General features: G+C 51.4%; 4 protein-coding genes across 5 annotated transcripts in view; all 4 read right to left on the reverse strand.

Moving 5' to 3' along the window:
• Positions 1-565: 565 nt before the first annotated feature.
• Positions 566-9,499, reverse strand: CALM3 (calmodulin 3). Of its 2 annotated transcripts, none has more exons than XM_081334770.1 (6): positions 9,350-9,499; positions 4,806-4,836; positions 4,311-4,454; positions 3,564-3,670; positions 3,318-3,453; positions 566-2,156 (listed from the first exon to the last, which is right to left on the reverse strand). In XM_081334770.1, exons 1-6 carry the CDS (start codon positions 9,350-9,352, stop codon positions 2,128-2,130), a joined length of 450 nt encoding a protein of 149 aa, XP_081190896.1. In that variant the 5' UTR covers positions 9,353-9,499; the 3' UTR covers positions 566-2,127. The 2 variants fall into 2 exon arrangements, with proteins under 2 accessions (XP_081190896.1, XP_081190897.1); XM_081334771.1 differs by lacking the exon at positions 9,350-9,499 and adding an exon at positions 5,264-7,003.
• A 3,326-nt stretch (positions 9,500-12,825) lies between these two features.
• On the reverse strand, positions 12,826-16,100 carry LOC308671837 (uncharacterized protein; the record flags this gene model as incomplete). The annotated part of the gene is made up of 3 exons (XM_081334320.1): positions 15,618-16,100; positions 14,667-14,808; positions 12,826-13,214 (listed from the first exon to the last, which is right to left on the reverse strand). The coding sequence occupies exons 1-3, from the start codon at positions 15,792-15,794 to the stop codon at positions 12,826-12,828; spliced, it is 708 nt and encodes a 235-aa protein (XP_081190446.1). The 5' UTR covers positions 15,795-16,100.
• A 21,968-nt stretch (positions 16,101-38,068) lies between these two features.
• PPP5C (protein phosphatase 5 catalytic subunit) lies at positions 38,069-50,873 on the reverse strand. The gene is made up of 13 exons (XM_081334417.1): positions 50,708-50,873; positions 47,118-47,359; positions 46,302-46,449; positions 45,505-45,626; positions 44,936-45,001; positions 43,513-43,611; positions 42,416-42,521; positions 41,394-41,536; positions 41,150-41,237; positions 40,469-40,509; positions 39,120-39,298; positions 38,603-38,684; positions 38,069-38,287 (listed from the first exon to the last, which is right to left on the reverse strand). The coding sequence occupies exons 1-13, from the start codon at positions 50,838-50,840 to the stop codon at positions 38,225-38,227; spliced, it is 1,512 nt and encodes a 503-aa protein (XP_081190543.1). The 5' UTR covers positions 50,841-50,873; the 3' UTR covers positions 38,069-38,224.
• A 3,803-nt stretch (positions 50,874-54,676) lies between these two features.
• Positions 54,677-68,786, reverse strand: part of HIF3A (hypoxia inducible factor 3 subunit alpha) — a 21,955-nt gene continuing 7,845 nt past the window's right edge. Inside the window, exons 8-15 of the mRNA XM_081335458.1 lie at positions 68,784-68,786; positions 67,526-67,686; positions 67,206-67,438; positions 66,520-66,615; positions 64,298-64,680; positions 62,835-62,946; positions 62,624-62,729; positions 54,677-61,790 (exon numbers count right to left, since the gene is read on the reverse strand). The exon at positions 68,784-68,786 is cut by the window's right edge and continues 145 nt beyond it. Of these exons, the coding sequence (XP_081191584.1) occupies positions 61,639-61,790; positions 62,624-62,729; positions 62,835-62,946; positions 64,298-64,680; positions 66,520-66,615; positions 67,206-67,438; positions 67,526-67,686; positions 68,784-68,786 (1,246 nt within the window). The 3' untranslated portion in view covers positions 54,677-61,638. The remainder of the gene's footprint in view (positions 61,791-62,623; positions 62,730-62,834; positions 62,947-64,297; positions 64,681-66,519; positions 66,616-67,205; positions 67,439-67,525; positions 67,687-68,783) is intronic.

A 68,786-nucleotide genomic window follows, 5' to 3' on the forward strand; every position in this document is an offset into this window, starting at 1 on the left:
AGGGCCTTCAGTGGGAAATCAGGGTGAAGTCATTGGTAAGGGGATGGCAGCCGTTAAGTCTGTGGGGTCCTCGGTGCTGCCGTTTTCTTGCAGACGTTTCGTGACCCAACTAAGTTGCATCATCAGGGCTAGGAGTGGGGTTCGCTGTTCCTTAGAGCTGGGGTGTCCAAGCTTGGCGTCAAAAAGAATTCCCCAGCCCTGTCTGCAGGCCTTAAAATCTCAAACGTTGCCAAGGCTGGACACCCCTGCTGCGGAGCAAACCCCACAGAGAGCGCAAAAACCCTCCTAGCCCTGATGATGTTACCTAGTTGGGTCATGAAACGTCTGCCAGAAAATAACCAAGATAGCACCGAGGGCCCCACAATTCAACCCTGAGCTACAAATATTCTACCCACTGTTAAGTCCGCGCTGCCAAACAGCCCGACCCCAGGAGCTTGGTAGCACCTTTGCCGTAACTTTGGTCAAATCGGAAGCCGTGCTACCGAATTTCCTCCAGGTTTGAGGTCCAGGGGGCTCCCCCAGGAGATGGGCCACGGGCTGCCGCTTCAAAGCAACACCAGCCACGTCAGGTAGTCACTGCATTTTATTGGAAAACATTGATATAATTTTTATTTTCACAGCTTGAACTGAACAAACGCCACCTGCTTTCAAAGACATTCTTGTTCAACCTTCCCCACTCTCTCCGCGGACCCATCGGTGGAGCGCCGAAGGCAAGAAACCCGAGGGAGCCAGGGTCAGGCCTGCCGTGCGCACGGCACAAAAATACACGCTCCCCGTCCAGATTCAGAAGTCTGCTTCTCGTTTCAATGGCCTCGCGCCCCCCCCCGCCAAAAAAAGAGAAAAACACCCCAAACATCTTTTTCCCCCCTCCAAATTTGATTTAAAAAAACCAAAACGAAATGAGAGAGAAGCAAAACTTGCAGCTCATGCCACTTGCTGCAAGGAGAGGAAGGCAGGGAGGGGGACAGGAAGCGCTGGGTGGGGAGGGGGGGCCGAAAGGGGAAAAGGCGAAGGAAGAAAGCCACAGCTAAGAGCACAGACACCGAAGCCCAGGTGCGTCATTAAGTCGCGAGCCACTATGGAAGAAGAAATTAATAAAGCACTGCAGAGGAGGGAAGAGGGGAAAAGGGCGCCCGGGCCTCCCTCTTTTATTGCGGTGTCGCCCCCAGCGCGCCCCCCCTTCCCCAGCTGCCAACTGAAAGCCTCTGCCGTTGCCACCCTTGGGACGCATCCCATTTTGGGGGGGGGGCATCGCCTCGGATATCTATATCTATATATATAGATACAGATATATATAGATATAGATATATATACATACATAGCAGCTCTGATGTCAGACACCAAGTGAAGGAAACCGTTAAGGACATTTACAATTTTTACAGGGTTGAGAACAAGAGATGGGACGTGTCGGGGGTATTTTGGGAAAGCGCCAATTTGTACAGTGCCGGGACCCTCGCCGCCTCCCCCTCCTCACTTCGACCCACCTCTCCTCCAGGTTGTGCCGATGGGATCCACTTTCAACTGTGGACATCCGGGCAGTAGGATCTGCCCGCCTCCCAAACAAAACGAAGGAGGAACACAAAAATAAACCCCTCCCCATTTCTTGCTTGTATCCCCCCGGTGTTCCTAGGGGCAAGACCCTCGGTGGTGACTGCCATGTCAACGCGCACAACTGCAGCGCCCGGACACGTGGAACAGGACTGAGAAAGATTTCTGCACTCTCTCCACCCCTTGGTGGTGGTGATGGGAGGGGGGGGATATTCTCAACAAAAAAGGAGAAAGAATCTGCACCCTGAGATATGGGGCCAGCTCTGACTACAGAACAGAATACCCGATGGAAACAAAGACATCCACAAGAGGAAGGAAGGAAGGAAGGAAGGAAGGAAGGAAGGAAGGAAGGAAGGAAGGAAGGAAGGAAGGAAAAGAGGAAGGAGAGATGAGTGCAATCATGCAGCTTGGGAAGGTTTTTCTTTTTTTTCCTTTTTTTCACTTTTTAATTGCTTGGTCAGATTTATTCCACAGCTGATTTGTTTGCGTAGAGAACCAGGTTACTTAAGTAGAGAGAGCGTGTGGGAGAAAAGTTATCGAAGGAGAAACGGGCCTTGCCAGCCACTCGGTCTGCGGGCTTCATTTTGCCGTCATCATCTGCACGAACTCTGCAAGAGACACGGCAGAAGGCAACTCGGTGAGCGCGGCCCCCTCTTTCAAGTCCAAACCGACGTCCTTGCTGTGGGCCTCGGCCTCCCCTCACTTCGCTTAATGGCCAGGGCACACAATAGACCACCTTTTAACTTGGTTTAAAAGTGTGGCCCAAGGGAAAAAAGAACCGGGATCCCCTACAGCAGTGTTCTCCAACCTGTGGGCTGTAGCTTGCTGGCCACTGGGCTGCGGTGCGAAAGCAGGAGAGGGCTAGCGAGTGTCACGAGGGGGCTAGCACTGCCTTGTTTGCGTCGTGTGCACGCTTGCGGCCGTTTGCGCACATGTGAGTAGAATGCTTCCCCCTCCCCCTCTCCCTGGTCCACTAACCGAGAAAGGTTGGAGAGCCCTGCCCTTCAGTTCTGGACTGTGCTCTATTTCACCCGGAGAGAAATGCAAGAATGCTTCTGCCTTCTCCCCCTCTGGTGGCCACCCTCCTCCTCCGCAGCTCTGACCAGCACAGGATGTAGAATCCTAGGGCTGGAAGGGACCTTGGGAGGTCTTCTAGTCCATCCCCCTGCTCAAGGCAGGAGATCTTACACCATCCCGGTCAAAACCTCAGAAGCCTCACCAGACAGACTGAATTTGAACACTTTTTGTCGCCAGGTTTTCCCAGCACCCAAGAAAGATGCTCTGAAGGGAAGCGCCAGGAGGTGGGGCAGTCAGCTGTCCCGGTTCAGCTGAACACGTTAAACCAGGATTGTAGAGAGAAAAAAGCTCTCCAGACTTGGATTTATAAGAGCATCTTGTGTTTGCTTCTTTGCACAAAGCTCCATGCGTGTGTCCGTCCCATCTTGTGCACTAAGTTGAGTGTATGTGTTGTCTTCTAGCGGGGTGTGTGTGTGTGTGTGTGTGTGTTTCCAACCTTGGCCGCTTTAAGATTTGTGGACCAACTCCCAGCAAAGCTGGCTGGGGGATTCTGGGAGTTGAAGTCCACAAGTCTTAAACTGGCCAAGGCTGGACACCTTTGTTCTAGCTGCTAGAATCTAGCATCAAAAACAGTGTGTGGTTCTCCAACCCATTCAGAGGCCGTACCAACCTGTGGAGAGCCCCCGTGGGGCTTGAGAAGCCGCTCCCCCAACCTCTATCGATGGCACCTTCTGGGCTCCCCTTTCACCTACCTTCGTAGTTGACCTGCCCGTCTCCGTCAATGTCAGCTTCCCGTATCATTTCGTCCACTTCTTCGTCCGTCAGCTTCTCGCCGAGGTTCGTCATCACGTGGCGCAACTCGGCGGCGCTGATGTAGCCGTTCCCATCCTGGCAGGAGAGAAGCTTCCCGGTCAGGTGGAGGGAGGGGAGGCGGGCCTCTCCCTGGCTGGGCTTTCCTTCCATGGCCTCCCTTCCCAGCCTCCGCTCCCCGGCTTCACCTTGTCGAACACTCTGAAGGCCTCCCGGATCTCCTCTTCGCTGTCGGTGTCCTTCATCTTCCTCGCCATCATGGTGAGGAACTCGGGGAAGTCAATGGTGCCGTTCCCTGAAAGGCAGCGACAGGCGCAGTGAGACCGAGCGGGCGGTCTTGGACATCCCCACCCAGGGAGACGGGTCTCTTCTCGAGGGGCCTGGCCAACTCCCACCCTAACCGGTGGGCTCCTCCCCGCCTGGCGAGACTGCTTTTGGCGGTGGCACCACAGAGCCCCGTTCAGGTGCATCCCGAATTCTTATACAGGCAGTCCTCGATTTACAACAGTTCATTTAGTGACCATTCAGTGACGGCACTAAAAAAAAGCGACTTAGGACCGTTTTTCACACCACCTTTGCAGCATCCCCATAATCAGGTGATCAAAATTCAGATGCTTGGCAGCCAGTTCACACTTATGACGATCGCAGTGTCCCGGGGTCACGTGATCCTCTTTTGTGACCTTCTGACGAGCCGAGTCAATGGTGGAAGAAGCCGGCTTCGCTTAACAACCAGGGTTACTAGCTTATCAGCTGCAGCGATTCACTTAACTACCGTGGCAAGGAAGGTCGTAAAATGGGGCAAAGCTCACTCAACCAATCTCTCCCTTTAAAACAGAAACGGGCTCCGTCGTGGTCGCACGTCAAGGGCCGCCTGCAGTGAGCAGGCAGGGAAGCCCTTCGGCCCTTCTCCCTGCGGGAGTTTTGGGCTCACTCACCGTCCGCATCCACCTCGTTGATCATGTCCTGCAGTTCGGCCTCGGTGGGGTTCTGCCCCAGGGACCTCATCACGGTGCCCAGTTCCTTGGTGGTGATGGTCCCATCGCCGTCCTTGTCGAAGAGGGAGAAGGCCTCCTTGAACTCTGCAGAGGGCCAGAAAAGCAGGGCACTCAAACCCAGCGGTGACCCCCACCACACACACACCAAGAGGCTGAGGAGGGGGGAAAGAGGGAGTGACCAGTGCAGCACCCGCTTCCTGCAGCCCCCGCTTCCTGCAGCCCCAGCCCAAACCACCTGCAGCTGGAGAAATCACAGCCTAACAAAGGCAGATGGAGTTTGTTGAAAAGCAGCTCTCTAAAAGAAAGGGAACCCCCCCCCCCGATCCTCCTCCTGTGCCCTCAACTGAAGACCTGCCTCTCAGGGTGTGCTACTGAGCGAGTCTGCCCGTTGCTCTTCAACAATCAGGGCTGGTTAATCCCGTGCGTGAGACTCACCTGCAATCTGCTCTTCAGTCAGCTGGTCAGCCTGCAAGCAGAAAAGAGAGGTTAGCTGCTAGGCCCCCTCTGCTGCCTCTTCAGAGTGGTGGAAAATTGAGATTTCTGGGATTTTTACCGCGTAGCACTGAGGAGGTGGATTCAAAGCGCCCCCTCCCCCAAATTCGGAGGGACCTCAGTTGCCTTTTCTGGGCCTCAACTGAGAGCAAGGAAAATATCCCTTGCAACTAATTGATGCTTCCCCACCCAGTTATTATTTTTTGGCGAAAGGTACCTTGGCTCGGCTCTGCACAAGGGACCCCCCACCCCACCCTCTCCTGTCTCTTTTCTGCTCTTACGGATTCCACCTGGAACTCCTACAAATTCAGTCTGCTCAAGCCAAGAGTCAGGAACACACCACAAAAGCCGCCAACAAAGACCCACAAAGGCGGCTCATTCATGAAGGAGAGCCCACAAACCCAGGTCTGACGACTTGATCTCCGGAATCGATTCCAACAAGAGGCGGGGAGGACCGCCGAAAGCCCGCTCACGGCAACAGGCGCGCCTCACAGCAGCGAGCATCATTCATCTGGCCCGGCTGGCAAATCAAAAAGTCCGGCCAGTTCTTGGCGCTGATGGCAGAGGGAGATGGGCAGGCTCTTTTCAAGGCCCAGTAGGTAGGTTGGGATTGGCTTGTCTGAAGCAATCCTGGCTACTGTGAGAAACAGGATGCTGGACTTTGCAGTGAGTCAGCAGTTCCCTCCTGCCCACCCACCCCCACCCCTGGGGGGAAATGCTTTGCAAATCCCAAGCGCAGCCGATCAGAGTCAAACACAAGCAACGGTGCACTCACTGGTGGGTTTCTTTCTCCCATCTCAGCAGCTACAGATTCCTCACGGCACGCGAAAGGCGAGCACAGGTGTTCTGCACCATTGACAAGCCAGACTTCCCAAGTTTGCTCAACATCTTTTTTTTTTGGGGGGGGGAGGGGGGAGAGACAGGACCACCAGGGCCGGACTTCACCAAGACATGGTCTCTACCTTCCGCTTCTCAAAATGCTGGATGCAAAAGGGCTCAGCCACCGGACCGTTCCTTCCTTCCTTCCTTAAAGGAAAGTTTGGAAAAGGCAAGTTCTCCAGAGATGAGAAAAGTTGACCAATGGAGGCTTCTGGAGTGACTTGGAGCAGCTGCTACCTAGGGGTGGGCAACTCGGGCAACCTGATGACCTCTGGAATTCTGGGAGTTGAAGTCCACAGGTGGCCCAATTGTCATCGTTGCCCATCCCACCTCCAAGAACTACAGTGTGACCAAATCACATTGATCAACAGCAGCCAAGCACAGCCTCACCCGGTCATAAAGCCTCTGCCCATCCCATCCGGAAGAGTCTCCCATTATGACAACGGAGCCCAACATTTTTGTTACTGAGACACTTGTTGAGTTTTGCCCCATTTTTACCACCTTTCTTGCCACAGTTGTTAAATGAATCGCTGCAGTTGTTAAGTTAGTAACACAGTTAAGTGAATCTGGCTTCCTCGCTGACTGGGGATCGTGTGATCATGGGACATGGCAACTGTCTAAATACGATTCTTTGCCAAGCATCTGAATTTTAATCGTGTGCCCATGGGGACGCCGCAAAGGTTTTAAGTGTGAAAAACGGTCATGTGTCCCTTCTTTCAGCGCTGTTGTAATTTCGAAGGGTCACTAAATGAGCTGTCGTAAGTTGAGGACTGCCTGTACATGACTGAGATGAAACGAGTTGTGTCACCCTCTCTTATTTAGGCAAACTGCAACTCTGGAGCAGTTTGTGAGTCGCAAACCTTTCAGGGCGAGCAGCACCAAATCCCATCGTGCTCTTGGATACACGGAGGGATTTGGACTCCGGCCCCAACCGCCCAAGACTGCAGCCGCCCCGGTAGGGCCAGAGATGCTTCTTGCCAGGTGCACATCGCACTAGAGAGCGTCAAGGATGTGACAGACAAAATGATGCAGAGCGAGGGAGGAAGGGAGGGAGAAAAAGGTCCCCCCAGGGGAAAAATACCCCCCCCAGCCATCTGGTCTTCAGGCAAAAGGAATTTCCATAGATCAGCTATTAAAGTTACACGAGGAGTCCTGCACTTACGATAATCGAGCCCCAAATTTCTGTTGCTAAACGAAACATTTGTTAAGTGAGTTTTGCCCAATTTTACCACCTTTTTTGCCACGGTGGTTAAGTGAATCACTGCAGTTCTTAAGTTAGTCACCCGGCTGTGAAGTAAATCTGGCTTCCCCCATTGTCTTTCCTTATCAGAAGGTCGCAAAAGGGGATCACTGCAACTGTCATAAATGTGAGTCAATTGCCAAGAGTCTGAATTTGGATCACATGACCTGCAGTGGACAGAAATGTGAAAAATGGTCTTAAGTCACTTTTGTTCAGAAATGTTGTAACTCTGGTCATTAAATGAACTGTCCTTAAGTCGAGGACCACCTGTTAAAGGGGGCGGGGAGAAAGAGGGGCTCAACCTCAGAGACTGGAGGGGATCCGGAGGGACGAAGCGAGGATGATGAAGCACTTTTGATGGAGCAAAAGGAGAAGGAATTTTTTTCCCCCAAGCCTGCCACAAAAGATCAAACTTCTGCTGAAGGGAGGGAATAAGCTTCATTGGTTGCACCGATTCTCTCCACCTAAAGCACAGATGGTGTGTGTGGGGAGGGGGATGCCCAAGAAAAAAACAGCCCACCCTTAATTTTGAACCAAGCCGACATCCCAGCTAAGTTTTCTGAATCCAGAATGAGGCAAGAAAAATCACTCTCCCTCCCTGGAACCGTCTCTTTGGAAATAACCACCTGCTTTTTATCCCACTGCCCGTCACCTCAAACACGGCAGTGTCCCCAAAGCCCCCCGAAGACGATGTTGCAGAAACTGCCAGCGTGACAGAGGGGGCTTTGAGGAAGAGGCTCTCAGCAGCCTGGCATCAAGCAAGCAAAGAGCGAGGAAAGACCAGCTGGGCTGATGTGACAACAGCTCGATCTTGTTTTGTAAAGAAGGGACCAGGGAGACTTCGGCAGAGGATCTGAAGAGGCCAGTGCGACACCCATGCGCCGGTAACTGCAGTGGGGAGTGAAAAAAAGCCAGGAGGCCTCCATGGTGTCCTCGTCTCCCAACACAGGGACCAGTTGCGTGGAGAGGTTTCTCCGTGGACGGGAAGGGGCCTGGTTTCGTGTGCCGCCTGCATCCCACGGAGGGGGTTTCGCTTGCTTGCGCAGTTTCTAACATGCTGCGGACTGGTGCCGGTCCACGGACCGGGGATTGGGGCGTAGCGACGCTGTCCTAGCAGACCAGCCCCCTGCAAAGCCGCAGCTCCAAATCAAATCCACTCTGTGTGTATATCCTCCAGACAGGCGAAAAAGTGCCAACGAAAGTGTCCAAGTCCAGGTCTCTCCACCTTGCGCTAATCAATGCTTCTCAAAAAGGCAGCAGCCCAACTCACCCACTCTGCACATGCTCCTTTTCGTCCACAGCTTCAGCTTCTGAGCCAAAGCCCCAAGCGACCCTTCACTGCAGAGCCGCGGCCCAAGACCAACCGACCAGGCCCATCCCCATCCCGCCGCTCTTTCTTTCCGCTGAAGTCAGAAGCGGCCCCAGCTGCATTTCCTTCTTTAGGCAAACCAAAGGGCCTCCCAAGGCCGGGGGAATGAAACATCTGGCAACCTCCTCGCTGCAGAGGACCAGCCCTCTGCCAGAGCACCCAGGGCAGAGACCTCTGGCACCTTCCCGTTGCCCTGCATCTTCTTCCAGACAGGACACCCAGCTCTGCTCCCACCCCGCTGAATCGAAGCCACGCGACCAGCAAGCGGGGGCATCCCCCTTCTGCCTCCCCCCCGCCCCTGGCAAGGAGAGATGATTGCAGCCTCTGTTTTCCACACCGTTTCCTGTGGACGGCATGGGTATCTTTCAGGATGCCACGAGGGCAATCCTGAAGCGTTTCCCCCTCCAAAGGAGATACCCCCCCTCCCCCATCTTCTCCAATGCTTGCTGTCCGTCTCGTCTGGAGCCATCTCCCCCCCCCCCGCCATGTTTGTCCTCCTGCTAGATCAGCCCCTCCCTTGCCCCCAAAAGCAGGCCCGAAGGACCCCCCCCACCCCCTTGCCCAGCTCCAAGCATCCCAGGCAGGCCTGGTCTCAAAGGGGACCCCCTCCCCAACTCGCCTGCCCGCCCCCACCTTCTCCTCTGCCCCTCGACCCCCCCCCAGCCCTCCCCCCTCCCCATGGCGTCGCCCCCAGGCCCTTCCCGCCCCCCTGCTCTCCCTCGCCCCTCCCGCCAGCCCCCCTCCCGCCCCCCACCAATGGGCCTGATCCGTTCCCTTCGCCCCCTCCCCCCCGGAAGCGTCTCCCCTCGTTCTCCAAGGCCCCCCCCCAAATATCCAGGCAGCCCCCGAGGTCCTCCTGCAGCCTTCTCGCCCACCCGGGGGGGGGGGTCGGGAGTGGGATTATGAGACGCATCCGCCGCCGGCCGGGAAACATGGGCGTTGTAGTCCGTCCCCGGGAAGGCGACGGGAGCGGAAGCCGGCGGCGCGCTCGCCCCTCACCATTGTCCGCTCCGGGTCGGCGAGGCGGCGGCGGCGGCGGCGTCCGGAGGTTTCGAGGGCAGCAACGGCGTCGCGAGGGAGGCAAAGCCGCACCAGCCGGGACGCACCGAGGGCCTCTTCACGGAGCCACAAGGCGCGCGCCGGATCCCTCCGCCAACGTCCGCCTCCGGCCTCGCCCCGCCGCGGCCTCCTCTCCCGACGCCCCGCCCCTTCGGCGCCCGACGAGCCCAATCCGCTCTCGCCCCTGGAGGCGGCCCCGCCCACTTCCTCCTGCGGGCGGGGAGCGGGCCGAGGGGACTACTTTTCCTCCCCTCGCTCGCTCCTCGCGCTTCCTTCCCGGTCCCGCCCCTCCCCTGCAGCCGCCCGTCGGCGGAAGGACACGAGATGTCGAGTTCGCCCTTGTTTCGCGCGCTCCCATTGGCTGCGGGAGGAGGCGCAGGATGAGACTCCCGCGGCCATTGGTCGCCTCTCACCTGCAATGCGTCAAAATTGGAGCGGGCCATGTGGAGGAGGAAAAAAGGGGGACGGAGGGAAGGAACCAAATGGAATGGTGTGGGTGGAGGAGGAGGAGGAGGAGGAGGGGAGGCCGGGAAGCCGCGTTTTGCGGCGTGATGGATTTCGGAAAAGAAGAAAAACATCTCCGTGTTTTTAAAATGGTATGGTCCTCCCCTCCCGGTAACGAATAGATCGCTCTAGAAATAGGGGCGTGGTCCTACAGGCCACCAGGCAGGAGATAGCCCCGCCTCTTTCCAAGAGCCGACATTACAATCAAGATGGACCACGCCCTCCTTTAGCCACGCCCAGTCACTGCAAGTCACGCCTTCCATCGATCTGGATTTCTCTGCTTGCAAGGACTGCAAAAAAAAAACCGTCCTGCAACGAGGGCTGGAAACTCTACCTGTTGGATTGCCACCTGCTAAATCCTTGGGAACGTTGGCTGCACCTTGAATGCTTGATCCATCCAGTTCAAATATCAGTTCCCACCCCCAAACTAAACACACTGGAACAGCGGTCCAGTAGCCATGCTGGCTAAGGATTATGGGGCTTGGAGTCCAGTCCTGGACTATATCTCTGGGCAAGCCAGGTGGGGATGATGGGCAAGATGGTTCTACAGTCCTTCTCGGAGACACTAAGAGACTGCACCAGTCTGAGCTGGAGAAGCAGCTGGACTCCCACCCAAGTGCAAATGCCGGCTGACCTGGTATTAATCTTGACCCTGTTAGGAAGGGCCAGACAGGCCACCTGGCATACAGGCAGTCCTCAATTTAAGACCACAAATGACCCCAGAATCTTCACTCGTTGAGCTAAACAGTCATTAAGTGGGTTGTCATGTGATTGCTCGGCTGAACGACAGCAATCTCGGCTGTCCCCATTGCAGTCGTTAAGCAATAACCTATAGGTATAGGTTCTCCTGCTCAACCAGGGGGCTGGACTAGAAGACCTCCAAGGTCTCTTCCAGGTCTATTCTATGATAACCGGGGGGGGGGGGAGGAATGTCCAGAGAAGCCCAGCACAGATCACGGGGACCGCTGGCGCATGGAAACCCACCACAGGCCGAGAGTCCTGGGCATTCAACCAGCCCCACCACACCTGGCAAGTTAAGCATGGACTTCAACTCCCGGGATCCCCCAGCCAGCAATTCTGGGAGTCAAAGGCGACACACCTTAACAGTTGCCCAGGTTGTCAAATGCGGCTTTAACCAGCCGCTCTCAGCTTGGTGCTCCAGCCTCAAAAGATGACAACTGACCTGGGAAAAGTGACTTACAACAATCATCCCCCCCCCACACACACACACCCTTCTTCTTCCCCAGCCGCCGAGCCATCACAGGGCGAGGGAGGTGGCTGGCTGGGCAGCTTACCTGCCCGTACAGGTTGCGAGCTGTTCAGCGGCCCCTGCCCCAAACCTCTTGCCCGAGTTCTCAGAAGCTCCGAGCCCGGGGCAAGGAGAGGCAGGCTGCAGCCTGTCTTCTCCTTCTCCATCCCGGTCGGCTGGCACCAGCCACACTGGCAAAGGAAGTGGGCGAGAGGGAGCCAAACAGGTGAGGGGAGGAACAGGTGAGACGAAGAGCCTCCGGAGGTTTCACCTGCTGGGAAGAAGAATCATCCTGCCAGCCTCAACCTCTCCAAAGCTGCGGGCCCCGAGATGCCAGGGTGCCCTCCAGGAGCCCATAAAATGCAGCTGCCAAGCCGGCGGGCAGAGCCAGAGACGGACTGCACTGATGTTCGAGCTGCCAGCCACATCGGGCCTCGCCTTGCCGGCCCCCTCTTGGCAAAGATCCCCACACGGGTAGTCCACGAATTACGACCACAGCTGAGCCCAAATATGCCAAGCGAGACATTTGTTAAGTGAGGTTTGCCTCGTTTTACGACCTTCCTCGCCACAGTTGTTAAGGGAGTCCCTGCAGTTGTTCAGTTAGTAACACAGTCATTAAATGAATCCGGCTTCCCCATTGCTAGTTCGAAGGTCACAAAAGGGGATCGTGTGACCCCTGGGACATTGCAACCGTCACAAATACGAGTCAGTTGCCCAGCAGCTGATCATGTGACGTGGGGATGCGGCAACAGTCGTAAGTGAAAAGGGATCCTAAGTTACTTTTTTCAGGGCCAATTGTAACTTCGAACGAGCCTTTGAGGAGCCCGAGAGACATCGGTCTCCGTGCATTATGGGAATTTCAAAAGTGCATTAACCCACTACCCAGTTCAAAATTGTGGTGCCCACCCAGTTCTTTGCCGACGCCTCATGCGACACCCGAAACTTGCAGTGGGGCCCAAAACGGCAGCCGTCCAATGTTCCCGCGTGATCCTTTCGCCTCACCCCAAACGCGGGATGTTTGACTCAAAACACCAAGGGCAAAAAACACACAGAACATTACAGTATATTACAGTGCAAATCACATTCCATCTACCCAAGAGGTTTCTTTCTGCAAAAAAAGGGGGGGTTGGCTCCCCCACGCCCCTTCCAGGCACCTCTCGCTGAATTGGACTACAATGCCCCCTCCTCCCCAGCCGCTTCAAATCGCAGCCCCTGAGGTTGCCGCCTGGGATGGGGGTGGGAAGCCACGGATTTTAAGTGAGGGGTGGTCAAGAGGCATGCAGGGTGCCCCCCCCGCCTTGTTATCCCATTTGGGGAGAGGGGTATAATCGCTTGCCAGATGTTGTAGCCCATCGATAACCAGATGTGCCGGTTCAAATTATTTCCAGAAATGAGGTGATTATTTGCTCTTGAAAAACGCAGCTTTGGGGGAATGTCCTGTCGTCTGAGCAGCCGTAAGGGACCCCAGAGACCCTCCCTCACCCTTCAGGTCTTTCCATCCTGCAAAGAGCCCGGCAGCTAGACCAGTGGAACATCTGCCTGGGGACACAGGAAGTCTTGCAGGAGGGTCCTCCCCATTCTGGAGACGGCCGCTTTCAGAGAGGAACATAAGGAGGACGAGGATCGGGACACCCCTGTCCGTAGGAGAAGTGCCTCCATTGTTTCACACTCCTCCGCCATCCCCTTCTTGTCTGAGTGGGGGCCTTGATAAAACCGGGCCGATGTTCAGCTGGTTGAGTTTGGCCCTCTCCTGGTTGGAGATGTCCACCTTGGGGGAGCTGGTAGAAGGAGGCACACCGGCGGGCAGCCCTGCCACCTTGGCCATGCCACTGGTCTCACCCAGCCCTCGCTCGGCCTCCCCCTGGGTGAGGTTGCGGATGAGATGGATGGCGTCCGGCCGCAGGCTGTTGTTGGCGGGGGGCTCCGTTCCACCGGGGACTCTCGGCATAGACCGGCGTTGAATGCAAAGCAGCAGCACCAAGATGGGGACCACCCCGGCAAGGAGGAGAACCGGTAGAAGGACAGCAGAGAAGAGGGCGGCGTTGGTCTCTCCTAAAGGGAACCAGGTTTGAAAACAGAATAACAGAGTCGGGAGGGGCCTTGAAGGTCTTCTAGTCCAGAGGCCCCCCAACCTTTTGGCTACCAGGGACCACCGGTTCCGTGGAGAGAAGTTTTTCCGCAGACCGGAGGGTGCCTGGTTTGGTGTGCTGCCTGCATCCTGCGAATGGGGCTTTGCTTGTTTGTGTGGACCGGTTGCAGGCATGCTGCGGCCCAGTACCAGTCCACGGACTGGGGGTTGGGGACCCCTGTTCTACTTCAACCCCCTGCTCAAGCTGGAGACCCTGTACCATTTCAGACAAATGGCTGTGAAATCTCTTCTTAAAAGCCTCCAGTGATGGAGCATTCAGAACTTCTGGAAGTAAACTTAATTAATAGATTAATTGTTCTAACTGTCAGGAAGTTCCTCCTTAGTTCCAGGTTGCTTCTCTCCTTGATGAGTTTCCATCCGTTGCTTCTTGTCCTGCCTTCTGGCCCTTTGGAGAATGGGTGGACCCCCTTCTTCCTTGGCGCAGCCCCTCAAATATTGGAAGACTGCTATCATGTCACCCCTGGTCCTTTTTTTCCATCAAACCGCAAGCGTTCTTTATGTTTTATTCTCCAGTCCCTTAATCATCTTTCTCTTTTCTGCACTACATCCTTTTTATATCATGGCGACCCAAGCTGGATGCAATATTCCAAGTGTGGCCTTACCGTGGCATTGTAAAGTGGTACTAACACTTCACGTGATCTTGATTCTATCCCTCTCTTAACGGCCCACTCCTACTATTTCACATTTCCCCAATGGATTTCCGCTTGGTCTCCCATCCCTGGAGCGCAAAACCAGAATCCTTTCCCTGGTTCCCCCTCGGTGATGCACAGGTTTTTCTGCAATTCTCAATCATGGTTTTCCATACTTGTTTGCAGCCCTCAGGAGAGGAAGGAGGAAGAGTCAAAAAAGTCAAGATGGCTACCAAATGATCGAAGCCACACCTCTTTTTAATGCAAAAGGGCGTGGCTTTGGCTAAGCCGTTGTCATATTCATGTTCTGAAACGCACATACTCACAGATACTCAACCATACACACCTGGTGGACTTCCCCACAAGCAAACGTCTAATCTAAGATTAGGGGGAAGGGGCAAGGTTTTAAGGCTTTGCCGAAATAAACCTGGGTGTGTCGGGGGGAGGTCATACAAATTGGTGCTAGGGATGCCTTCTATTGGAGACTGTAAATCAGAATGTCTGAACCTTGTTCCCTGGAAGATAATGTGGATTTCAACCCCCAGAATTTCCCTTTGCTGCGTAGGGAATTCTGGGAATTGAAGTCCACCCATTTTCCAGCGGCCAAGGTGGAGAAACACTGTCTTAAAAGATCGGCATTGATGCCCAGACCTGCCAAAGCTGCAACCTTCAAACATCTGGGAAGCCCTTTCCGCTGGGGAGACCCTCCCTCCCCTCACGACCCACCTTTGCACCCCTCGCCCAAGCAGGGCTCTTGCAGGATCTGACACGTGGCATCTTCAGGGCACAAGCATGTGTAGCTTCCTCCTCCATCTTGGCAGATGGCACCTTTGGGGCAAGGATTCGGAGAGCAGAGATTGGCAGAGACCTGCGGGAGAAAGCCAGGGGTGGGGGGAAAGGAGCGGGAGGGAGAAAGAGTGGGGGGGATATTCAGAACTGCTGGAGATTGTGAAAAATTGGTGTGTGTGTGTGTGTGTGTCACTGTTTTCCTCTTCCCACCCTCTCCACTCCTGTGCATTATGAGGCCCACCAGTCTCCATGGGGAGAAGCCACTCAACATGGCCACCAAGGAGTCTCGCAGACCAGTTTGGTCTAGTGGTGAAGGCACCAGGCTAGAAACCAGGAGACGGTGAGTTCTAGTCATGCTTTAGCTACGAAAGCCAACTGGGTGACTTTGAGCCCATCACCAGGAGATGGAGAGTTCTAGGCTAATCACCAGGAGACGGTGAGTTCTAGTCCTGCCTTAGCCATGAGAGCCAGCTGGGTGACTTTGGGCCAGTCCCCCTTTCTCAGCCCAGCCACCAAATAGGCCTGTTGTTGTGGGAAAAACAGAAGGAGAAAGCATCAAGTATGTTCTCCACTTAGGGTTATTTGTAAAAATAAGAAATAAAAATAAAATAAAATAAAATAAAATAATAAAATAAAATAAAATAAAATAAAATAATAAAATAAAATAAAATAAAATAATAAAATAAAATAATAAAATAAATAAAATAAATAAAATAATAAAATAAAATAAAATAAAATAAAATAATAAAATAAAATAAATAAAATAAATAAAATAATAAAGTAAAATAAAATATAAAAATAAAATAAAATAAAGGAAGGACCCACCCCCGACACAGCCGTACCATTCCCGGGACTTGGCTGAGTTTCCACCCCAGAGGGCCCAATTACCTGGCACCGCCTCCCACCAAAGCCCGGCGGGCATCTGCAAAAGAAGGTCTGGTTTTCCGCCTGCTGGCACTGCCCGCCGTGCAGGCAGGGGGCCTCTTGGCAGGAGCCCTGTTCGGTCTCACATTCGGCACCGGTGTAGCCTGGCTGGCACCAGCAGGTCTGCCTGCCGCCCTCCATCTGTGGGGAGAAGGGACGAAAAGATGGGGGGCATCCGGGGAGTGAGCAGAGTGGGATGCAGGCAGTCCTCAACGTACGGGCACAATTGAGCCCAAAACGTAGGTTGCTAAGTGAGACATTTATTAAGTGAGTCTTGTCCCATTTGACAACTTTTCATGCCAACAGTTGTTAAGGGAGTCAGGGCAGTTTTTCAATTAGTCACACGGTTGTTAAGTGAATCTGGTTTCCCCGTGGAGTTTCCTTGTCAGAAGGTCGCAAAAGGGGATCACTGGGAACCTGCAACCGTCGTAAGTACATGCCAGTTGCCGAGCATCTGAATTCTGATCACATGACCGTGGGGAGGCTGCAACGGTCGTAAGTGTGAAAAATGGCCCTAAGTCCCTTTTTTTATTGCCGTTGTAACTTGGAACAGTCACTAAATGGAGCGTTGTGAGTCGAGGACAATGGATAATGGTTAGAGGTTGGCAGGACTGGCTCTCCCGTTGGTCAGGGTGGCACCCTGTCCTCGGATGGCCGCAGGAACTGGAAGGGGGCAGGGCTGGGGGAACAGCACCACAGGTAGTCCTTGACTTACAACCATTCGCTTAGTGACCATTGCAAGTTAGAAAAAAGCTGGAAAAATTGACTTAGGACTGGTCCTCGCCCTTATGACCGTTGCAGCATCCCCACGGTCACGTGATCAAGATTTGGGCGCCTGGCAAATGGCATGTATTTAGATCACGTGATCACCATTTGTGAGCTTCCTAGCGGCGTTTTAATGAGCCAAGTCAATGGAGGAAGCAGAATTCGCTTAACGACCGCATGTTTCACTTAACAACCGCAGTGATTTCTTTAACCGTGGCAAAGGAGGTCCTAAAGTCAAGCGTGTTTGCTTTATTGGCATGACTCGCTTTCAAACCACAATAAAAAATATTTTTAATAAATCAAATAAACTGTCATAAAATCGAGTCTGGCAGCCTCGACCTATGACCGCAATGCCTTCCGACTGAAATTCCAGGCTCCATTGGGGTTGTAAGCCGAGGACTACCTGTGTGGCAGGTAGGATACCAAACTGCAATCATCCTTATTATCCTGGGATAGGCAGATTCTTCCACACACCCACCTGACACGTGCCTCCGTTTTGGCATCTCCCTGAGCACAAATTCATTCCTGTGCAGAAAGAGGGTTTAAAAAAAAAGGCAGGGTATTGATCAGAAAACGTGAAAACTGCAATCGAAGAACCGAATTCTTAGACTGTTAGACCCTGCACTCGCCTTGAGGACTTCCAGGTTTCTTTCGGGACTTGAGGCAGTGGACATAGCAGCCCCCCCACACACACTCAGACATCCGTCCTCCCATCTTTACCTGCTACAACAACCCTGGGAGGTAGGTTGGCTTAAGGGCAGAATTGAACCCAGATATCCCCAATTCTCATTCACTTTATTTAAGAACCTTGTTTCCCAAACTTGGCAACTTTAAAATGGGTGGACTTCAACTCCCAGAATTCTCCAGCCAGCAAGGATGGCTAGTGCATTGTAGGAGTTGAATTCCACCCATCTTCATGGAGGCTGGGGAATTCTGGGAGTGGAAGTCCACCCATCTTCAGTTTGCCAAAGTTGAAGAAACCGCTTAAGAAGATCATGAAGGACAGGAAACCTATAGTGAACTACAACTCCCAGCTGCGCCGGACAACAGAGCTGGTCATGAAGGGTGCTGGGAAATGTAGTTTTGGTAGAATGGCCTCGGAGGACTAGTTTTTTTCTGAATGACACAAAGAACTCAGTTGGTCCATGCAGATTTATTTCTTTCGTTTTCCCCTTCCTGCCATCCCGGAATTAATCTGATCGACCCTCTTACTTACTGATGCTGCAGTTGGCACCCATCCAGCCCTGCAAGCAGTCACAGAAATAGCTCCCAACCAAGTTTTTACACGCCCGAGCGTGAAGGCACGGCTTTTTCTGGCATTCGTTCACATCTGGAATGAAGAACAGAAGTAGGGAGAGTGTTCTTGCCAGCCGTTAGCTCCGCCCAACTTCTTGCTGCCTCTCCTCCATTGGTTGTTAGCATTCACAGGTACATTGCTCCTGAACATGGAAGCTTGCAACTGGCAAAGCCCTGAAACCCAATGCCCACCGTTTTTCTAAAAAAAACACCTCTGCCCAGTTGCCGTAATCGAGTGTTTTTAAGAAAAACGCGTTCTCTAAATGCATTCAGATCTCAGGCAAGTCTTAGGCCTTGGAGACTGCTTCACTTAATGACCGAGTTGCTGGTCCCAATTGTGGTTGCTAAGTGAGGATTATCTGCATAGAAAAAAATTGTTGTAGGCACATTCACTTTATCCAATTTGTTAAGTTTTTAAGGTGGGGTCTCCAAACACGGCAACTTTAAGACTTGTGGACTTCAACTCCCAGAATTGCTGGCTGGCTGAGGAATTCTGGGAGTTGAAGTCCACCAGTCTTAACGTTGCCGAGTTTGAAGAGCCCTGATTTAGAGGCTGATTATTTTGATGTATTTTATTCCTATTTCATCCTTTTCTTAGCCGCCCCTGTTGGGGCTCACCTGACGCTCTGTATTGTGATGCTTTTTCCTCCGAATTAAATGGTAGGAGGAAGAGAAGAGCTGGGACGTCCCTCTGCACGAAAAGCAGAATTTCAGAAACAGCCCCGTCATTTCCCCCTGCCATTAATAGCCGCCCTTGCGGGTGGCGGGTTCCCCTTTTTTAAAAACAAAAGAAAAACAAAGCGATAGAGCTGGCTGGGGAATTCTGGGCGTTGAAGTCCACCAGTCTGAAAGTGGCTAAGTTTGGAGAGCCCTGTTTTAAGGTGCCAGGGACTCAATGTTGCTTTTAAGGCAGCCTAGATGTGAAAATGTCATCTTTGTAAAATTGGAACCTATGGCAGAAACCAAAACAAGCAAAATTGCACATATTTCATTCTCCCTCCATCTCTCCGATTCGCCTCCGGAAAGATACCCTACCGCCAGCCGGGCGCCACATACCGTCCTGGCACGTCTTCCCACGCCACCCGGGCGGACAGAGACACTGCGGTCCGGAGGGGGTCAGCCGGCAGCTTCCACCGTTGGCACAAAGCTCCGGAGGGCAGGGCGGTCTGGAAGTGGGCAGCGGAAGGAGGGCTGGGAAGAGAGAAGAGCCAGAGAAGGCAGGAGAAGCCTGTTGGTTAAGAAGATTGTGCAAATGCGTCCATCACAAGCGGCAGAGGTCCAAAGAACGTGGGAAAGCACCTCTGAGTTAGCCCCAGTCAGGCATCTAAGAGCAAAGGGTCCTCTTTAAGGAGTCATTGCTAGTTCTACCCGGAGGGGCACTAGCATTAAGGAGGGGGCTGGAATTCTCTGCCCCCCACTCCCGAATTTATTCTTGAAGTGGGGTACTGGGTGCTCTCTGCACTTGGCGGCTTTCTGGAAGACGTTTCATGACCCAACTAGGGAACGTCATCAGTGCTGGAAGGGAGGGGGGTATGTAAAGAAGAGGAGGAGGAGGAGGAGGAGGAGGAGGAGGAGGAGGAGGAGGAGGACTGTGGGGTCATTGGTGCTCTCTGAGCTTGGTTGTTTTCTTGCAGACGTTTCACTACCCAGCTAGGGAACATCATCAGTTCTAAAAGGGGGGTGGTATGTCAAGAAGAGGAGGAGGAGGAGGAAGAGGAGGAGGAGGAGGAGGAGGAGGAGGAGGAGGAGAAGGAGGAGGAGGAGGAGGACTGTGGGGTTCTTGGTGCTCTCTGAGTTTGCTTGTTTTCTTGCAGACGTTTCACTACCCAGCTAGGGAACATCATCAGTGCTAGAAGTGGGGGTATGTGGAGAAGAGGAGGGGGAGGAGGAGGAGAAGGAGAAGGAGGATGACTGTGGGATCCCTGGTGCTCTCTGAGCTTGGTGGTTTTCTTGCAGACATTTCATGACCCAGCTAGAGAACATCATCAGTGCTGGAAGGGAGGGGGTTGTGGAAAAGAGAAGGAGAAAGAGGAGAAGATCTGTGGGGTCCCTGGTGCTCCCTGAGCTGGGCTGCTTTGTTGCAGACATTTCATGACCCAGCTAGGGAACATCATCATTGCTCTGTAGCTCCACCCAACCAGCTCATGCAAGTTTTTCATCAAGCAAGGATTGGAAGTTAGTTTCCCAGTGTTGCCCGTAGGACAATCTTCTCTATTACGTATGCAGACGACCTCAGAAACAAACTAACCAGAATGCCCATCGCTGGTCCCTTCCAACCGTCCCCAGTCCCTGCAGAACGCCAAGGGGTCTGAAAAGTCCCCCCCCCCAGATCCTGCATCTTTTGCCATCCTCGGCTGGCCATCTCTGCTCACCGTACTCGCAGTTGCGCCCGCCAAATCCTTCCGGGCAGAGGCATTCGTACTCATCCGGCTCCTTGTTGGCGCAGGTGCCCCCATTCTGGCACGGACGGTGTGACCCACAATAATTCAGATCTGAGCAAGAAGGAGAAAGAGGGAAGGTGTTCAGGATCCGGTCCAAGGCTGCCCCCTTCTCTCTGGATCAAGCATCCAGGACGGGCACCTCTCTGGGTTACCAATCTTCCTGCCAGGAGTTTTGGCACAACCTTCTCTGAAGTTGGCCAAAAAATATTGACCACTGTCACAGCTTCCCTTATTTCTTCTTTTTGAAAATAAATAAATTTAAAAAAAGTCTCCAGGTGATTAATTGGGAAGCAATTACAGGTAATCCTCAACTTACGACCACAATCGAGCCCAAAGGCTTCACTGCTAAGTGAGACATTTGCTCAGTGTGTCTTGCCCCATTTTACGAGCTTCCTTGCCGTGTTTGTTAAGTGAATCCCTGCAGTTGATAAGTGAGTGACATGGTGGCTAAGTGAATCTGGCTTCCCCCGTTGACTTGGCTTGTCAGAAGGTCGCCGAAGGGGATCATGTGATCCCGGGATGCTGCAACCGTCATAAATATGAGTCAGTTGCCAAGCCTCTGAATTCTGATCCCATGACCAGGGGGATGCTGAAACGGTCGTAAGTGTGAAAAACAGTCCTAAGTCGCTTTTTTCAGTGCCATTGTCACTTTGAACAGTCACTAAATGAACAGTCGTAAGTCGAGGACTGCCTTATTGGCTTCCATGGACAGTGGTGGGTGTCTTGAGGTGGTCCCCGGCTTACAACTATTCATTTAGCGGCCACTTAGTGTTACAGGCTGAAAAAAATCGACTTACAAGTCATTCTTCACACTGAAGCATCCCCAGGATCACCTGATCAGAATTTGGGCCCTTGGCAACTGGCATGTACATACGACGGTTGCAGCATCTTGGGGTCATGTGACCCCTATTTGAGAGACCTTCCCAGCTGACCTCCGACAAGCAAAGTCAACGGGGGAAGCCGGATTTGTTTAATGACCACACAATGCCCTTAACAACTGTCCTGATTTGTTTAACAACTGTCGCAAAAAAGGTGGTGCAATTCCCTTAATAACTGCCTTGCTTAGCAACGGGAATTCTCGTCCCAACTGCGCTCGTACGTCAAGGACTGTCTGCATTTATTGATTGAATTAATAACTAAATAAAATAAATCCTTTGGTTCATTATTTCAGCCATCGTAACAAACATTCATGGGGGAAAAAACAGGCATGCCAAGCTGGCGCCCTCTAGTTGTCAGGATGTGAACTTTCATCCTCCTTGATCAAGCGGGCCAGCTTGGGGGGTGGTGTCACCTCTTGAGGGGAAGAGGAACGAAAATGAGTTGGGGGTCTTTTGCTCCTCCCAATGGTCATAAGTGTGAACAACCATCATAGGTGACTTTTTCAGTGCTGTTGTAACTTTGAACAGTCACTAAATGAACTTTTGTAAGTTAAGGACCACCTGTAGAAAGAACGGGCAAGAATTTTTGCTCCGAGCTGCCTCTTGGGAGAGGGTCTCTGCTGCCCCCTTTCTTCCAGTCTCAAAACAAGGACCCCCTGAGCAGGACCGAGGCGGGGCTCACCCTTGTCGCACAAAAGGCCACCCCAGTTGGTCTCGCAGTCGCACTTCCAGGGCAGGGTGCAGCTCCCGTGGACGCAGCCGGGAAAGAGAAGGCATCGGTCGCAGTGGGGGCCCGTCCAGCCGTAATGGCACCTGAGAGGGGAAGGGGGGTTACTGCAGGCCTTGAAATTGAGGAGGGGGAGCGGCTATCTCAGGCCTGCCCCAATCTGATCGCTTAGCACAGGGGTCCCCAACCCTCGGGCCGTGGACCGACACCAGTCCACGCCATACCAGAAACTGGTCCACGCAAACAAGCGAAGCCCCATCTGTGGGATGGAGGCAGCATGCGAAACCACTCCCCCCCCCTCTGGTCCACGAAAAGCCTCTCTCCACAGAACCGGTCCCTGGTGCCCAAAAGGTTTTGGGGGGGGTCTTTGTTTTAGGACCCTCAACTCCATTGGGTTGAAGAGAAACGTTCTTTTAATAAAGATGTTGGTTGCAGTAAAGTCAGGCTTGATCTGGATTTCTCGCACGCAAAAGGTACAGAAAGGTTTCCCCTTCATCCCCCCCCCCCCCCGGCTTCCCGGTGACCAGCCCTCTTCAACCAATGCCGGGATGTTTGGGGTAATCGACATTCTTTCTCAGGGTTATTTTAACCCCCCCTCCCCTTCCTAGCCTTGGACGGCAGGCTGCCTGCGAGGCGCCAAGCTGGACCTGGCAGACCTGACAGGCTGCTTAGGCAGCAGTCGGATAAGAGGGGCTTGAGTCCAGGTGAAGAAAGTAGCGTGAGAGAGTATCTCAAATGAGCTGCTTCCTAGTTCTCCCAGCCTCTCAGGTTTCCTGGTGGCTGGCTTGCTGGGAGGCCAACGGGTCGGAACCATCCCCCACCTGCTTCCTTCTCACCTGCACTCGCCAGGTTCCTCGCAAAACCCGTGCGTTTTGTGGCACCCCTGGCGACAAACCGCTGCAAAGACACCGCAAGAAGAGGATTGCAACGTGAGGCGAGGCTCCAGACCGGGTCTTAAGCTGCTGCAAGGACACGACTGTCCCCTTCTTTGAGGGTGGGGGATACCAGAATGATCATTTAGGGCATAGTGGTTAGTAACCTGGCCTACCCCAAAGGGCTGGCAAAGAGGGAATAAAGGGGAGGAGATTTGGCCTACGGATTTGCACCCATGGGGAACGTCCTTGTTTTGGGTGTTTGAAAGAAAGACTGAAAAGACACAGGGAGGGGGTCACTCCACCCCACAGGACAATTCATTTTGCATCATTAGGTCTATGTGGAGAAGGTAGAGGGGCTGGTCTACCTGGCTACAGGTAAGATCGGGGTAAAGGAAGGAGGGCCGGGCCTCAGGTGCTCGCTTCTGTTTTTGAGGTGGAACATCAGGTTCCAGCATCTCAGGAATAGCAAGACTTAGGGACATCCCCCAGACGGGTTTCAAAAAAAAGTCAAGATGGCAGCTGGAAATATGTGATGAAAGACCCACACCTTTTTAATGCACAGGTGACACAGAAATACAGGTGGAGTTTGGGGATGCCATTACACCCATCAATCCGATCTGTTTGTCTGCTTCCCACCCTGGAAAAATGTCTCTAAACTTTTGGCTTGACTTTTTTGAAACCCCCCCCAGGCACCTCCTAGTGGGGGAAAACTGGGGCAGGACAAGCCCGCTGTGGGAGGAGCAGCAGGGCAATGGGGCAGCCTGCCCTTTTCTAGACCCTTCTTCCTCGCCCTGCCCCGCGCCAGCCCGCCAGCCCCGGACATACCCCGCTGGCACTTGTTTCCCGTCCAGCCGTCGAGACAGACCTTGTTCCCGGCCGCGTCACAGCTGTGGTGGCCGAAGAAGTCGTCACGGGGCCTGCAAAGCAGGTTGCACGAGGGCCCGTAGTAGTGCTCGTGGCAATGCACTCGCAGCCGGTACTCCAGCAGGGCACTGCGCCCAGGATGCCGCAAATCCTGCCAGCCTTCACCTGGGTTCACCATGCCCGAACGGGTCACCTGCTCGATCAGCTGCCCTGAGCCTGGCGAGGAAGGGGAGGAAGGGAAGGGTGGGTGGTCCCGTCCTCCCACATCTGGTGGGAGGCACAAAATGCAAAGACCCAGCAGCCCCAGGAGAGAAAAGCAGGAGACAGCTACGACATACAGTATAAGGACCGCAACAGCCACTCTGTGGGACCAAGAGGCAGATGACTGGCAGAACGCGTCCACCAACAGCAACTGGCAGTTGGGAGATGGGATGAAAAAAACCTTAATTGAACAACACATGGACAGACTTAACCATGGTTTCAAGTGGGAAACTGTGAGCATCCTAGATTTAAAAACTCTAGAGAATTCCTGGAAGGTTTGCATTCAGATAAATCAGCCATCAACAGGCACCTAGGGATAAGCAACATTTACCCGCCCTTTGATCGAAAAAGAAACAAAAAGGCAAAAAGAGTGTAACACCTCCTCGCCAACAATCACCACCCAGTCAAGCAGAGGTTAACACCGAGATTAACCGTAATCCAACAATCGATAAGTAAACAATACCCCAATCAAGGAATGATCAACTCGGACAAACAAGCTATCAGTCAACAACAGCCTAATCAAGCCACCGCCAAGAAAATTCTCGCCAACACTGACAGGCAAGCCATTTCTATATAAACAGAGAGGAAAGCCTTCTGGAACTGATGACGTTACATAGTTGGGTCATGAAACGTCTGCAAAACTGCCATACGCAGAGAGCACAAGGACCCCAAAGAACAACTTCTCCTCCTCCTCTCCGCAAAGCCCACTCCCCACTTCCTGCTGCTGTTACCTATTTGGGTTATGAATCGTCTGTAAAAGCTCCATGCTCAGAAAGCACCAAGGACCACACAGGACCACAAAACTGACATATTTAATCCAATTCAAAAAGTTCATCAACGGTCCGATATTTGGAACTTGGCTATCATCTATGTGGACAGCAGCAAGAGTTTTTTATATGTGCAAAAATGGGAAGAGCCATCCACTCCCACGGTGGAGGAATAGATGGAAAAAGTGATGGTGGGGAGGGCAAAGTTAATTGTTTAATTAAAGAGAAGGACTTGTCTAGTTTTGTTTCCATTTGGAAATCGCTTCTGGACTTTACGCTTGAAACAGAAAACAAAGTTAAAATTTGATTTTAGGTTTTGGAGGACTAGATTAACTTGGTTGTTATAGAAATGGCTTGTATCTACTAGAAACGCACAGCAGAAAGCTGGGGTTGGATCTGTATTTTGTATTTTACTGCACTGAACAGAGTCAAAAATTGCTGCATTTTTTTTCTCAGCTTCTTCTTATCTTGCACCCCTTTTCATCTGCATTATAAACTCTACTTTAAAACAAACCCAACCATTATCAACAGTCCCAAGCATTTTCTTCATCCTTGAGTGCCTTGGACAGAGCTGGAAAGGAGCATAAGTTACTAGCCCACAGCGAGGCTGGCCCACTGCCTGCCACTGCAACAGGGGTGAAAAATTAAACTCATTTACCCTCCCACCCAATTCCCCTGCAGGTGCCACTGCCTCCCCCCCCCTGGAAATCCACAAATGAGCCCTCTCTTCCTGCTTATTCCTGCCAAGTGCTACTTAGAGGTAGACTGCCTTTTCTCCATGGAAGTTCCAGTTTTTACAGGCCAGAGGCTAGTGACTAGTTCAAGGCTCGGTGATCAGGAATGTAGCCGAAAGGAGAATCAAAAGCCCAGAGATAGGGCATTATTTTATTTCAATCTTTCCTACATAGTTAACAACTGGCTTAGCCACTTCTCAATATATATATAAAAAAAAGCACGCTGAACGGCTATCCAAATGGCTCCAGGTGCAAATTTTGCCACCTGCTCTGCTCTTTCGCCTCGATCCCGGCACCCAGGGGAGGCACGTACAGGTTCAAGAAATGCAACACAAAATCCATCCCTTTCTACCTTGCACCCACCACCTGTATGCAGCAAGGGAGAAAAAGGACGCCTTACCTGGGCTGGTGACATCACTGGCATTGGCAGCATCCCAGGCCTCCAGAACCAGCGAGTACGAGCGCTAGAAGGGACAAGGCAGAAGTTCACCAAAGCGTTCCCAGCCTGAACCTCTGGAAACATATTTTTAGCCACACACACTTCACTCTCCGAGCTGTGCTCAGTTCTATGCAAACCTACTGAATGAGAGTGAAATCCTTTTTTACCATATCGAAGCCGTACCTCCGCTGAGCTGCATTGAGATGCAGAAAAACTAAGTTAGTAATAATTATGCATAAAAGTATTTTATTTATTTATTTTAATTCCATTTATATCCCGCCCTTCTCCGAAGACTCAGGGCGGCTTACAAGTAGAGTGATTGTGGCAAAAGATAAGCAAAGATAAGCAAAGAGAGTGATAGATGTTAATAATAATAATAATAATAATAATAATAATAATAATAATAATAATAATAATAATAATAATAATAAAGTTGGAAGGGACCTTGGAGGTCATCTAGTCCAACCCCCTGCTCAGGCAGGAAACATGCCTTGGTGTAATCCCAAAACATCTGGAAGCACCACCTAAGGGCACAGTCAGCTGGGTCTGTTAAGGTTCTTCAAAGCCCTCCCCCCCCCAAAAAAAGCCATAGGCCACTGTTTCCCAACCTTGGCAACTTTAAGTTGGATGGACTTCAATTCCCAGAATTCCCCAGCCAGCCAGGGAATTCTGGGAGTTGAAGTCCCCACATCTTAAAAGTTGCCAAGGTTGAAAAACACTACCAGAGACCCTCATCCACAGCCAAAGGGAGTGAAGATGGGTAAGTGGTATAAGTTCAGCCTACATGGCATCTTTCAGATGCCTACAACTACAAAACCCATCCCTGCTAAAGGCTAAACTGGATAAGGATGGGAGGATGCCGAGCATCAAAATTGGAAACCACGGAAAGTAAGAGCAGGATGGCCAATGAATTCATTTCACGCAACCTGCAGCTCTGGAGGCATCTTTTGAACCCTCCAAACCCTGATTCTCTGCTTGTTTGCTCCATTCACCCAGTTATCCAGGCTTTGTGCAACTCTCCGAACCACAAGCTAAGCACGTTGGTTGTGTGGGCCCAACCCCACCGAGCCAACCAAACTTTTCTTAGCACGTGTCCGGTGTTGCTCTGTTTTCCTATTGGTTGAGATGATGCTCAAAAAAAAGCAAGGTCTCGCTGCGGTAAGAATTTCCCACAATGCCCCAGCGCATTGTGGGACATCAAATGGATGGGCAGCCGTCTTGGGCTGCTCAGAACCTACCAAGGTCCAGTTCGGAAGGCAGTTTGAGATGTCAAACGACACTTGGCTTATCTCTAGATATCTTTTATTTATTCATTAAATTTATTTATTAAATTTATACACCAGCTATCTCGTTCTCCCATGGATCTGAGCAGCATCAACGGGAGGGTGCAGATTGCAGAGGAAGGTACATTCACCCAAAACGGGGGTCTTGAGTGTCTCCCGAACAGCCGCTGCCCTTGGCTGATATTCCCTTGGGGAGAGGGGAAGGCATTTCAGAACAGCCCCAAAGGTCAGAGGTCATCCAGGCTCAATGACCTTTCCCAGGACCTGCGGCCAGAAACCAAGTAGCTGTTGTTCAGTTTGCAAGGCAGCCTCCCAGAACTGAAGCAGCTCTGCTTTGTAAGAAAACTCACGTCTCCAAACCCTGAGTGGTCCTTCAGATGTGAATTAGTGGGTTTAACACAGGTAAGTTGTTTTAAAAAATATTTTTTTAAAATGTTTTGTCTTCTCCTACTGACATCTTCAAGTGGGCAGAAACGCAATCAGAATAGAGCTGGGAGGGAACTTAGAGGTCTTGTAGTCCAACCCCCTGTTCAAGCAGGAGATACTATACCATTTCTGACAAATGGCTGTCCAGCCTCTTCTTAAAAACCTCCAGTGATGGAGCGCCCACGATCTCTGGAGGCAAGCTGTTCCACTGGTTAATTGTCCTCACTGTCAGGAAGTTTCTCCTTAGTTCCAGGTTGCTTCTCTCCTTGATTAGTTTCCATCCGTTGCTTCTTGTCCTGCCTTTCAGGGGCTTTGGAGAATAATGTGACCCCTCTCTTCTTTGTGGCAGCCCCTCAAATACTGGAATACTGCTATTACGTCACCCAAGTCCTTCTCTTCTCTCTCCCCTCTGTTGTTTATCTCCCCCCGCCCCATATCTAGCACTGCACAAAACGGATTTAAGCACATTACTCCAATTTGGTGGGCGGTTCAGATCTGCAATCCGGCATTTTCAGAATCTGAACGGGAAACTCTGTGCAAATCGGCAAGAAATCCGGAATTAACCTCTGTGCAAAAAAGCAGGCTGCCAAGTGCAGAGCCTGCTTTGGATCTAGGATGAAGAGATGGAAGGAGGATGGAAATGAGGTTTAAATGGGGTCTTCCTGCAGAGTGAGACCCAGATGCTCTGGCAGAGAAGAAGGGGGGGCGTTGTGAGGTGTGTGTGCGGGAACTGGGGTGTATTGTGTCATCTTTTTCCCCCTGGGCAAACCAGAACAGATTTTGAATCTTGCTCTAGTGATAAATTGGATGAAGCTGTCTCTGCACAAAGCGGCTGCAATATTAATTTCTTCTCCATGGCTTTTCCCAATCTGCGCATCTTTTTCTAGGTCAGGGGCAGGCAACCTCGGCTCTTTTATGACTCGTGGACTTCAACTCCACGAGTCATAAAAAGAGTTGAAATCCACGAGTCATAAAAGAGCCGAGGTTGCCTTCCCCTGTAATCTAGGTTCTAATCCAGGATTTCTCAATCTCAGCAGTTGGGGGTTTGGGGGATGCAGCTTTACAGGTAATTCCCAACTAACGAAATGAAATGAACCTTTATTGTCAAAGTACAACTATGTGTACATTGAGATTAGCTGAGCCTCCCTTTGTGCTCCCCCCCCCAACGACCACAGTTAGAACCAGAACTGCCACTGCTAACCCAGGCGGTTGTTAAATGAGTCACAGCTTCTTCTGGGTTTTGCAGAGATGCCTTCCTCGACTTGCAAATGTTCGTTTAGCGACCAATGTCACGACGTCACTGAAAAATGTGATTTATGAACAGATCCTCGCCCAGATTCGCCTAATGGCCGTGTTACCAACTAAACACCCGCAGCAAGGAAGGTCTTAAAAGTGGAGCAAAGCTCACTTCACAACTGTCTTGCTTAGCAACGGAAAGCCTGGGCTCTGCTGTGGTCGTAAACCAAGGACTACCTGTAATCTTGGCAGGTTTATAGTCCTGGGAGCTGCAAGACCCAGAGTTGTGAGAATCTTATAGTTAACTCTCCTGCAGCCCCCCCCCAAAAAAAAGGAGGACAAAAAGAAGAAAAGAAAAGCATTTTACCGGCCAGGCAAAGTCGAAAGGGATCACCATCGTCCCAGCCCGGTCCGAGGGCTTCTGGAGGAGGGCTGAGAAGAGGTTGCCCCCCAAAACAGGGGTGGTGGCAGCCCCCAGCACGCACGGTCCCCCTGGGTGTGCCCGCAGCTGGTACTCCTTGAGGCAGACCCGGAAGAAGGTGTGGCAAGGCTCGGCCACGGGGCACGGCGGCTCCTGCCCACCCCGGCAGCATCGTCCGTCCGCCAGGACCCCCTTCTCGTTCCGGGCCAAGCGGACCTGCAGTTCAAAGACGCCCATGGCCTCCGAGACCTGAAAGGGGCAGAGACAGATATGAGCTGTGGAGCGATGTGAGTCTGCGAGAGAAGAAAGAAGAAAGAAGGAAGAAGAAGAAGAAGAGGAGCAATAGATAGAAGGGAATCTCCATCTCTAACCTGGCGCCCCTTGTCCCCCCCCCAAACTCAGCCCCGGCATGCTCATAATGGTGGGGTGCCCCCTTCTTTTTAGGAAAGAGGCACGGCTCACTTCCGCCTCACCACCACGGTGGGGAATGCGTTCTAGTTATTAAATGGATTTATTTATTAAGGAAATGTATTCACGTATTGAGCTGATGGATTAAATTTATTTAATAAATTTATAGGCCGCCCATCTCACGATCAAGTGCCTTACAACGTCATCAGTAGGAGGGTAAAACAATTGGAAGGTTAAAAGCAATAAAAGAGTTAGGCAGGAAACAATTAGAATATTGAAGTCAGCGGAAGCCTTCCAGTGGCTTCTTGCCCAGAGTTTATTTATTAAATGATTGACTGGTTGACTGCTGAAGTTCTTATGCTGCTCCCTTCCAAGCTGACTCAGAACAACATGTAAGAAAAAAAAATACTTAAAAACAAACACAGTAAAAAGCCCATTTCTCCTTAAGAGTCCCTCTGAATGGCCAGCCTCCACTGTCAGAGTAACAGTAGAAAGAGTGCCCCTGAACATGGGCAGAGTGCTTTGTCCCACCCTTAGCCACCAGTGTATAATGAGTGTTGTGAGTTTTCTGAGCACAGAGGTCCTTAGAGCAGGGGTCTTCAAACTTGGCCCTTTTATGACTTGTGGACTTCAACTCCCAGAATTCCTCAGCCAGCGTGCCTGGCTGAGGAATTCTGGGAGTTGAAGTCCACAAGTCATAAAAGGGCCAAGTTTGAAGACCCCTGCCTTAGAGAGCCTTCTAGCCAAGTTTGTTCTCATACAAAGCTTTTCCTCTCATTTTAATACTCTTTGACATTTCCAGGTGCAAATTCCACGGCAGCTTCAATTTACTGGCCTCATCCCTGGCAAGCAAACACAATCTCTTTGTCCATGCTCAGAGGAATCAAGAGAGATGAAAGAAAGGGAAGACTGAGGCTCAGATCCTCATGGAATGTTTACTCTCAAAGCCTTTCACACTAGGATTCATGGCTTGTACTTGGTTGCTGGCAGGAAATGCACTCTCGGTATGTTCAGAGGGATCCTTGATGCTGTGTGTCACTCTCTGTGGGAGGGAGGGAGGGAGGGAAGGGAGGCAGGAAGGAAAGAAAAGAGACAGAAAGAAAGAAAGAAAGAAAAAAGGAGGGTGGGAGGAAGGGAGGAGAAGAGAGGGAGGGAGGGAGGGAGGAGAAGGGAACAAGGAGAAGAAGGAACAAGGAAAATGGAAAACAGAAGGAGAAAGTGAATGATAGAGAAGAAGAGAGAAGGGAATTAAAGAGAAAAGAAAAGAAAAAAACGCAAGCAACTGCTGGCTGGGGAATTCTGGGCGTTGAAGTCCACAGGTCTTAGAGTGGTCTAGCTTGGACACCCCTACTTTAAACCCCACTTTTGAAGCTCCCACAGGGCCCGGTGGCACCTTGTCTCCCGAGTGGGGTGGCTCCTCACCCCCCCCCACATCTGGAAAGACAGCTGTTCCTGGGTGGGGCATATCAGCTGCCAAAGCCCCCCCCCCACACTGCCGCTAGCTGGCTTGCCTGCCTGCACTGAGAAACTAAGCCACACCTTGCTTGTCCCCCCCAGGGAGAAAGACGGGGAGGTCTCTGGAGTTTCACTAGAGCTGCTTTGGTGGAGGTGGGGAGGAAACGGGGGCCCTGGGGAAAAAGACTCCCACTCTCTGCAGCCTGCAAGGCAGGAGGGGCCGCATCCCAGCCGCACGTCCGCACCAGGTTTCCAGCCTCGCAGTTGTTAAATAACGAGGGTCCCAAGAGGGTCCTCTAAAAGTTTAGGGTTGATCGGGGGGGGGCGTAGCGGAAGAGTTTGGGGGGCCAGCAATGGCTTTGTACTGAAAGAGCGGCAAGATCTGAATAAAATGAAATAAAAAACGGAAGCTTTCCGGCGCCAGAGCAAAGAAAACCCGGGCAGCTCCCAGGCTGCCCGCCAGGGCGACCCCGAGCTAAGCGGCCGCATTCACACATAACGCGGGTCTCGGATTTAATCCCAAATCCCCACGTCCAAGGGGGATTTCCTATCGCTTTATGGGAAAGTCCGAACTCACCGAACTCCGGACCGGCTTCCCGCAAACTGTTAGCCCTCTTTTAGCCTAGCCTCCCCCACCCCCAAACAAACCGGGTCTCCAGAGGGTCTTCCTCTGCCCCGGGACTTCTGAGAAGCTACGTGGGGAGGGGTCGGCGAGAGAAGAAAGGAAATCTTCCGCCTCACAACTCCGACTTTTTCTTTTGCGGAGGGGGAGTAAACGAGTAGCAGTTAAACTCGCGCGTAAACGAAGCCAGAAACCGCACCGAGCGAAGCTTCTGCCGGGAAGCTCTCCGGGTCTGCAAAGCGTCGCCCCCGGGCGCTCCAGCTGCGCCGCGCATCTCCCGGCTGCAGAGACGCAGCACATTCGGGGTGCGCTGCCTCGGCCCGGCGGGCCGTGGACCATGGGGCCGGGAGTCCTCCCCAACCCAGCCCGGACGGCACCGACGGACGCAGGATCGCTCACCTGGAGCCGCACCTGGAGCAGCAGAAGCAGCAGTCCGGGCGAGCGCAGCCTCATGGTCGCGGCGGGGCGAGCCCTCCTGCCCGGGGCCGGCGAGGCAGCCCTCCTGGGCCGGCCGATCGCGGGGCATAAAGCGGCGGCGGCGGCGGCTCGACGGGACGGGCGCTGCGGCTCTGCCAGGCTGCCAGCCGCGGGAGGCGGGGCCGGTGCCCCCCCAGCCTCGCCCGGCCCGCCCCGCCCCGCCCGGGGCACGTGCGGGGGCCGCCGGCCTCTCCCTGCTTGGCAGGCTTCTGGGGACGGGGGTGGCGGGGGTGGGACGACAACGCCCATCGTCCCCCGCCGGCGGACCGGGGCTGGGGGGGGCGGGCGGTGCTCGGAGGGGGGCTGCGTCCATCCCGGGAGGGCAGGGGCCGGGCTCGGCTCTGCTGGGTGCCCGAGGAAGCCCGGCAGAGCCCCCCACCCCCCTACTTTTGGGGGACCCCGGGACCCCCGCTCCCTTCCACTCCAGGCAGTCAAAGAAACACCTGGCGGCTTCAACGAGGGGTAGTCCTCAACTTACGACCGCAATGGAGCCCAATGTCTCTCTTGCTGGGGGAGAAATTTGTTAAGGGAGCTTTGCCCCATTGTACGACCTTCCTCCCCACATTTGTGAAGTGAATCACTGAAGTGCTAAGTTAGTAAGCCAGTTGTTAAGTGAATCTGGCTTCCCCCTTGACTTTGCTTGTCAGAAGGCTGCAAAAGGGGGATCACAGGACTGTCATAAATATGAATCAGTGGCCAAGTGTCTGAATTTTGATCACGTGACCACAAAGATGCTGCAACGGTTGTAAGTGTGAAAAATGGCAATAACTTCCTTTTGTTGTAAAGGAGAACCGTTTGTTGACTGTAACGATCAATAAACAAAAGGTTGGAGAGGACTACATGTGGCCCACCGTGACTCTTTATCAGGGTGGACTACATGTCCTTGGAGGTCCCCTCTCGCCCTAACTTCAAAACCTGACCAAATCCTTCAAATAGCCCCCGCTTTTGAATAGCTTCTCAGTTCCACAGCCTTTAGCATCTCTCTGAGGTTACTGCTTGACTTACCACAACTGGGAGTGGAATTTTGGTCGCTAAGCAATGCGGTTGTTAAGTGAATCATCTGGTGACCAGACCTGATTTCTGCAGGCACTTTGACCACAGCTGTTAAGTGAGTCACACAGTCCTTAAGCGAATCCAGCTTCTGCACTTGACTTTGCTTGTTGCAAATATGGCTGGGAAGGATGCATATCACAATTGCGCAACCGCAAGGAGCTGCAGCCATCGTGAATGCAAGCTGGTTGGCAAGTGCCTGAATTGCAATCCCATGACTAGAGGAGCGGTGCGACGGTCATGACTTCGAGGACAGGTCATAAGTCACTTTTTTCAAGGCCTCACAACTTCAAACCATCATTAAATGTTTGACAGACGAGGAGTGCCCAACTTTTTTTTTAAAGGAGCCCCTTTAATGTGTCCTAGTCCAGGAGTCCCCAACCCCCGGTTCGTGGACCGGTACCGGGCCCACAGCATGCCAGCAACCGGTCCGCACAAACATGCAAAGCCCCATCCGAGGGATGGAGGCAGCACCCAAAACCAAGCCCCCTCCCGGAAAAACCTCTCTCTACAGAACCGATCCCTGGTGCCCAAAAGGGGGGGGCTCCTGTCCTAAACTATTCTCAAAGCCCCGTCCATCAACTGAAAACTTTTTTGTGGCAAAAAAGGGCAAAGTGTGATGGTTCAATTATCTTTGGAAATTTGGAGCACATTTCTCCTTGGAGAAAATTATCACCAGCATCCTCCATTTCCTTTCCTTTCCTTTCCTTTTCTCCAAACTTGGAAATCAGAAAATAAAATAAAATAAAGGAAATTCTAGATACAGACGGGGTAGTTGGGAGATGCCTGGTCCCTTGGCAGTGGAGGGAAAAAGTGAGTCCATTATCATCTTACAAAGAGAGAGAAGTTCAACCCAAGGAGGCCAAGGGCTCCCCTCCCTAAAGACACCACCCCCCACCCCCATCAGCCCTTCTCTGTTGGTTTAAGGCCCACCAGAAAGCCTGGCCTGCAGCAGCCCTCATAAAGTCCCTTTGTTAGGGTGGATAAAGGAGGTGGGTGGGCTTCCATGAGGCTTTGGCGCTAGGAAGAGAGTCCCCCCCTCTTGCCAAAACAAAGAGGAGGGGTTTTTTAAGCCCCCCACCCCACCCTCTTGAGATGGAATTAACTCTTAGCTGGCTGGGAATCCCAATCAGCCAGAAAACGGCAGGCAGGCATGCAGGAAAAACTCAACTTTCTCCTCCTCAAAACTCCCTGCTCCGAACGAACGGAGGAAGGGAGAAGTGCCCCGTAGCGTGGGAGGGTTTTCCAAGTGAAAATTGTTGTGGGGAGGGGAGGGGGGGAAAGGGTTGGCATGTCCCTGAGAAAAAAATCTGGGCTGGGAAACCAGTTCCACCAGAGATGCGTCTCCAGGCAGATGATGCTCGAGTGAGATTTCTGGAATAGGAGGAGGAGGAGGAGAGGACCACGAAAGAATTCCCATCCACACCTGCCCAAAAGGAAAGGGGGAACCAAAAGGAGCAGAAATCAACCCCATTGGGGGCTTGGTGGGAGCCCCCTTCCCTGCCAAGGGGGCTCAAGGTTGCTGCCCTGCTCTTTTGGCAACCCCCCCAGCCCCCCCCCCCCGCATCCCATTCCAGCGGCTCAGGAATAAACAAGGCTCCAGCCTGCAGCCAAATGATGCTGCGGATCCGAGCAAAAACATTGTGGGAATCTTGTCTGGGCAAGTCAATCTGTTTCCTCCCCCCCCCAAAAAAAAGTTTAATCTAGTTTTCACTCCGATATAAGCCTGTTTTTTCATGTCCCCTTTTGTTGTGGTGCAAACACTTCCTTCCTCTATGGAGGCATCCTTCTGGGTTGCCCCCTCCCCTTGCCCCCTCCCCTGAAAAGGGGAGGGGGGAGCACCAAATATTTGCCTGTAGAGGTAGTCCTCATCTTATGACAACTGAGCCCAAACTTTTTGTTAATTGTTAGGTGACTTTTCCCCCATTTTACGACCTTCCTTGCCACAGTTGTTAAGTGAATCACTGCAGTTGCTATGTTAGTAACTTGGTTGTTAAGTGAATTTGGCTTGTCAGAAGGTCAGAAAAGGGGATCGCGTGACCTTGGCACACAGCAACGGTCTTAAGTATGGACCATCTCATGATCAGGAGAATGCTGCAAAGGTTGTAACTGGAGAAAAACGGCCATAAGTCACTTTTTTCAGTGCTGTTGTAACTTTCAACCAGTCTCTAAGTGGACTGCTGCTAAGTTGAGGACTAACTGTATCTTCCAGTTTTCTCTTTCTTGAAACGTCCCCCCCTTTTGATTCAAATTAGTACTCTTTAGATACCCTCAAAGTCTTGGGTAAACTACACTGAATTTCATTGCAGGTTTTCTCCCCCCCCCTTTTATACAGCCACTCCTGGTTTAGTGATGGCCTCATTTAGTGACCACTGACAGCTGCAACAGTGGTGAAAAAATAACTTTGTGACCAATCCGTGCATTTAGACCCTTTCAGGGTCTGTAGAGTGAAGGAAAGCTGAAGTTGGATCATAAGCTCAGTCATGTTGCCCCTCCCTACTGCTTTGCTTAACGACTGAGTTCCTGGTCCCCATTATGGTCAGTAAATGAGGACTGAGGTGGCAGTGCATCAAAGGGGCTATTTTTGGGTTGGGTAAGGTAGCAAGTTTTTTTTTCACCAGAAGGTGGCAGTGTTTCCATCAGCTTTTTCCACTCCCATTGGCAGCTCTGATGCTCCGCCCAGAACTCTCCACCAATCAACATTTTGGCAGACTCCACTAAGAATTCTGGGAATTGCAGTTCAACCTGTACGCCAGGTACATAGAAATCAGATTATAGGACCTAGCTTAGAAATAAGCAATGACCTAAGACTGGAGTCACACAGAACCCCAAGCCACAGCATTCTGGGAGTTGAAGTCCACCCATCTTCAAGCAGCCGAGCGGATTGAATCTTTTGGAAGAGAAAGAGAGTTTGATACCAAGCTGGTCAATCTTTCAATAGTTATTTTATTTTAACATCTCTGGTTTAATTACAGACAGTAAAATAGCTCAGTAGGTAGGAGGGCGAGTGGCAAAGAAATCCTGCATGTTTATAAAAACCCTCCAGAGTCAGCATGGGGGGGAAAAAAATACAACACCAAAGTGCTTGTCATCTATTTGCTTCTCTTCTCAGCCACAAAAAAAATAAAATAAGCCGAAAGGACTACAACTCCCAAGGCAAGAGTGAGCAGGGGTAGGGTGGTGGTGGGGGGTCTGTCCCCATTCCCAGTTCTGTGATTTCCCCCAAGGCCCCCTCTTTTGTCACAGGCTTCGGAGGAAGAGAACTTGGAGGGAGGAAGGAACGAAGGAAGGAAGGAAGTGTAAACCAGGAGGAAGGACTCCATGTACAGGAAGGAAGGAAGGAAGGAAGGGACTCAAAATGGAAGGGAGGGAGGGAAGGAAGGAACTATAAACTGGGAAGAACTCCATAAACAGGAAGGAAGGAAGGAAGGAAGGAAGGAAGGAAGGAAGGAAGGAAGGAAGGAAGGAAGGACTCTAAATGGGAGGAAGGAAGGAAGGAAGGAAGGAAGGAAGGAAGGAAGGACTCTAAAAGGAAGGAAGGAAGGAAGGAAGGAAGGAAGGAAGGAAGGAAGGAAGGAAGGAAGGAAGGAAGGAAGGAAGGAAGGAAGGAAGGAAGGAAGGGATACCATCTACCGGGTGAGCAGATGGCTTTGTCTCCACTACCGCCCCAGGGCAAAGAAAGGGATGTGTGTCTCTGTGTGTCCCTGTTGTTTGTTTTGAATGTGTGTGTTTTCTTTCTCTCTCCAAAGAAACAAAAGTCGTCAAGATTTCCAAGCTGCAAAAACCGGGAATCGCAGAAGCTCCACCATCCCGAGACACCAAATGTCCCAGACTCCCATCACTCCAGACCATCCCTGAGAGGGGGCCAAAGAGAGTCCTCTAGCATTTGGGGACCCCGGCCAGGCTAAGTGGGGTGACCCTGGATCCATCAGGATAGCTAAGAAGGAGGGGTCTCTCTTCAGGAGAGAGGAGGGGTCTCCGGAAATCAGGGGGCCAGACCTGCATTGGGGGAAGATCTCATTCCATGAAGACCTGGAGAAGAATCAAAGCCGGCTCGATTTATTTTCCAAAGAGAGGGATGGGATGGAAGGAGAGGCAGATGGTCCTCGGCTTCTGCCAGGCTGTCCTCCATCACCCAAGCCCAGCATTAACCTGCAAGGGGGGGGGGGTTGTAAGCAAGGCCAAGGATGCATCAGCCCCCCCCCGGCCCCCACCAAGGATGCAGGGAAAGCTGTTGGTCAGTATTGTGGATGTAACTGAGGCCTGGTCCCTTCCTTCCTCTCTGCCAGGATGGCTGAGTGTTTCTCAACCTCAACAACCTTAAGATGGCTGGGGAATCCTGGGAGTTGAAGTCCCACCATCTTAAGGTTGCCGAGGTTGGGAAACACTGACCCATGGATGAAGAAAACTTAATGTGGGTGGGTGGGTGAGAGATGGCCCTTTCACCCCCGTGTTCCTCTCTGGAACGCCCCCCCCCCTGGGTCTTTGGCTGCCCCAGCTCGGATCCTATCAGCTGAATTTCGGCTCCAACGGACGCTCAGCAGAGGAAGGAAGGCGAGGAGGGTAGAGGAAAACTCCCAATCTGGAGACTTTTGGTGACAAGGGAGACGCCACGCTGGCTCATAAGAAAGCCCCCCCCCCACTTTCCCCTCCAGCTCTCCTTTCTCGGCTGTGCAGCAGCAGGGAGAAGAAGGAGGGGAGGGCTATGGAAAGAAAAACGACAACAACCACTGAGAGAATAGGGAATAAATACAGTCTTCCAAAATATATATTTTTTTTTTAAAAAAACCCTTTGTTTCCGACGCTCCAACCGCTGTTTCCTTGCACTCCAGGTTAGCAAGTGCAAGAAAAGAAACTCCCCCCCGGGGGGGGGTTCCCACCTGCTTTTTGAGGAAAGGGACTCTCCTCCCTCAACCCTGCCACGTAAGTTTTCGGCTTGCCCCTCCCCCCCATCCCTCGGCCGCCCTGCCCCGTCCCGTCCCCCCCACCCACCCCGTCTGCAGCACACAATCCTGCTCCGTAGTGAAGGCTGATGTCAGGAGAAATGATAAAAAGAAATAAAAATCAAATCACGGTCGCTGCCCGGCGAGTGGACCTCCAGGCGGTCTGGCGGGGGGGGGGGCGGTCAGCAGAGGCGGAAGGCAGCTTATAGCATCCCGAGCTGCAGCAGCGAGTTGGCGTAAACCATTGGCTTAATGTTCGGATGAGGCTGAGGGAGGGAGGAAGGAGAGAAGGGAGGAGTAGAGAGAAAAGGAAAGAAGGAAGGAAAAAGAGGGAAGGAGGAATAAAAAGAAGGAAAGAGGGAGGGAGGGAGGAAAAGAGAAGGAGAGAGGGAGGAAGGAAGGAAGGAAAATGAGAGATGGACGAGGGAGGGAGGGAGGAAGGAAGGAAAAAAGAAAGGAAACTCAGTGAATCCACCCACTTTCTGCCCCCCCTCGGGCTGCCTCCGCCAGATGCCCAAGACCCCCAGCGCAGGGACCCCGGAGCGCCAGCCCCCCCCCTCGCCCCAGAAGCCCAGACTCACCACTGCTGTGAACTGGTGGAACTCCGGCCGCAGGTCTGAGCCTTGCAAATGGATGTAGGCCCCCTTATTGCCCATCTGGTCACTGGCATGAGAGCGATGGGGGGGAAAGAGGTTGCCCAGCTGTTCTCAAAACAGCTGGAAGAGCAGGAAGACCCCGGGAAGCCACTTTCTCCCCCCTCCCACCAATGACACCCTGTGGAAAACAACCGCGAGCCACCATTTCCAGTGCCGTTGTAACTTCAGACAGCCACTAAATGAACAGCTGTGAGTTAAGGCCTACCTGCACGTGGTGGGGGGTGGGCTTTTTCCTCCCCCCCCTCCAGGGAAGGGCGTTCAGCTAAGCAGCGAAGGTGCCAATGACTTTTTTTTTGGCAAGAGATCCCCCCCGTAAAGATCCCCCACCCATGTGCAAAGACAGAAATTGTTCCGTTTGGGGAAGGGGGCTTCCCACGGCCCAGCTCTCCTCCTCCGGAACCCACCTGAGGGGGGTCCCACCGCTTCCCTGCCCCAGGCTCACCAGTAGTTGGGGGCCGAGAAGACCGTGACGCACTTCCCCTCGTGGGCCACCTCGTAGCCCTCGGCCTTCACCTCGTGGCTCCGGATGATGTAGTCGAGCTGGTTGCTTTCCAGGAAACTCTTCGTGACGTCCGGGCCAAACTGGCAGCTGACGCCCCGCTTACTGACCGACCGGCCATTCTGTGTGTGTGTGTGAGAGAGAGAGAGAAAGAGAGAAAGAGAGAGAGAGAGAGAGAGAGAGAGAGAGAGAGAGAGAGAGAGAAAGTCCGGTCAACCAGAGCGAGCCACAAACAGCCGAACTCTGGCAAATCTGATCCGGCCGGTCCTTTTCCATCTCATCCTCGTCTTGCCACCGTTCGTTTAGTGACCAAAGTTACAACGGGGACTGGCGACCGGCGCTCACAGCAGTACCCCAACGGTACTTGGGCACTTGCCAACTTGGTTTTATGACGGGTGCGGGACGCCGGGGTGAGGCAATGGCCATCCTCGACTTTCCCAGCTGGCTTTGCTTAACAACCATTTGACTCATTTAACAGCCAGAATGACCCGTTTAACATCAATAGCAAAAGAAAAAAGGTTGTGAAGTCAGCCAGTCACATGGGGTGACTCGAGTTTGTAACCGCCGTGAGTTACGGCCATAATGGACAGGCTCCGTTATAGTCATAACTCAAGGACTACCTGTACCGTCTCCTTCGAGAGTATCTTACCCTCTCAAATGGTGGCAAAAGTTCCCAGAGGTGGAGAAGTAGAGAAGTGGTTTATCTCAGTCCTCCTCTTAAAATTTGTCCGTGTGTGTGTGTGTGTGCGTGTGTGTGTAGGATCTCTAACAGCATGTTCATTTTTTCCACTCCCTACAGTAGCCCGCAGCATCATGAACCATCCACACCAACCAGAACTACCTCCTTTAATTAATGCCAGCTGAAAAATTAATTTTTAATTAATTAATGCCAGCTGAAGAAAGAACCACACCTAAACTTGGAGAATCAGAAGCTTTTTTGGGGGGGTGCGGGGGAGAGAGACCAGACCGTAGGAGGAATGGTAGAACTTGGGGAAGAGGGTGGAGTTAAAAGAGGCATCAGCCTAGAATCAGACTAAGTCCTATCTCCACGGATTGCTGTTGAGCCTTATCTAACTTGAAGCTGGCGCTAACCATTAGGTGAGAAGATTGCTGCACACAGGCTCTGAGCAATAAAGCAGTTTAATTGGACTTCCATGTGTGGACCTGGTCTTTCACGTTTCACATTCGTGTGCAACGCCATGCCCGGTTCCCAGGGATGAGGGAGGGCTCAGATAATGCCAAAAGCTGAAGCCTAAGTTGAGGGACACTCGGGATGCCAAAGCCGGACTCACCTGGGGTTGGGGATCTGACCACAACAGGTCACACATGGGACCTGCCCAAGAGAAGACAAGAGGTCAAGTGAAGAGAACAAGGAAGGCAGACAACACGAAACAGAACATTAGCGGACCATCCTCGGCAAGAACAGGTTGCTGAATCTCACTTGGGTTGTGCTCCTCTACCAAGAATCCAGGATTCCATGGGCTTCCCCAGCAGCCTCAACGTGCAGCTATCTTGAGATACTTTGACCTAGCTCAGCTTCTGCTAACAGGGTGAGGAGGCAAAGCCCTAAGCACAGGGGGCTGGAGATATGGACCCACAAACACCACCTAGGATACAGTTTCAAGGCTTCCTCCACCTCCAGAGATCTTGGACACGACCAGGGGTAGGCAACCTTGGCTCTTTGATGACTCGTGGACTTCAACTCTCAGAATTCCTGAGCATAGCTGGCTCAGGAATTCTGGGAGTTGAAGTCCACGAGTCATCAAAGAGCCAAGGTTGCCTACCCCTGGACAAGACCATCCCTTGTGAGGATCAGGCAACTTGGGAAGGGAGGTCCAAAGGGGCTGGAAGGTGGTGGGCTGGGGAAAGTTGACCAAAGGTTTCTTTCTTTAGGCAAAGGGGAGGCCCAGCTGAGCAGGACGCACCTTATCCAGCTAGACAACCTGAGGACATTCCCCATCACATCTGCTCACCTGAGTCTGGAGGTTGACGATTCCTCTCAATCTTCCGGATATCGTCTAACATGACACCGTCTTCGCTGAAGAGTCCACCGTGCATTATCTGTTGGGGGGGAAGAGGAGCCCTAAAGTCAGAGACGGTGGCCACCACCCGTGTCACCCAGGCTTCAACCATGCGCTCACGACCCCCACGGCTTTCTTTCTTTTCCAGGGCAGCCCTTGTCCGTCAGACCCGGGCCCGGCCTCCCGGCCTCCTTACCAACACCTTCCCGTTGATGCAGTGCACCAGGGGCAGCCATTCGAAGACTTCGCTGAAGAGCTCAAACATCTGAGCCGTGTACTTGGCTTTGACTTCGCCTTCGAAGCCGTAGATCTGGTTCATGTTGTCCGTTTCGTGGTTCCCTGAAGGAGAGGAGAAATCAGGAGGCAGAGGACCCAGAATACCGGGAGTCCTCCACTTACGGCTACTATGGAGCCCAACACTTTCTGTTGTAAAGTGAGATGTTGGTCAAGCGAGCTTTGCCCCATTTGACAACCTTTCTCGCCATACTTCAGGGGTCTTCGAACTTGACCCTTTTATGACTTGTGGACTTCAAATCCCAGAATGCCTCAGCCAGCGTGCCTTAGGAATTCTGGGAGTTGAAGTCCACAAGTCGTAAAAGGGCCAAGTTCGAAGACCCCTGCCATAGTTCTTAAAAATGAATCCCTGCAGTTGATCAGTTAGTAACCCATCCAGCTCCGGCCAGATGGGGGCTGGACAGGTAGCCCTTGACTTACTGACCGGGCAAAGGAGCCCAAAATGACCACTGATAGGCAAGGCAGTTGTTAAGCGAGCTCTGCCCCATTTTACGACCTTTTCTGCCGCAGTTGTTCAAGTGAATCATGCGGTCGTTAAACGAATCTGGCCTCCCTCTTTGACTTTGCTTGCGGGAAGCCTGCTGGGAAGGTCACAAATGATGATCACGTGACTCCGGGACAGTGCAACCGTCGTAAGTACATGCCAGTTGCCAAGGGTCCGGGTTTTAATCCCTTGACTGTGCGGGATGCGGCAACTGTCATTAAGTGGAAAAACTGGTCGTAGGTCAGTGCTGTTGTAACTTTGAGTGGCCACTAAAGAAATGGTTGTAAGTTGAGGATTGCCTGTGGACACTGAATGACTGAAATGTGCCAATGAACAACACAAGCTGTAGAAAATGGGCACGGGGCTGTTATGGGGGGGGGAGGTAGCCCCCCCTCCTAGCCCTCCTTTCCCTGAAAACCTTTGGAGATTCAGAGGCTTACCTCGGAGCAAGTGGAAATGATCTGGATAGAGCAGCTTGAAACCAAACAGGGTTAGTATCACCTCCACCGAGAAGGAACCGCGGTCGACAAAATCCCCGTTGAATAGCTGAGGTGGGGCAGCTTGTTCAAGAAAATAACACGGGAAATGCAAATCTTCCTTTCCTTTCCCTTCCTTCCTTCCTCTCTTCCCTCCCTCCCTCCCTCATTTCCTCTTTCTTCCCTCCCTCCCCCTTCCTTCCCACTCCTCTCTGGACCCACTCGCATGCCTCAGGAGGCTCCTTCTTATCCCCCCCGCCCCCAAAACAAACCCCACATTCTACCAAGTTGAGAAGATGGCCAGCTGCTGAGGTCATGCCAGCCACTTCGCATGGGGAAAACTGAAAGAGCCATGAAAAACCCCAGCCGGTTGCGTTTTTGGAGATTCCAGCCATCCCGCCGACCAGGAAGCCTTGTGGAATCTTCTTAACTCGGTGTTTTCAAACTTGGCCGTTTTAACAAGGGTGGACTTCAACGCCCAGAATTCCCCAGGCAGCAGGGGTTAAAAGTCCACCCATCTTAAAGTGGCCAAGTTTGAAAAAAGATCTTTCAGCCGCTATGAAATATTTGGTACCCAACATGGCTTCAAAAAGCTCTGTAAGAACGTCTGAATGCAAAACCCCGAGCACCGTCTGGACCAGGGGTACGCAACCGTGGCTCTTCGATGACTCGTGGACTTCAACTCCCAGAATTCCTGAGCCAGCCTGGCTCAGCTTGGAGACCTCTCCCTTTCCCCTCAGCATGGCTGGCTCAGGAATTCTGGGAGTTGAAGTCCACGAGTCATCAAAGAGCCAAGGTTGCCCACCCCTGGTTTGGAGAATCCTAGAGACTGCCCAGCACACCCAGAAATTCAGAGAAGGGCTCCCAGTAATTGGGGGGGGGGAAGGGGAAGGATCCTGTAGCTTCAGCTGACCCCATCTATCCCAAGTCTTGGCTATACACCAAATCCTATTCAGGCTGGCGGACCCAGGAGCTCCACAACTGCTCTTCTCTCCCAGAAGACACCGCTCCACAGAGCCCCCAGCCACCCCACCGAGTTTCCCCCACACAAAAAAAGATACATATGGATTGTATTCCGAGGGCAGCCCGTTCAGCTCGAATATATTCAGGAGGTCATAGTATTGCCCGTGGGTGTCTCCACAGACAGTAATCTTCTCCGTCTAGATGAAAGGAGAGAGAAGAAGACTCAGCAGAGGTCATGAAGATGAGTCAGAGAGGAATGCTTGTATCACCGGGATAATTTTTTTTCGCCTCTTGTGCTCTGACTAAATGAAGCCAAGGGAGACTTGGTGCCGCGAGCGAATTCATAAGGGGACCCGGGAAAAGCCTCTTTGGCGCTTCCAATTAGACATCAAAGGTGCTGCTCTGCTTCGTCAGACGAAAATGACCCCAATTTCAGGGAGATAAGAGCTGTGGAATTGGACAAGCTCAGGAGACGCTCACCTGTATCAGCTGAGCCAGGTTTAGCAGGCGCACCTGTGCGTGGCGGTGACACCGATCCAGCTCACTTAATTACAGGGTCCCCGTCACCAGCCCTAAGAGGTTAATTAGTTCCTCGGAAAGTGGGGGGGGGAATGATTATTTCTGTTAGCACTGAGAAGACCCTTGGTAGGATGTGCTTGTTGAACAGGTAAGCAAGTTCAAAGAAAATAGGTGGAAATGGGATGTGCCAGTGGAGCTAACGTGTGTGTGTGTGTGTGTGTGTGTATAGATAACCTTTATTGTCATTTTTTTCCTGTGGGCACAATGGCACACATTAAAAATGAAATTTAGTTGCTTGCTCTCAAAGTGTACACACCCATAACACACATTTAAAACACACTATACACAACATACCTATAGACCTACACCCTTACATATGAGTAACATATAAATATTAATATGTAATTTGTAGGTGCCGCTTTCTTACCAAAAAAAGAGCTGGTTTGTGGTAGGTAAAAAAAGTCACCAGAGAGTGATTAGAGAGGACAAGGCTTGTGGACTTCAACTCCCAGAATTCCTCAGCCAGCCAGGAGTTGAAGTCCACAAGTATTAGTTGCCAAGTTTGAAGACCCCTGGATTAGAGCATGTTGGCAACTAGAAAATGAGTGGACTTCAACTCCCAGAATTCCCTAGCCAGGGTGAAGTTGGAAGTCCCACCCATTTTCAATTTCATTAGCATGCAGGCTCGGCAATTTGGGGAATTGAAGTCCATCCACCTTCAGGCTGGCAACACTGAGAAACGCTGGACTAAGGAGTCTTCATATTCCGAGTAGTAGGAATAAAGGAAGAATCATGGGGTAGCGTGTATTTTTTTTTCAATTTTCATTGTATTTTTTCCCCCTTCCATTTTTTTTGAGGGGGGGGGTGCAATGTTTTGTTTTGTTGCTTTAGCCCTGCGAGTGCCACCCCGAGTTGCAAGTTTAAAATTGGCAGGCTGTGTTGGTGGATGCAACAGTAATAAACATACAAAGCAGCAATCCCGGGTAAGAAAGACGCCCTTACCTCTTTTAACGTGGTTTCTACAAGGGTGGGGAGTTTTGATAGCACCTCTTTCACTTGCACTAAAATCTGCGGGGGGAAAAAGGAGGATTTGCCAATAAGCAGGCAGACAGGTAGCAAAGAGGAACGGAACAATCCGGGCTGGAGAGTGCGGTCTTTCCCAATGCAGGCAGTGCTCAGCAACTTTGGGGAAAGTAATTTACCATCTATCCTCACCCTTACGACTCTCTCTCTCTCTCTCATTCTCTCCCTCTCTCTCTCTCTCTCTCACACACACACACAGAGTCACATAATTGCAATTTATACAACTGCAATTTTAATTTGCATTTACAACTCTTGCAGCCTTCTAGTTACGCGATTATTCGCAGCCTTCCCAGCTGGACTCGCTCCAGGATTTCCTTAACCCTCGTAGCAATTTGCTTAACGGCCATGGTGAAAACGGTTGCAAAATTGAGTCACGGGGTCAACTTGTTTCACGACTGCCCGGACTGACCGATGATGGAAATTGGGGTCACAAATGAGGTCGTTAAGTGGAGGGCTACCTGCAGAAGGGGAGGGGGAGGGTCAGTTACCTGATATGCACATTTCCGGTGCAGCTTCTTCTGATCCTTGTACCACTGCATCAGTTCCTTCATGAATTCCAAGGTGACCTTCCCGTTCTCCAGCTTCGGGCCGCTGTACTCGTCCTCAATGGCTGAAGAAAAGGGGAGAGAAGGACGCAGGTGAGCAGAGCAGCTGGCAAGGAAAAGCCGGGACAAGCAGGAGGCTTCCAGGCCTCTCCTTCCGTGACCACGTGGGGACCAGGGTTGACTTTCTAGCAAAATCTGCTGCTGTTCTCTTAAGTTTCCACTTGAGCAGTAAGATCTAAGACAAGGACCTCCCAACCTGGGCACCTTTACGACCTGGAGACTTCAGTCCCCAGAATTCCTCAGCCAGCCAGCCAGCCAACTTTAATATGGGGGAGGTGGACGTCAACTCCCAGAATTCCTCAGCCAGCCAGGTAACTTTTAAGACTCTCAGGAGATTCTCAGCCATCAAGCAACTTTAAGACTTGTGGATTTCAATTCCCAGCATAGCTGGCTGGGGAATTCTGGGAAGTCCACAAGCCTTAAAGTTGCCAAGGTCGGAGACCCCTGCATTTACGCCCCAAATTCCATGAGGCTGGGCCACTGGGCTTCCATCTCTTCTTTGCCACTTTGCTGATGGCGACTCAGCCCCTCTCTTGTTTCCACTCTCGGGGTTGGTGGGCACAACCTCGTGGCTGGCAGCCCAAGAGGTCTTTGAAAAGAGGCGTGAGGAGCCTCCGTGGAGGGCCAGGGGACCCTGATACATTTTCCGAGAACAGCCCCTCCCCCCCGCCCTGACTCACTCATATTCTCGATGTCCAGGGAGTCGACCACGGAGCGCTTGTGCTCGTCGCTGGCAATGGCCCGCTCAAAGGCTTTCTGCTTCACGATCTTGTGGCATTCCTGATACTTCATCTTGGCGTCCTTATCGTTCGGCTTCACCTTGACCACCTGGGGCAGGCAGGGGAGAAAAGACAGAGGAAGGAGAGGCCTGGATCACTTTCCTGCCTCTGACCCCTCGGGCTGTGGTCAGCAAAGAGGAACGGCCTTGGGCCACATATAAAATATGTGGCATATGTACATAAGTAGCAGCTGGTCCTCAACTTTATCATTGAGTGACTGTTCCAAGTTACCCCGGTACTGAAAAAAGGGACTTAGGAGCGGGTTTCCCCCCCCCCAGACTTATGACCGTTGTGGCAGCCCCATGATAATGTGATCAAAATTCGGACACTTGGCAACTGGCTTGTATTTGTGACGGTTGCAGAGTGCCGGGGTCACATGATCCCCTTTTGCGGCCACCTGACAAGCAACGGGGAAGCCAGAATCACTTAACAGTGTGACTATCTTAACAACTGTGACTAACTTAATAACTGCAGCGATTCATTTAACAACTGTGGCCAGAAAGGGGTAAAAATTCAATTAGCTGGCTCGATTAGCAACAGAAATTTCCGGCGCCACTGCGGTTACAAGTTGAGGGCTCTGTGTCATGTTAAAAGGTTCCAATCTTGTGGGGCTGCAATTGCCGGCTCTCCGGGGCCACAGGCACCCCGTGGGCCACGGCTGGGATACACACCTGCTCCGACCCCTTCTGGGACCCTCCCTGTATTTCTCTCCCTTACCGTCTCGTAATCCCGCAGAGCCGCCTTGAACTTCCCCAGGGCCATGTTGCTGGTCGCTCGGCGGTAGTAGCCCTTGATGTATTTTTTGTCCAAGTCGATGGACTTGGTGGCGTCGGCCAGGGCGTAGCCATAGCACTCCGTCCGCAGGTAGGCCAAGCTGCGGTTGGCATAATAGATGGCGTTGGTGGGGTTGAGTTCAATGGCCTGGGAGTAATACTTGACTGCGTTCTCGTAGTCCTTCGCTGGGGGGGGGGGAAGAAAGGAAGAAGGCATGAAAAGGACAGATCTACTGCGCTCTCTCTCTCTCTCTCTCTGGCTTGCTCTCATTTTATATACTGGTGGCTGTCAGGGTTGGAGGGAGTCGTCCAAGTCATTCCATAATTGGTTGTTTACTCTTCAGCTTCTTAAAACGAGAGAAAACTCCCCTCCCTTCGAGCACTGATGATGTTACCTAGTTGGGTAACGAAACGTCTGCAAGGAAAGCACCCAGCTGAGGGAGCACCAAGAGCCCCACAAATTTTGCCCTATTTATGATCCCCACCCTTGAAGCAAAACCTCAGCTAATGGAACACTATATCTACCCAGTGCTGACTGCCTTTTTAGAATGTTTTCGGTGCCGTGGATTTTGTCATGAACTCTCCTCTCCAAATCCCACAGCACCACGGGTGTCAGGGGGGGGGAAAAGCAAAAAGAAGCACATTGTTGTAGAGACAAAGTTCCTGTGTTACACAACAAGGATCCACGAGAGCCAGAATGAGATAATAACTAAGAGGACAGAAAAAGCCGCCCCTGGCAAGGGTTAACAGACAGCCACATTCTGGCAGCCCGAACTGTTTAATAACCAACTTCAAGACAACCCGGGGGCAAAAATTAAGCACTCGATCAACAAGAAAGCAGAGAAATCCACCATTAGCAATTAATTTTCAAGGACAACAACTAGAAATCTAAGAACAAGGGTTCCTGTGAGCCTACTCAGAGGAGATTGCTTCCTGTTGAGTCCCCAAAAGGCAAAGAAGTAGAATTCAATGGCTACTTTCTGATTCTGCAGGCAACTTTTTCCAGTTTTTAGAAGAGAAGAGAAGACACCTTTCTCTCTATAGGAAAATGACAGTTTCAGCCAGCCTACCAACCAAGCAACCTGCTCTAAAAAATAACAGTGGGTCCGGCCCCCTGTTCATTCAGAAAGCTCTGCAAATTGCTGATTACAACAGATTTAAGTGCTAATTTTCCAGATGGATCACTGCACTCCAAAAAGATAATTCTAGTGGGTGCCCAGACAACTAGCCATACTGTGAGTGCTTTAGGCTCCCTTGCTTGCCTGCAATCAACAGAGATAATTATTATATTATCGTCTGACTTTTATCCTAAGTAACTCAAGGCAGAGAAACGTACCGTACTTAATACTCCTTTGTCCTCCTATTTTTCCCCTAGCAACAACCCTGTGAGGTGGCTTGAGCTAAGTGCGTGTGACTGGCCCAAAGTCGCCCAGCCAGCTTTCATGGATTTAGGTGGAGCTAGAACTCACCATCTCCTGGTGATCGGCCCAGAGTCACCCCAATTGGCTTTCTTGCCTGAGACAGGACTAGAACTCACCATTGCCTCATGGTTGGCACGAGGTCACCCAGTCAGTTTTCATGCCTAAGGCGGAACTAGGACTCACTGTCTCCTGGTTTCTAGGCCAGCACTTTAACCACTAAGTCAAGCTGGCTCTTAACTCGTAATCCAATTTGTCCAGTTCGATTTCAACTTGCTGGTCTAGATCAAGTTGTTGAAGGAGTGCAAGAATTCTGAGCAGCATCCCCAAGAGATAAGAGTATTACGTTTTTTTTATTGTAAGCTGTTGCTCTGTCACTCTGATTTTGAGTGGCCTCCCTATCTAATGAGTAAACAAGTTGTAAGAGAGGAAAAGTCAATGAAATCCAGGGAAAGGGGGAGACATGAGAATAACTCCACCTTAATTAAGAGTGGGCAGACTCTGCCAGTCCTTGACAGTTCTGTGATTAAACCCTACAACCCTACAATAGAATCCCAGGTGTTATTGTGGTGTCTGCTTTCTGACTTGGCCTACCCCGAAGGGCCTACAGTCCTGCAAGGACTTGCTAAGATGTGTGGACCTCAACCCCTGGAATACCCAAGCCAGGAACGCTCTCTCCTCTTCTACTGAGCCTGTTGGCAGCTGCAGGCCAGGATGGAGCAAACCAGGTTGTCTCCTCGCCTCGTGACCCACAAAACTACCAAAACAGGAACAGGTTATTCTCCAAATAAGATCAAGGCTGCTCGGAGGTAGGCCTAAGCCTCAGACTGCATGCCCACTCCTATTTCAGGCAAAGAGGGGCTAACAAACCAGGGTACCAGCCAGCATCCCCTTCTCTTGAATGATAACTGACAACTTCTGGGAGCCAGTCATTCCACTGGCTAATTGTTCTGTCAGAAACTTTCTCCTTAATTCCAGCTTGGATCTCCCTCTGACTTCAACACCCAGAATTCCCCAGCCAGCATGCTTTAAGATAGGTGGGCTTAGAATCATAGAGTTGGAAGGGACCTTGGAGGTCTTCTAGTCCAGCCCCCTGCTCAAGCAGGAGAACCTGTCCTATACTGTCTCAGACAAGTGACTGTCCAGTCTCTTCTTAAAAACCTCCAGCGATGGAGCGCCCACAATTTCTGGAGGCAACTTCTGTTCCGCTGGTTGATTGTCCTCACTGTCAGGAAGTCTCTCCTTAATTCCAGGTGGCTTCTCTCCTTGGTCGGTTTCCAACCACTGTTTCTCGTCCTGCCCTCTGGTGCTTTGGAGAAGAGCTTGACCCCTTCCTCCTCTTTGGGGCAGCCCCTCAAATCCTGGAACCCGGCTATCGGGTCACCCCTCTTCTTCTCTGTCCATTGTGCCTGCCCAAGACCGGAGTTGAACGAAGCGGCTCCTTTCACAGGGAAGACCCTTCCCCACTGGCTTCTTCCCATCGTTCGCAGCCAAGTCAAAGCCCCATCATGTGTGCACAGCCAGGCCCCAAAAGAGGTTCGCGCTTTCCCCGCTGGCCTCCAAAGTCCAGGACCCCCCTGCCTGGGCGTGGGAAGCCCTTTCCTCCAGGTCAGCCGGCCCTGGCCCCTCCGACACCCAGCCTTGTTTGCCTCCTGCTCCAGTCGGATGGGAGTTGCAGTCCCCGCCTGCCCCAGGGATGGAGAACACCACCTGGGCTGCAAGGCCCATCAGCCACGAGGGCTACACCAAAAAAAAAAAAGAAAGAAAGGATGAGGAGGGGCAACAGTCTCAAGTCTCCAAGGGCGAGCAGGAGGTATGGGGTCGGACTACAAAACCCATCACACACCATGCCGGCAGGGGACGATGGGGCATGGAGTCCATCCCAGTCCGCGAGGAAGCTTGCATGCAACCGAATTTCCTTTTAATGTATGCTGATCAGTGTACCTTCAAAGTGGCAATACAGCTATTATCTTATTCTATTCTATTGGCCTTTGGCCCCGCCCAGCAGGAGGCTCCTCCCCTCCCCACCTTTGGCCCCGCCCCGCAGGCTCCACCCTTTCCCCAGCCCCGCCCCCCGCCTCCTCCCTCCCTCCCTCCCTCCCTCCCTCCCGGCTACCTTTGAAGTAATCGTTCGCCTGCGTCTTGAGGGCTTCGGCTCGCTCCAGCGCCCCCGGCTCCCCTTCCTGCGGCGGCCGCTCGGCGCTGCCTCCGCCCCCGTTGCCGTTCTCCGCCCGCTCGCCCTCCGCCATCGCCGCCGGGCCGTAAAGCGAGGCGCCCTGACAACCAGCCACGGGGGGCAAGGGGGGGGGAACCCAGCAGCCGTCAAGCCCGCCCGTCGCAAAGCTCCGCTTAGCGGGAAAAGCGCGGGGGGGAGGAGCCTGCTGCGGAAGCGTCAGCGGCGGGCGGGGCTATGGCGCGTGCCGCCCATGCGCACAAGCCCCGCTTCGCTCTTCAGCGCGGGGGGGGGGTTACCAGAGAAAAAAAGCGTTTCCTCCCTCGCGGGCTAGAGCGCCGCTTAAAAGGCAGAGCAAGCCTGGGGATAGGGCAGCCGTTTAGGACGGGGGCGGGGCTGTTCCGGGAGTCCGGATTGGCTGCCGTGGTATGACGGAGGAGTAAGAGCGGATGCGATTGGCGCATCAGAAATCCTCCGCACCTGCCGAAGGGGGCGGGGCCTCCTCGTGTAGTTGGGCGTGGCTTGCAATGTTGGGTTATCTATAGGAAAGGTGTCAAATGAGAAAGGAGCGGTAAGTATTAATGGTAAGGACGAGGATTAGCCAGGATCACCTGCAGGCGATAATTCCCGGTCAGGTTGTTCTTTCTAGTAGAGTTAAGCGAGCTAAGCCATGATTGGTTCACTAAACCATGATTGGCTGGTTAATGTTATGCTAAGCCATGAAAGCATGGTTGACAAAAGGAAAGGAATGACATTTGTGCAATTTCCTAAAGTAGAAGTTTTTTTTTCAAACTTGGCCACTGGAAGATGAGTGGACTTCAACTCCCAGAATTCCCCAGCCAGCTATGAGTTGAAGTCCACTCATCTTCCAGTGGCCAAGTTTGAAAAAAACGTTGCTTTAGACAGCCATATTATTTCTCCGTTCTTGCTGCTTTCTCTTCATTCTTCATTTTTATTAGCATTTCCAATTTTTCCAGCTTGGGCGGCAATTTCTTGGATCGCAAGAAAGGGTGGCAATTTCTTGGATCGCACCCAAATCTATATTTAAATATTCTGTGGCATGCGTTCTCTGTGGGCGCGCCGGATTTATGGAACCATCTTCCGGTTGAGCTCCGAATGGCGCCTGACCTCCGCTCCTTCCGGTGCGATCTCAAAACCTACCTTTTCGAACAAGCTGGCCTGGCCTGATGGGATGGGGTTGGGTTGTATTAATCTGTTTTAATCTATTTTTTAATGTGTTTTAACTTATTCATGGGCATTTGTTTAATCGTTTTTAATTTTTGTATCTTGTTTTTTAATATGTATTGCCCTGTTCACCGCCCTGAGTCCTCCGGGAGAAGGGCGGTATACTAATAATAATAATAATAATAATAATAATAATAATAATAATAATAATAATAATAATAATAATAATAATAATAATAATAATAATAATGTAAAAGACAACGTTGGATCTGCTTTTTCACCCCTGAATTCTTCTAGATCTTTCAAGTAGACTGCTTTAGAAACTGGCAATCCTCCCTATTTTCTTTTAGCTTTTCAAGTCACCACTGTTAAAAGGGAGCTCAGTAAATTGGGGTGAAAATGTGGGGTATCCATGTCTTTTCTTTTCAGGAAGTTTTAATTGGCTCACTTTCTCTTAGAACAAGCTGCTCAAGTGGGTGACGTGTCTTTTGAGCATTTTATGCTGGGCTTCCTCAGTTCCCAACCCTTGTAAATTGAATGGATCTCATATTTAAGACCATATACATACAGGGCCTCATGGACAGTGAACCAATGTATAGGAACTAACTTCCATGCAACCTGACTATATTTCAATGTGGTTTTTTTTAATCTTCCCTATCACTTTGTCACATCTGGTGACCGTTAGTCAGAAGTGATGTTGAGTAGCTTTCAGGTGACTTAAAGTCCGAAGTATTTGACAGTTGGAGAATTTGTTTTCTCTATTTCAACGTTGTAGGACAGGGGTCTTCAAACTTGGCCCTTTTATGACTTGTGGACTTCAACTCCCAGAATTCCTCAGCCAGGCACGCTGGCTGAGGAATTCTGGGAGCTGAAGTCCACAAGTCATAAAAGGGCAAGTTTGAAGACCCCTGTTGTAGGACTTAGGGGCGGGGGGGGGGGCAGAGAAAGGTAGTTATTATTGTGTATTCCATCTTCTGTGCAGGAAAAAAAAGGGAAATACTGATGTTTATTTCTTTAGTGAACTCACTTCACTCCCACTACAGGTGGTCCTTGACAGTCTGTTTAGTGACCATTCAAAGTTACAAACGGCACTGAGAAATGTGATTTATGACTGTTTTTCTCAGACCTATGACCGCTGCGACATCCCCAGGGTCACGTGATCAAAATTGAAATGCTGGGCAACTGACTCACATTTAAGACGGTTGCTGTGTCCCAAGATCCCACGATCCCCTTTTGTGACCTTCAGACGAGCAAAGCCAGGTTCATTTAGCAACCAGTTTGCCAACTTATCAACTGCAGGGATTCACTTAACCACCATGGTGAGAAAAGTGGTAAAATGGGGCAAAACTCACTTAGCAAATGTCTCGCTTAACAACTGAAATTTTGGACTCAGTTTTGATTGTTAAATTCGACTATAGGAATTCAGTTTCTCTGAAGGGGTGACTTAAATTGCCTGCATTTTTGCTTTGCTACCACTGGGTGGGGATAAAACACTAAAAAAGCAGATTTGGCTGTTTGATTCCCTGGACATTGAAGCTTGCCATCCTCTCTGCATATTGAGATGGTTAGAAAGGATCACCGCCATCATCATATCATGCATTGACGCGCAGCGATTCCTGGTGACGCTACTTCTGCCTTGTTGCTGGGAAGACAAGACGGTGCAGGAAGGGAGCGGGATCCGGCCTCCAGATTGCTCTCTTCTTTGCGTGGGACACTTTTCAACTCTTACCAATCCATCACCCCCACTCGGACCTTCTGCTGGGTGAAGTCGAAGCAGATATTCGGCTGGGGTTGTGTTCTCATCAGCTCCACGGAAGCGCCAATGTTTGCAGCTTTCTGTGATGCTCAGAAGTTCAACCACGGATGGAGAGAGCTGTCCGTGAGCAAACAGGCTTGGCCGAATTTTGCGACGTACCTGGGGCCTTGCCTGCCGTCAAGTCCGGGCCTTCAAGAAGGTGGACTTCAGAATGAGCTTTACGGAATTATAAGGCAGGTTATTTCCAGAGAGCCTTCTGATTAACACAGTAACGCTTCTCATTTTTAAAAGCAACCTTGCAGCCATTCCACCTACAAGTACTTTCACTTCCCAGTTTGTTAGTGACCATTCAAAATTACAATGGCACTGAAAAAGTGACTTAGGACCGTTTTTCACACTTACCACCGTGGCAGCATCCCAGGTGCTCAAAGTTTGGATGCTTGGCAACCGGCTCTTATTTATGACAGTCGCAGTGTCCCGGGGCCACATGAGACCTTCTGACCAACCAAGTCAATGGGGAAGCCAAGGTTCACTTAACAACCTTGTTCCTAACTTAACAACTGCAGTGATTCACTTAACAACTGTGGCCGGAAAGGGGGCAAAAGTCATTGAACAATTGTCTCACGTAGCCGCAGAAATTTTTGGCTTCCATTGCGGTCGTAAAGCGGAGGACTGCCACTTAGCGATGGTTCAAAGGTACAGCAGCACTGCAAGAAGTGACTGAAGGTGGGTCCTTGCTCTTACGTCATCAAATCAGGTGCAACTCACTTTAACAAGCACCTGGCTTAGCCACAGAATGATGGCTCCAATATGGGGGTACGTTGAGGACGCCCGCTTTTGTAAACCGCTTCAACAAAGGTGACTTCTGCTTTTTCCTCTCCTCCCACCTGTCCCCCAAAGAGGTCTCTGTTGCTGGCGCTCGTTATTCTCGACTCCTCCGAGGTCAAAAACACAACACACAGAGACAAAAGTCCTTTGCATGTTACCAGACATATTTTATGTTTCACAACAGTGATACATACAGACATAACAGGGGCCAAACCTGATCCCGCCACAGAGAGGGGTGGGGGGAAATTAACCATACACAAAGATAGAGGAAATAATAATAATAATTATATATATAAAAATTATATATGAACAGATCCCAAAGCCTTAAAAGACGCTGGAGCCTCCTGTCCAGTTTCTCCTTTGAAAAAGCCTTCCCCAAGTCCTTGCCGTGCCAGCCAGATTTTCAAAGGCAGGTCTGGTGTTCAGCCATAGGTTTAATTTGGCAGTATTACTCAACCTTGGTCACTTTAAGAGGGGTGGACTTCCCAGAATTCTGTGAGTTGAGGTCCACACGTCTTAAAAGTGGCCAAGGTTGAGAAACATTTGAGTTAAGAAGTTCTCTGCCAGCTTGAGGTTGAAGATTTTCTGGGGAAATTACTGTCTGTCAGATCTCAGGGTGAACAATTTCAAAAATACTCACCTGCATCGATTGCTCAAGTGCAATAAGAATTTAAGAGAGGAATGGATGGGGGGGGGGAAATTGCACCACCTCCCCAGTTGGGCGTATCTAAGAGAGCTAACCTCTACTTCAACCCAATTGTCCAAGGTCAAAAGGGAAGACCCCTTATCTACACCAACCTGATCTTAAAATCAAGGTCACTCTGGATTAAGGTGAACTCCAGGTTATAAATTCAATTCTGTTGACACTTTGCCTCTCTTTATGTCCCCATTTGACCACCAGGGCAATCTTCTCTTCTCCCTCCCGACTTCTAAAATTGGAACACAAACGTGTTCCAAAGTTAATGTTCCTGAGATGGCATAGCGTGGATTCTCAGTTTATATCGATTAAACCTGAAATCTGGTTTCAGAAAATATAATTTTTAGGTTTGTATAATTGGACGTGACCAAGCAAATGAGCCATGATCTGCTTTACATGACAGGTGAGATAATGTTTGGGGGTCCCACCATGCTAATCCACCAATAACTCTTAGCATCGTTTTGCCTGGCTTAGAAACAAATTACTGACACCCACCGTCCCCAGTTGGGAATCGACGAGGCACTTGAGGGAAGAGAAGGGCCCAACTATGGGTGCACACTCCCAAAGGCTTTAGGACAAGGAGAGAACCTTATCGAGTTTTCGCTTTGGAGGACTCGAGTATGCTGGGCCCAACTCCGGGGTGTACATCCAGATTGCACAGGGCACCTGGCCAGGTAGCTGGGATTCACTAGCATTAAGATAAAACAAGGCTCTTCCAGGCAGATCTCAAAGTTTGGGACTAGAGAACGTTGAGCAGGCTGAGCTTCAAGGAGACCTGTCCAATGGAGAAAGCTTCCCAAGAAGACGGCTTCAAGCCTTAATTTATCAGTGCTGGCTGGCACAACAATATGGGCGAGAGGCAATATGTGTGCGTAAAAGTGGCGGCCAGAAGAACAAGAGGTTGTGTCTTTGGGTGGTAACGGTGTACAACGGGTGGTCTTCCAGAGACCCGTGAAGCTTCCCTCTTCTCAGTCTAGGAAACGGTGGGAGGTGCAGCCTGTAGACTGCAGGTGGGTCACCCTGCTGTACCCCAATCTCATCTACTTGGTGCCCCTCAGACTTCGGAATATTTGCTGGCCATGTTCCTAGCCAGCATGGCTAGAGTTGGCCCAGATGATGGCAGCAGAAGAAGACCAACCCATCTGGAGAGCCCTGAGTTGGGGAAAGCAGATCACTGGCGCAACCTGGTATCCGAAGTGCTTGAGGTTAGCCCAAAGGTGCTTTTTGTTTTTTTTCCCCAAAAGGCAACTGGATTTCCTTGGCTTTTTTTTTGGAAAACATTTTGCTTTTCATCTAAGAAGCTTCTTTAGTTCTGGAAAAGCTCCTTGGGTGAGAAGCAAAATATTTTCTAAGACAAAAAAAAAAGTAAGCCCAGTTGCCTTTTTTAAAAAGCACCTTTGGGATAACCATGACCTGGAAGATTGAGAATCTCCATAGATGGTCTGCTTTGGGTCCGATGGCAACCAGCACCAAAGGGAAGCGACCACTCGCTTCCCATGACCCATCGTCCACCACCGGCCGCAGAGCAGAGGGAGGGAACCGCATGGCCAGCAACTGAGCGATTACAACCAACGACGGGTGTTTTTTGGGGGGCACGCTGAGCTGCCCCCATCTCTTCCTCTTCTGAAGGTCTCTGGAAGACCATCCGTTGTTTGTCCCGGCCAGGGCAGACTCAAACAGCCGAGGGGGTCAGGGGACTTAGCACCACTGAGTCATCTGGTGGCGGAGGAGGATGTGAGAGAGCAGAGCACCACGGCACTGGGGCGGCATCTGCCAGCCTGAGGTCAGATCTCCATCGGGATCGGGCGGGGGATCGGTCACCCTGCTCTTGTTGGCTGGCAGCCGTCCCAGGCGACTCGGAAAGGGGATGAGAGCACCATGGCCACAACGTGGTCTAGATTCAAGGAGGAACGGAGCACCATTGCTCAGGGGGAGAGCTTAGCACCAAAGGTCGCAGACATTGCACGACCCGTCCCCAGAAGTACAAACGTTCCCCTTGCAGGCCAGGAGGGGAGGGTTGTGGACACGGGCGCTGGCCCAGGCAGGGGAGACCCAGAGACACCAACTCTTGCTCCTCCTTTCCCAAGAGGAGCTGGTCTGCTGGACATTCAAAGGAGAACCGGGCAGGTGGTGGCGGCGTCCAGCTTTGGGCCAGACAATCGGTTAAAAAGCTACAATTCCTATGATAACAGCAAAACGGCAACGGCAACAATAATCAGAGAGAACCATCATTTTTCCACTAGGATCTCCGAGAAAAGAAGAAGAAAATGGATCCGGAAGGTTACACGATACAAAGAAAGCAAAATGGAACAGCGGACGGTCAGTGGAGGCAAAGACGCCCCTTTGCTCTGTGGCCGGGGGGGGGGTGTTTAAAATTAGAATCCTAACAAACTCAACAAAAACGAGAAGAGAGAGAGAAAGAGAGACATCTTATCTTGCGTTCTTCACCTGGCTTTGAAATTCTATTGTTCTGTGCGTGTTTGTCAAGTGCGGCTTTTGAAAAAAAACAAAACAGCTGCCTGAGCCAGTTGTGGCCCGTCGATTTGTGAGATTGCGCGTGCTTGGTGTACTGCATTGGTGTGTGCGTTTGTATCTTGGTGTACACGTAGGTGTGCGTGAGAGCTTGGCTCGCGACAAAAGGGAACAGTCCGAGCTGGTAGGTCCAGTCGGAGCAGGTTCTCCTCACAACCCCCTTCGGCCATCTTCTCGCCTTCCGACGAACTGCAAAACTTGCCAATCAACAACAACGTCGGGAAAGGGGTTTGCGCGCTCCGTGGCACCAAGGTGGAATCTACCTTGTGCAGACGGTCTGAGAATTAGCCACGTTCTCCCGTTCCACTGACCACAGTCAATGTTCCCTTCTCAACCGGGAAACGACTGGAAGGGGCCGGATTCGTGTCGGCTTGAGTTTCACAGTGGCAGCTGGTGAAGTTGTCGACGTGAAGGCACGGGTGAACAATGACCGAGGCAAAGGTGGTGTCTAGGGCAGGGCCAGCCCCTCTTAAGACTGCGGTTTTCTTTGCGGCTGATCGGGAAAGAGAACGGGGGGGGGGACCCTGCAAAAGAGAGCTCACCCGTCCCGTTGCCACCTCGCAAGGGGGCAGACCCCAAAATCTTTGCAAAACGGTCATTCCCCAGCTGGATGGGAGCAGGCCCCCACTCTGGAAAACATAGGCAATCGTGCGTAGACCGTGGGCCAGGACTTGCCCGTCCTGTGTGAGCCCATTAACACCTGTGGATGGGTTCTCCCCCCTACTGAGTGTCCCCCACGTGTGTGACGGGGGGCAGAGAAGAAAGCACCAAGAGGGATGGGAGAACTTGGCTAAAAGTTCTAAAAATACGGAGCTGTTATCTAGCTGGGGAACCAGGCCACTTCTGCCGTGGGAAAGAGGGGGGGGTCCCTCGGTTCCTGGTCAGCTAAATGACAACCTTACTCAGACACACGCACCAACGGGATACACACACACACACCTAAGGGAGGCATGAGAAACACTGGTTTTAGCTTACACTGTCTCCTATCACTCAGTTTTCCTTATTTTTTTTAAATCCAAAGGATTTGCACAGGGGTGGGTGGGAAGGAGTGAATTGTGCAGATTAAGCCTGGTTTGGGACCGGGTGCAAAATCCAACCTTTAACATGCAAAAGCTGGTCAAAGTTTGTTGTTAAAGTAGCAAGGCCGAGGGCTAAGCAACTGAGGGATTATATATATATATATATACACATATGTGTGTGTGTGTATCTATATAAAATGATAAACAAAAACAAGAAACTTATTTTTTTTTCTAAACTGGGAATATTGGGTACCTCCCTCCCAGCCCGCTGCTAAAGGCATTTATTGATATAACATCCCAAGGGTTGCGGGGATTTTAAGTGCCACACAGAAAGGAGAAACTTGGTCACCATCTGATGCAATTCAGTCAAGTGTTTTAAGCTTGATTTAGGCTTCTGTGTCACTGCACGTCAGGGATCGTGCCCGCCAGTCGTTTGGAGATTACGGCGTAGCTGGAGCACTTATAATTCTGTGCATGTTGACATCCTGGCTACGTGGCGCTCAAAGAACAAAGCGCATAAAACACAGAAAATGTCCAAACCATCGGCATGAAGCATGTGCAGCTCCGTACAACACAGAGTTGGGATTTGGGAGCTGTGGGCCTATCGGCAACCATCTGCAATCCATGCTTACCTATCCACCCCGTCTGCAGCACAGATATGTGCCGATGCCCACGGGCAGTTGCAAGCAAGTCTAAATCAAGCTTTATTCACTGGGATAATGTTACAACGGGACTTGCACACTGGCCAACATTCTCCTTTCGAGATTATGTAATGTTAAGTGCAACCTCTTTAATAAGTATTAAAGCTTTTGGGGGGTGGGGGGCTTCTTGGGACAAGAGGGAAGGCGAATCAATGTTTCGATAATGTCTGCTTGTCCAGAAGAAGTGGACTTGCAGAATGGAAAAGCAGCTCGTTTTTAAGCCCGAAGGGGATTTATGCAACTGCAAAGAGTTGGGTTGATTTCTAAGAGTGGGACTTGGTGATTTCATTTGAAAACCATTTTCCACACGGGCGAAAAGAGAGTTGCCTTTCCATGCTGCCGATCAGACTGCAATCGAATGAGTTGAAAGTAAAGTAGACCCACTGAGCACCATGGCAAGAGCTTCTAAGTAAAACATTCATAAAATTGGGCTCTAAAAAAGTTGGGTGTAATTCCTATACGCCAGTCTTTCAAACTTTTAAGATGGGTGGACTTCAACTCCCAGAATCCTGGGAGTTGCAGGTCCACCCATCTTAAAGCAACCAAGTTTGAAAAACCCTGCTGTACATCATTACTTCGAACTGAGTTGCACTGGTGTTAGCGCAACTTACTTCCAAGTAAGAATGACGGGTGAGGGTTAGGGAAATTTTGATTCCCCTTTCGTTAAAAGTAGAAAAAAAAGTGATCGAAATATCGACAAAAATGTCATTTCTAACAACGGATAACATTTCATAGCACCGGTTCAAACTCACTTAAACGAAAAGTCTTTTTCGTTATCAAAGATCTTCGCGGCAGGCCGTCCCTCGTGAAGTTTAAAAACAGGACGGCCGTTCTCCTCTTCACCGCAAAAAGCTCATCTTGGAAATGGTCTTTTTAAAAGAAGTTTCAGGCCATACTTTAAGGCTCCTGAAAATTTATCTTCAGATTTAGGACTTTGCAATCCCTTTCTAGGATTTAGGATTTTGCAATCGTTTCCCTTTTTTTCTGGAAAGTTTTGATTACTGGCAGGTTCAAAATATTGCATAGGGGGATGTTGGGGATTTTTTTTTTGTTTCTTTCCTATTCAAGTTCCCCTCCCCCCAGGCTTCAAAATTTTCAAGCTAGCCAGTCTTTCCCAATCTGGCTGTTTCCAGATGTGCTTTGGCTGCCTGGACATCTGGCTGAGTCAGGGATCTGCTTATTTATTGCATGCAAAACTCACCTGGTGATTGCTTGATAAGGGAAGCTGGCATGCTTTTTAATTTTTTTTTAAATCTGAGTTTTCTTTCCAGCTTGCTTTGTTTTTACACGGCACCCAATTCCTCTGCGCCGAACGTGGGCAGGATGGAGAGGGTTTTGTAAACATAAGAGAGATCTTTAACTGGGCCCTGAGAAGGCCGAAGCACCACTGTTTTGTTCTGGGGACTGATTATTCGGATGTTGGCCATCTCAAGGGGAACGATCAGTCTGGCCAAAATGTCCTCTCAGGAGCAGAAGCTCCAAGGAGCTCTGGTTTTCCTTTCCACCATGGCAGACCTGGGTTTGAGGTCAACGGGAGGCACCGTAAGTATTTTGGGGAAGTCGTGGCGAGGCGTCCCCCGAGAGGCTAATGGCGGATGGTCATCATCCTGTTCTCAATGCAGGTCCCCCCACTTTTTTAACCTCCCCTTTGCCCCAGGAAGGGCTGATCTCGCAGCCTGGGCGCACGCTGAAGGGTCTGTCCTAGCGAGCTGAGGACAGAGGCGAGGATACAGCCCCCCAGGGCTTCTGAGTCTCGGGGGGAGGGGGGCAGCTGCACCGCTCTCTCTCCTCCGGGGGATCCCTCTGTGGTGCTTTCTCTTCCTTTGGGGGATGAAGAGAGCAGACCCCCTCCATGAATCGATCCCACTCCTCGCCCCCTTTCCTGTTGTTCAAGAACATTCAGGTGGATAAGCACCAAATGGGGTGGCAGAGCCTTCCTCCCCACCGTCTACGGAGGGGAGGGGATGCCTAGGGGAAGGGACGGGACTGAGGTAGGAAGAGTCCTAAGAACGCCAGTGGAGGGTGGACGGGCGGGGAAGGGGGCCAGGAGGAACCCCTCCCCGAGGGCATTGGGTTGGATTTGGTTCCGGGTGTCCCATCTGCAGAGCAGGAGTGTGGGATGAAGGTGTGGAAGGGGGGTGGTCAAGGGCGCCACTTCAGGTGGCCTGGTCCAGCTCCACCAGGAGTTCCTCCCCCAGCTGGAAGTGCTCTCCACCACGCCCGGAGACCTCCTCCTCGCCATCGTACAGGGCCAGCTGGGAGAGCGCTGGTCCATCCACCACGAAGGGCAGCATGTCTCCTAAGAGGCCTGGAGGCAGAGAGCCAGGAGGGCAAGAGAGAGGTCATCAGGAGCTGGGACCTTCCTTTAACGCTTCCCCCTCAAATCTGGCCATGGTAAGATGTCTTGAGACTGTCGGGAAAGTCCCAGCCAGCAGAGGAGGAGGCGTCAAGCGGGGAACTAGCCTTGAGTCCTTGCACAGCTGCAAGAGGCATAAGGCTGACTCCACCTAAATTCCATGGGCACTTGTCTAGTTGATCCCAAGGGAAGGCAAGCAATCTGGGCAGATTCTTGTAATATAGGTAGAACACAATAAAGCTGCCGACTTGGACCTTCTGTGAATGGATCCAGTTTCTTGCGCCTGACAAGACTACATCTCCCAGGATTCACAAGCATGCCCTTGCCGACCATCAACTGGGCCTCTTCCTGGTATCCCATGATCGATGCTAGAAGGGAGTAGGGTTTGTTCTCTGTTTAACTACCAAGAAAAGATCACTGCACCCACACTGTCAGAGCCAGCCACTAGCATATAAAAAAAAGAGGGCAAACCCCACTCCCTTCCAGCACTGGTGACGTTACCTAGTTGGGTCATGAAACGTCTGCAAGGAAACCTCCAAGCTCAGAGAGCACTAAGGTCCCCACTTGACTCTTAGGAGCCAAACGGGACATGGGAGAGATCCACCCAAAGAGGTAAGTATCAGCTTTATGCTTTTTATCCCACAAGCAGCTGCCATCAGGGGCCCAACACATGAGAAAAGTTCCTTCAGGACCGCCAGGTCAAAGCGACAGGCCAGGGGTTCTGTGCTGACCCCACCAAGCCTTGTTCACACAACCTCTCAACCCCACAGCCCCGTGGCACTCACCCATGGGTTCCTCCAGGGCCAGCAGCTTCTTGCCCAGGGCTACAGTGCCCCCGCAGCCCCGCTCGGACCGGGCATCCAGACACTCTTCCACACTGAGCAGAAAGCCCTGGCAGAACAGAAGGTTGTCTATCACAAAGGAGCTTTGTATGGGCATCAGCGGATGTGCCAGCTGTATCCTGGCCATCTCCTCTCCCATGGATGGGGCACCTACCAGGCTAAGCGAGGGCATCAGGAATCCCTCAGCCTCATGGTTATGGGCACGCTTGGGGGGACTGGTTTCCAGGAAGAGATCCCCCTCTTCATCCAGGCTAATCTCCCGAGTCCTGTTGGGGGAAGAGCAGAAAACTTTAGCCAGACACGGGTTCAACCTGGGGTGTCTGCAGGGAGGGATGGTAAACGAGGGGGGCTCTCCACACAATCCGAAGGTGAGCTTCTATGAAAACAAAAGGGTTAATGAAGGGCATCTATTTTAGATCACAGTTTCTTAACTTCGGGGATTTTTAAGGTGAGTGGACTTCAACTCCCATGCTGGCTGGGGAATCCTGGGAGTTGAAGTCCACTCATCTTAAAGCCTCTGAGGTTGAGAAGAACGGCGCTTGATGATGAGCATATGAAAGAATTACTGACAAAACATTGCCTCCCTTCCTCAAAACAATTATAATTTTAATTTCATCCAGAACACCAGCCTTTAGAGGGATAAAACGGCTTGCTGAAAATGATTTTTTGAAAAATATATATATAAAAATTTAAAAAAGTGAAAAAAGTTCACCATTTTCCTTGTTGTGGAAGCATTTGTGTAGTCACGCTTATAAACTTCACTTGGCAAAGTTTTATATTGGCAGTCCTTGACTTACGACGAATCTCTTAAGAACCGTTCAAAGTTACAACTGACCCGAAAAAGGGGATTCGCTACTCAGATTCAAAGTTCCCAGGATCGGGCACCCTCGGTGGTCACATGACTGGACTTCTGGTGGCTGTTTTGCAGTGCCTCAGGATCACATGACCACTTTTTACAAGGATTTTGCCGTCTGGTTGGGGGGCACAACTGTGCCTATAGCAAACCATCGGTTGGCTTAAGGACTCTTGCAAAATTGTAAATTCATGTTTTACGACCGTTACGGCATAAGACTGTAATGGGCGGGCTCTGTTGCCATCGTTAAGGACTACTACTAATGGAATTTCACAGCTGAGAGAGATTACAGGCGGTCCTCAACTTACGACAGTTCATTTAGTGACCGAAGTTACAACGGCAGTGAAAAAGGGACCATTTCACACTTAACAGCCGTCGCCGCGTCCCCAGGGTCAGGTGATCAAAATTCAGAGGCTTGGCAACTGACTCGTATTTATGACAGTCGCAGCACCCTGGGGGTCACGTGATCCCCTTTGGCGACAGGTCTGACAAGCCAAGCCAAGAGGCAAGTTGAATTCACTTAACAACCGGGTTAGTAGTTTAACAACTGCAGGGATTTGCTTAACAACGGAGGCAAGAAAGGTTGTAAAATGGGACATAACTCACTTAAGAAGTTTTTCGCTTAGCAAGTGAAATTTTGAGCTCAGTCGTGGGTCATAACTGGAGGACTGCCTGTATCTGCCCGGGAACAGAGCTCATCCTGGTTTGCGTTATCGCGGCCAGCCACCCGACAAATTCTGACCGAATGAAAGTCACTGCCTGACCTCTTTTTCCCGCCCAAGGGGGACCTGTGGCCGTTCAGACCGGCCCCGTCCTGCACAGACTGGATCTTGACCGACGCCACCATCTCCACCATCTGGCCTTCTCCGCAGGGCGAGTTGGCCGGGGGTGTCTCAGCGGGACGGCCTTGGCTCAAGCTGCTGTCGCTGCCCCAGCGGGGAAGGCTGGGCGCTTCTGGTGGGCGCGGAGAGACACCGTGGAAACTTCGAGACCGAGGCCTGGGAGGGGGCGAAGCGGGCCGGGCTCCTGCTCCCGGATCTCCTCGTTTCTCAGCCAGCCAGGGTGGGTGGTCGGTGCTGCTGAGCTGGAAATCGTCGTCCATCGAGATGTATGGGGCCAGCATCTCCAGGTCGAGGCCTTCGTAATCCTGCAAGGGGGAGCAGAGTGTTCCCAGTGGAAGTGGGAGCCAGACCGAATCTAGAACGGTTGCAGGAATTGGGAATGTCTAGTAATCAGGGGTAGGCAACAACCTTGGCTCTTTTATGACTTGTGGACTTCAAAAAAAACCATGGTGTTTTTCAAGCTTGGCCACTTTCAGATGGGTGGACTTCAACTCCCAGAATTCCCCAGCCAGGAAAGCTGGAGTTTGAAGTCCACAAGCCTTCAAGTTGCCAAGTATGGACAGCCCTGGCTTAGAAGGGGGAAAAAAATTCAAATGCAGCGCTGCTGGGTCAGGCTGGGGAAACCTGTTGAACCCCAATGGCTGACCTTAGGCTTAGGAGATCTCTCCCAAAACAAGCAAAGCTGGCTGAGGAATTCTGGGAGTTGAAGTGCACGAGTCATAAAAGAGTCAGGGTTACCCACCTGTGTCCTAGAGCAGGTGTAGGCAACCTTGGCTCTTTTATGACTTGTGGACTTCAACTCCCAGAATTCCTGAGTCAGCATGAGGGAACTATGGCCCTTTTCTGACTCGTGGACTTCAACTCCCAGAATTCCTGAGCCAGCCTGGCTCAGCTTGGAAACCTCTCCCTTTCCCCTCAGCATGGCTGGCTCAGGAATTCTGGGAGTTGAAGTCCACGAGTGATAAAAGAGCCAAGGTTGCCCACCCCTGGTCTAGTTTAATGAGAAGAAGGACCGCTCGGGGGGGCGGGGAGAGACAAGATAGCAGTGTTCCAATATCTGGGGGGGTTGCCCCAAAGAAGTGAGGGGGGGTCAATCTATTCCCCAAAGCACCAGAAGACAGGACAAGAAGCAACGGATGGAAACTCATCAAGGAGAGAAGCAACCTGGAACTAAGGAGGAATTTCCTGACAGAACAGTTAATCAGTGGAACAGCTTGCCACTAGAAATTGTGGGTGCTTCATCACTGGAGGTTTTCAAGAAGAGACTGGGCAGCCACTCGTCTGAACTAGTATAAGGTCTCCTGCTTGAGCAGGGGGCTGGACTAGAAGACCTCCAAGGTCCCTTCCAGCTCTGTTATTCTGTTAGAACTGAAGGAGCTTCTTGGATGAGAAGCGAAAAGTTTTCAAAGAAAAAAACAACAAGGCAGTCCAGTTGCCTTTTGGAAAAAGCACCTCTGGGACAACCAGGGCCTGGAAGATGGAGAATCTCCATAGACATTGAGTCAGATAGAAGAACGGGGGGGGGGGGACTTAAAGATACCCCCAAACGTGGGGGTTGTTTCCTAAATGGGTTGTTTTGGTAGCACAGTAGCTGAAAATCTGAAACCACCCTTCCCACAATTTGGAGGATGAAAACCGATAAGCAACACGAGTTTTGTGCTGAAAACAGGACAAAATAAAATTAAGGTTCTTCATCCATGAGGGTGATACGGATAGTCCTTGACTTACAACCAGAACGGAACCCAAAATTTCCATTACTAAGCGAGAAAGTAGTTAACTGCCCCATCTTACGACTTTCTTGCCCCAGTTGTTAGGCGAATTGCTGCAGGTGTTAAGTTCGTAACACACTCCGAAAGCGAACCTTCCCCATTGGCTTCGCTTGTCAGAAGGTCACAAAAGGCGACCACGTGACCCTGGGACACCGCACCCGTCATAAATACGAATCAGTTGCCAAACATCGAAATTTAGATCACGGGACCGTAAGGGTGAAAAACCATCCTAAGACACTTTTTTCAGTGCCCTTGTAATTTTGAGGTCGTTAAACGAACAGTTGTAAGTCGAGGACTATCCACAGATGGACCCGAGAAGTCGCTTGGCCCAAACCTCCCAACTGACCCCCTTCTCTGCCCCACCCACGGTCCTACCTGCAGGACTGTCTCCATGCTCTGCTCCTCCTTGTTGGACGCAAAGAGCTTCTGCACGTTCTCCATGTCAAACACCAACCCTTCTGGCAGGTCCGTCTTCAGGCAGAGGAGGAGAGAGAGGAGGAGAAGCTGAAGGCTGGTGCAAGCCGCCCCCTTGGTGCCAGTTCCTTCCCCAAACAGGGCCTTTGCCTTCCTCGCCCCCCGGGATGTCAAGGGAAGGCCCATGTAGACAGGGAAAAGTTACCACAAGGTGATCAACAGAGATAGGGCAGAAGTGTGTACGGCTCTGGCCCCTTCCCTCCCAGCAACTTTTAACCAGGGACCGATAGATGGATAGAGGGATAGATAAATAGATGGATGGATGGATGGATGGATGGATGGATAGTAGGTAGACAGACAGATTAAACCATATCTATTACGTGGATGTAATTGTTTCTGTATATGTGAGATAGATAGATAGATAGATAGATAGATAGATAGATAGATAGATAGATAGATAGATAGATAGATAGATAGATAGATAGATGATAGATGGATGGATGGATGGAAAAATGAAGATAGATGAGAGAGATGATGGATGGATAGACAGATAGACAGAGACAGACAGATAGATATGGATGGATGGACAGATAAATAAATAAACTCAAGCCATCCCCAACCCAGAATGGCCCTCCAGGCTGCCTTACTGGACTGTGATTTCCAGACGCCTTCTTAACCACTGGAGCCAGCTTGGGAATCGGGGCAGGGGTTTTTGCCCGCAGGGTCCCCCCTGCTGAGTTCTGGGCCCCAGGCGGGTCAAAGATGGGCCCCAGCAATTTCTGGAGATCCGGGCTGCAGAAGCGTTTGGGATCCAGCTGCAATTCCTCCTCGCTGATGTTGGCTGGGCGCAGGAAGGCCAGGATTTTGGGACCACGAAGCTCTGGAGCGTGCAAGCAGTGAGGGTTACCTTAGGGGAAGGGGAGCTGGGATCTCCTCCCCACCCTTTCCCACCACCCTCTTTCCTCACCAAAGCTGAGGTTGATGATGGTGTCTCCTCCGTTGGGGTCCATCTCCTCCAAGGCGCTATCGGAGTCCAGCCCTTCCAGGCAGGGCGGGGGCAGCCGGCGATGCTCCCCTTGGCGGTCCGTTTGCTCCAGGGACAGGACCAGGCCATTCTCTTCCACCTGACTAGGGAAAGAGATGGGGGCAACCTGGAACCCTTCAAGGTCAGCCAGGATGGAAAAGAGACGCGCCAAGTTGGATGGAGATAGTTTCTCCAAAGCCATCTCTCTGCCTCTCAACAGCATGTTGTTCAAACTTGGCAACTTTCAGACATGTGGGGCTTCTGGGAGTTGAAGTCCGCATGTCTGAAAGTTCCAAGTTTAGAAAACTATATGGCATCTGAGCGCTGGGCGACCAGCACAATGTCGCCCTCTGCTGAGAGTGGCTGGAAGGGCCACATGGCGCTGCTGTCCCCCCAGCCCAGAGGTAGGCAACCTTGGCTCTTTTATGACTCCTGGACTTCAACTCCCAGAATTCCTGAGCCAGTCACACTGAGGGAAAAGGGAGAGGTTTCCATGCTGAGCCATGCTGGCTCAGGAATTCTGGGAGTTGAAGTCCAGGAGTCATAAAAGAGCCAAGGTTGCCTGCCCCAGCCCCATTTGAGCACAGAGAAACATCTCACAATTATAATATTTAGCATGTTTTATGTTTCATTTAATACAGGCAGTCCTTGAATTTCGACCGTTCATTTAGTGACTGTTCAAAGTTACAACGGCACTGAAAAAAAGCAACATAATCATTGCTGCTTCCCGCAATTAAAATTCGGACGCTTGAGCAACTGGCTCACATTTATGACGGTCGCTGCATCCCGGGTTCACATGATCCCCTTTCGTGACCTTCTGACAAGCAAAATCAATGGGGAAGCCAGAGTCACTTAACAATCGTGGCGATTCACTTAACAACAGTGGAAAAAGAGGTCGTAAAGCGGGGTAAAATCAAAATGGAGAAATCCAATGACATAATTCGCTTAACAACTGCAGGGCAACAATTGCAAGGCTGCAAAACGAGGTGCAACTTAACAACTGCCTTGCTTAGCAACGGAAATTGTGGTCGTTAAGCAGAGGACTACCTGTATTTCAAAAGACTCGGCGGTTATTTACACCTCAGTTCTTCAAAGGCAGCCAAGCAGGCTTGGGGATTGGAAAACATGGAATTAAGGGGTTGGGGGTTTGGTGTTTGGGGACGGTCCCCATCTTGAAGTTTTTGACCTCCTCCGGACTGACCTC

The sequence above is a fragment of the Vipera berus genome (assembly GCF_964194415.1).
Source record: "Vipera berus genome assembly, chromosome: 9".
NCBI lineage: Eukaryota > Metazoa > Chordata > Lepidosauria > Squamata > Viperidae > Vipera > Vipera berus.

Bases quoted from the DNA above. Each gene is read 5' to 3' on its own strand.
- CALM3 (XM_081334770.1), bottom strand. The intron at 3,454-3,563 runs GTGAAGCCGGGG...CTCTCCTGCCAG, and splicing joins CCTTCAGAGTGTTCGACAAG to GATGGGAACGGCTACATCAG. The intron at 2,157-3,317 runs GTAGGTGAAAGG...TGTCTCTTGCAG, and splicing joins CGGGCAGGTCAACTACGAAG to AGTTCGTGCAGATGATGACG.
- PPP5C (XM_081334417.1), bottom strand. From the start codon at position 50,840: ATGGCGGAGGGCGAGCGGGCGGAGAACGGCAACGGGGGCGGAGGCAGC. The intron at 39,299-40,468 runs GTGAGTCCGGCT...ACACACACACAG, and splicing joins GGTCAGATCCCCAACCCCAG to AATGGCCGGTCGGTCAGTAA. The intron at 38,288-38,602 runs GTGAGTCTGGGC...TCCCTCCCTCAG, and splicing joins TCCACCAGTTCACAGCAGTG to CCTCATCCGAACATTAAGCC.